We start from the raw sequence: 56,253 nt of genomic DNA, 5'->3' as shown, positions 1-56,253 counted from the left end.
ATCAAAGTATTCAACATGGTGTAGTCACTTGAATTACAAACATTAATCAAACGTACCCACAAATCACACTTTAAGTCACCAATCAACACGGACAAATAATCAAAGTATTTAACATGGTGTAGTCACTTGATTTACAAACATTAATCAAACTTGCCCACAGACCACACTTTAAATCACCAATCAAATCTGAACACATGGACAAATAATCAAAGTATTTAACATGGTGTAATCACTTGATTTACAAACATTCATCAAACCAACCCACAGACCACACTTTAAATCACCAATCAACACGGACAAATAATCAAAGTATTTAACATGGTGTAGTCACTTGATTTACAAACATTCATCAAACTTACCCACAGACCACACTTTAAATCACCAATCAACACAGATAAATAATCAAAGTATTTAATATGGTTCAGTCACTTGATTTACAAACATTAATCAAACTTACCTACAGACCACACTTTAAATCACCAATCAAATCTGAACACATGGACAAATAATCAAAGTATTTAACATGGTGTAGTCACTTGATTTACAAACATTAATCAGACCAACCCACAGACCACACTTTAAATCACCAATCAACACGGACAAATAATCAAAGTATTTAACATGGTGTAGTCGCTTGATTTACAAACATTAATCAGACCAACCCACAGACCACACTTTAAATCACCAATCAACACGGACAAATAATCAAAGTATTTAACATGGTGTAGTCGCTTGATTTACAAACATTAATCGAACTTACCCACAGACTCGTAGATATTTTTGATTTGTCAGCAAATTATTGTCCTCAGATTTGATTTGTAAATATTCCTTCATCGTAGGAAATTTTAAGTCCTGGTGGGTCATATCGAACCTTCGATCCGGCGTAGTGCAAACCAATGACAATTATCATGTCATCGATGTCGTGATTTATACTAAACACAACAGAACAAAGTGAAAACCAATGCATGCAAACTTTATAAATGTATTATCATAAAAATTCACACTTGAGTGTCGCTTAGCGTGGAAAAAATATGTGATGGAACGTTTCATCTTCAACAACAAATGTTTTTAGCGACCTTGACATGGCACGACTTTTGCATATACTCGATATCTTGCGGGATTTTCCAAATAAGTCTCTTACGATGGATAACGGCCGCGTGTTCTGATAGAAATACAAACCGGAACTCTCAAACGTAAATAAAACCTAGATAATAATAAAGTTTATTAAAAACTGCTTGAAATGGTCAATTTGGCCGGCGGCCAGTTCTTATGGAAAACACTGTTTGATATGCTGAATCTAAACATGTATTTAGATTTTTGATTATAGGCCCAGTTTTCTAGTTGGTCCAAATCGGGGTCCAAAATAAACTTTGTTTGATATCAACAAAGATTGAATATATGGGGTTCTTTGATATATGCTGAATCTAACCATGTATTTAGATTTTTGATATTTGGGCCCGGTTATCAAATTGGTCCACATTGAGGTCTGAAGGGTCCAAAATTGAACTTTATTTGATTTCATCAAAAATTGAATTCTTGGGATTCTTTGATATGCTTAATCTAATCATGTATTTAGATTTTGGATATTGTACCATAATAGGTAAATGTCCAATTTAAAATTTTTAAGTTTTTAAGTTTAAGTTCTTAGACCACATTCTTTCTGTGTCAGAAACCTATGTTGTGTCAACTATTTAATCACAATTCAAATTCAGAGCTGTGTCAAGCTTGAATGTTGTATCCATACTTGCCCCAACTGTTCAGGGTTCGACCTCAGCGGTCGTATAAAGCTGTGCCCTGCGGAGCATCTGGTTAATGATTAGATTTATCTTATTTCCACCCAATCAGTTACAATTATTTACCATACTTTAAGTAGTGAAGTTACCACTGTCTTGCAGCGCTAATTTGTGTTGACGTTTATTAAAGCGGCCTTTTATCTTTTTTGCAATTCATTATAAAAATTATCATAATCTCTGTATATTTCCTTATGCAATCATCTGAAAAAGCTGATAACCGCAACATAAGATTTCAGTAAACAGAAATATAGTTTTTAAACAAAACGAGTTCAAGTGATCCATATTTTGGATTATATTTTTGCATAATATATACATTAGGTTTATATTAAGGATAGAAATTTTGGCAGAGAAAAATTGTATCGTCATTAAAGTCCGCGACGTGCTAGGGGTCAAAGGTCAAATGATTGTTTGAAACCATGTACGTTAAATTTCTTCTGCCATAGGGTTCATTCAAATAATACATGGATATTAAATATAAAGAACCTCTACATAAATCCCACAGAGTCCCTAGTACACTACCAGTTTTATACTACCACTACACCTACTTACACTCATACTACCAGTTGTGTACTACCACCACACCTACTTACACCCATACTACCAGTTATGTACTACCACCACACCTACTTAAACCCATACTACTAGTTGTATACTACCACCACATCTACTTACACCCATACTACGAGTTGTATACTACCACCACACCTACTTACATCCATACTACTAGTTGTACACTACCACCACATCTACTTACACCCATACTACCAGTTATGTACTACCACCACACCTACTTACACCCATACTACCAGTTATGTACTACCACCACACCTACTTACACCCATACTACTAGTTGTATACTACCACCACATCTACTTACACCCATACTACTAGTTGTATACTACCACCACACCTACTTACATCCATACTACCAGTTATGTACTACCACCACACCTACTTACACCCATACTACTAGTTGTATACTACCACCACACCTACCTACACACCTATACTACCAGTTGTATAATACCACTATACCTACTTACACCCATACTACCTGTTGTATACTACCAACACATCTACTTACACCCATACTACTAGTTGTACACTACCACCACATCTACTTACACCCATACTACCAGTTGGGTACTACCACCACACCTACTTACACCCATACAACCAGTTGTGTACTACCACCACACCTACTTACACCAAAACTACCAGTTGTACACTACAACCACACCTACTTACACCAAAACTACCAGTTATGTACTACCACCACACCTACTTACACCAAAACTACCAGTTGTACACTACCACCACACCTACTTACACCAAATCTACCAGTTGTACACTACCATCACACCTACTTACACCAACACTACCAGTTGTACACTACCACCACACCTACTTACACCCATACTACCAGTTGTACACTACCACCACACCTACTTACACCAAAACTACCAGTTGTACACTACCACCACACCTACTTACACCAAAACTACCAGTTGTACACTACCACCACACCTACTTACACTCATACTACCAGTTGTGTACTGCCATCACGCCTACTTACACTCATACTACAAGTTGTATAATACCACTACACCTTCTTAAACTCATACTACAAGTTGTATAATACCTCTACACCTACTCACACCCATATTACCAGTTGTGTACTACCACTTCACCTTATTACACCCATACTACCAGTTGTGTACTACCACCACACCTACTCACACTCATACTACCAGTTGTGTACTACCACCACACCTACTTACACCCATACTACAAGTTGTATAATACCTCTACACCTACTCACACCCATATTACCAGTTGTGTACTACCACTTCACCTTATTACACCCATACTACCAGTTATGTACTACCACTACACCTACTTACACCCATACTACCAGTTGTATACTACCACCACACCCACTTACACCCATACTACCAGTTGTAAACTACCACCAAACCTACTTACACCCATACTACCAGTTGTGTACTACCACCACACCTACTTACACCCATACTACCAGTTGGGTACTACCACCACACCTACCTACACCCATACTACCAGTTGTACACTACCACCACACCTACTTACACTCATATACTACCAGTTTTACACTACCACCACACCTACTTACACCCATACTACCAGTTGTATACTACAACCACACCTATGTACATCTATTACTAGTTGTACACTACCACCACATCTACTATTAATCACCATTAAGTACAACTACTAACTATGAGAACAGACACTCAAACCACAAACCATTTACCATAAACATTTTAATCACCATTTACAGGAGACACCTCACCAACCAATCTTGCATAGTTTTCACAACAAAAAATTACCATATATACTACACTGAATATTACCACCAACCATGACTAGACACTCCAACAACCAACTATTTACCATATACACCTTTATCACCGTTTACAGCATACACCTCACAAAACAATCTTGCACAGATTTCACAAATATTACACATTCTATACTGCAATCAGCACAACCACAAACCTTGACGTTGGACACTCCAACCACCAAACCATTTACAACAATGGTGTATGTTAATCTTGAACAGCCTTCACAACAACAAAAAGCCACATACCTAAATCAGCACAACTACCAACAATTAATGACCACAGACACTACAACCGCCAACCATACAGAACAATGTAATATTTAAATTTTGATTCATTCACTATTTAAAGAGGTTTATTGGGAAAAAATAAATTCCAAGAGTAACACGATATGATTTGTTTGTATTGTCTGTCCTTTCTTGTAATAGAGGATGATTTAGAATTGGATGATAGATATCAGTCCTAGAATGTTTGATTATATTTCAGGGTAGTACTCCATATGATTTGGCGGCTTCAGTACTAAATTTTGATGGTAAGAAAGAGGATAAGAAGAAAATAGCAGACATACTAAAGGTACATTTTATGTTATAATTAACCAGTAGATAACCTTTATGAAATATTAAAAAAAAACCATCCATTCATTATTTGTTTTCTGTGGGTATCAATTTACGTGGATTGAAGAAAAGTTGCATTGACCAAAGTTGAACATCAAATTCATGGTTGACCTTTATGCACAAATTTGAATGTTGGTATTCATGATGAATTAATCAACAGTACTGGATATTTTTTTTACAAACATCTTAGATTAATTAGAGAAAACAAAATAGAAAGCAATAGAAAGCTTGTCATTGAGTAATTGATTTCATGGACAGATGCCTTCACATACATGAAATATTTGCAAGGTGTTCTCTCATAAAATCATACTGATGTCAATATAGCAATGCAGTGTATTGAATTCGTTTGAATAAAAACGATTATAAGATAAACGTCAGTGAGACACCACTCTACAAACATTACTAAACAAAAACAAACCAGTGGCAGTCAATGATTGCCTTCATTAGTTGACAAAGTGTCCGTAGAGTATGATAAGATGATATATTTAGGTTGATTTTTTTGTTTGATAACTGTCTCGTATGCTAGTCTGGATAGTAAAACATAAACTTATCAAATGATTGTCGAAACACTATAATATTTATTTGACAGACTGTTCAAAATATAACTTCTTTATGTGGGTGAGGTCTTCTTATGGGGATTACATGATTCAGCTGATCTGCGGAACCAAGTAAGAGGTTCTCTTTGCTAAGCGTCAGTCGTGTGTCCTTTTAACTTTTACAAAAAGTTCATCTTAAGCAAAGGGGCCAATTTGATCAAAAATAGTTGTCGTCCCTTAATTTTTAGATTCCGAATAATTCAGTCATTCTATTCTGATACCCTGCGGTAGCTAAATTAACACCTGAATGCCTAGTAAATGAAGAATCGTCGATCAATCTTTCTGAAGTAACTTAGGATTTACTCAAAGAGCGCCAATTAACCAGTAAAGAGCGCCAATTAACCTCCAGGAATCATGCCAAATTTTAATTGCACCAAGAATTCTGGTTCTTTCAATTGAGAGAGATTAGTTACTTATGGAAAGGGGAGGGGGATTTTTCAGGTTGACTTTAACAAAAAATCTTCTCCTTTGAAACTAACTAAATGGATACAGACTTGGCCACAATCATCATATTTTTGTCTGGAGACTTTGGTATAACTATCCGGCTGTGTTGGCGGCGTAAACTATTTGTATAAAGCTTTATATTTCAGAAGGTAGAACACTTGGATGCTTCATATCTTGTATGCAGATACCTTATGTTACGAAGTTTTCGTCAACCAGATGTCCATTGGGCCATTCCAGTTAATATCTGCTAAAGGGGGTTGGATGGTCCTTTCTGAGGGGTGTAAAATTTATACATCTTAGGGGTAAAAAATTTGTTTTTTTCATCTGACACGTACACTTATACACAAAAAACTTCCGAGGGTCTTGCAGCAGTAAATAATTTAAAATAATTACATCTTAGGGGTTACAAAAATGCCTATGTCAGATCTTAGGGGTGCTTTTGAATGTAGACAGTAACGTGTCATGCATTATCTGGTATTATATTTAAAATTCTGATAGGTACAATCCTTGCAGTAAAAAATTCTGATAGGTCATTTTTTCCCATGAAAGCCCACCCACCCAATATGAACAGAAACTCTACTTCTGATAGGTCTTAATTTTTAGATCTGATAGGTAGTTTTTCATGATGTTTTTTTCTGATACGTATAAACAAAATTCTCCCCATCCATCCCAATCTGTCAGAAATTAACTGGAATGGCCCATTGTCCTTGGCCTCAATTTCATGGTTCAGCGAGTGCTTGAAAAAAAAATTGAGTAAATTTTGTCATGAGAAATTCTCATTTATTATGAGTAATTGGATAACTATATTTGGTATATGGGTTCCTTGCAACGTTTATATGTCTGTCAGTCAGAGTTCACCTGACCTCGACTTCATGTCATGGATCAGTGATCACGGTTAAAGTTACATGATTAGGTCTGTTTCTCAAATACTATTAGCAGTGAGTCAACTAGTTTTGGTGTATGGAATGATTTCAGTGGGTACATGTCAGTCTTCAGGTTTCATCTGACTTTGACTTCATTTTCATGGCTCATTGGTCAATGTTTAGTTTTTTGTGTTTTCGTCTGTTTTTCAAGTACTGTAAGCAATAGATCAACTATATTTGGTGTATCGAATGATTGAAAGGTGGACATGTCTGTCTGGTGGGTATCATCAGACCTTGAACTGTCTGGCAGATATTATCTAAGCTTGACCTAATTTTTATGTGCATTGGTCAATGTTAAGTTTTTGTGTTTTTGTCTGTTTTTCAAGTACTATAAGCAATAGAGCATCTATATATGGTGTATTGAATGATTAAAAGGTGTACATGTCTGCCTGGCAGGTATCATCTGACCTTGACCTCATTGTCATAGATCTTTAAAAATGTTCAGTTTCTGTAATCCTTTTAGTAAAATGTTATCTTCAAGACTTTCAACATATAATCAATGGCCAGTAAAGCAGGCGAGACATTTCAGCGTTGGCACTCTTTTTTGTTAAAATGTCCATGCTTTCCAATGTCCATTGAAATACATAGGCCAAAAATGTTACATAGAAAACAAAGTTAGTGTTACCCAAAATTGTTAATATAAATTTATACAGGAGATATTACATGTATCCTAAAATAGTGATCTTAATACATTTTTCACGTGTTTTGCTATAAACTTGAAAACTATAATAGAAAGAGAAAATCTGTAATCAGGAGGAGATATGTTTTAAGTCAATATTGTAGAAACTGTCTGTCGTCTACTTAAAAAATGTTTGCCCTTTATAGAGGGATATAACAATGTTTACCTGTTGTGATGTTACACTATTGTTTCAGATAATGGTGAAGGTTTGGTACCATTAAAACGTTTAAACCCGCTGCAATTGTTTGCACCTGTCCTAAGTCAGGAATCTGATGTTCAGTAGTTGTCGTTTGTTGATGTGGTCCATAAGTGTTTATGGTTTCTTGTTTCTCGTTTTTAGCTCACCTGGCCCGAAGGGCCAAGTGAGCTTTTCTCATCACTTGGCGTCCGGCGTCCGTCGTCGTCCGTCGTCGTCCGTCGTCGTCCGTCGTCGTCCGTCGTCCTGCGTCCGTCGTCGTTAACTTTTACAAAAATCTTCTCCTCTGAAACTGCTGGGCCAAATTTAACCAAACATGGCCAAAATCATTATTAGGGTATCTAGTTTAAAAATTGTGTCCGGTGACACTGCCAACCAACCAAGATGGCCGCCATGGCTAAAAATAGAACATAGGGGTAAAATGCAGTTTTTGGCTTATAACTCGGGTAATTTTAAGGAAATTTTGCTGTTTTTGGTTATTATCTTGAATATTATTATAGATAGAGATAAACTGTAAACAGCAAAAATGTTCAGTTAAGTATGATCTACAAATAAGTCAACATGACCAAAATGGTCTGTTGACCCCTTTAGGAGTAATTGCCCTTTATAGTCAATTTTTAACCATTTTTCGTAGATCTTAGTTATCTTTTACAAAAATCTTCTCCTCTGAAACTACTGGACCAGATTTAACCAAACATGGCCAAAATCATTATTAGGGTATCTAGTTTAAAAATTGTGTCCGGTGACCCGGCCAACCAACCAAGATGGCCGCCATGGCTAAAAATAGAACATAGGGGTAAAATGCAGTTTTGGCTTATCACTCAAAAACCAAAGCATTTAGAACAAATCTGACATGTGGTAAAATTGTTTATCAGGTCAAGATCTATCTGCAACAACAAAAGAAAGAGAGTTTTTAACGACCTCAGCTGGCTATACAACCGTTGCACAATCAACTGAATTTTGCAGAAATCATTTATAGGATAGATTGCCCATATATGATAATTTTTTATTACCTTTTTGTTTTTTTGCAAAGGCGGGGGGGGTGGGGGGGGGGGGGGGTTGCACAACAACAAAACTACTTCACAACTTTCTCATCACTTTGCATTTCTTGTTAGATAAATTTTACAAAAATTCTCCCCTGAACAACTGTCGGATTTAAACAAACTTGGTTTAAATCACCACTAGGATATCCAGGGACCACTGTGTATGATGACCCTGCCTGCCCACATGGCTGAAATAAAACATAGGTTTCAAATGCACTCTTTAGTATTATATCTCTGAAACTAAACAACAGTACAACAGTTGCATTTATCATGCAACAATTGTAAATAAAAATATCAGGTGAGCGACACAGGGTCCTTGGACCCTCTAGTTTTTATATAGACTAGACTGTTTGTTTTTACACTAGTAATTTTTTGGGGTTCTTTATAGCTTGTTGTTCGGTGTGAGTCAAGGCTCCGTGTTGAAGACTGTACCTTGACCTATAATGGTTTACTTTTATAAATTGTCACTTGGATGGAGTGTTGTCTCATTGGCAATTATACCATATCTTCCTATATCTATTGACACTCAATTATTATGCCCCCGCGGTAGCGGAGGGGGCATTAAGATTTACCCTTGTCCGTCTGTTCGTACGTACGTCCCGTACGTCCCTTAATTGATTTTCGTTCTCTTACTTGAGTTTGCCTTAACTAAATGTTATTAAACTTATACACAATGCTTATTACCACTTAATACAGATCAAGATTGAATTTTGGTAGCGTCACTCTAACCATTATAGAGTTATGCCCCTTTATAAATGGAAAAATTGCAAAATTTCAGTTTCCGTTCTCTAACTTAAGTTTGCCTCATTCAAATGTTATGAAACTTATACACAATGCTAATTACCATAAAACACGGATCAAGGTTGTATTTTGGTGGCGTAATTTGAAAGGTTCTAGAGTTATGCCCTTTTATAATTGAAAAATTGCTTAATTTTTAGTTTCTGCCCTCTAACTTAAGTTTGCCTCAACCAAATGTTATGAAACTTATACACAACGCTTATTATCACAAAATACAAATCAAGGGTGAATTTTGGTGGTGTCATTCAAACCGTTCTAGAGAAATGCCCCTTTAGAAATTGAGAAATTGCAAAATGTTTAGTTATTGTTCTCTAACTTAAGTTTGCCTCAACCAAATGTTATGAGACTTTTACTCAATGCTTATTACCACATGTACCACAAAAGTCAGATCAAGTTCAAATTTTGGTAGCGTCACTTTTACTGTTCTTCAGTTATGTCCCTTTATAACTATATGATATGCAAATATATATAAATCCACATTAATTGTTTTTGCGAAAAAGTAGAGTAGGAAAACAAATGTTCTGGTAAATGACAAACATAACCATCAAAATAAGATCTATGATAATATAAAGATAAAGAGATATGATATGATTGCCATTGAGAATACTATCTACCAGAGGTCAAAGGACAAGGATCAACTGTAAGTAAAAGTATGGCCTCCAACAATGACCATATTCAGCTTAAATCAACATATAAAAATCGACAGAACAAAAATACCACAAAACAATATTCAGGAAGGATCTTTGAGTTTCAATGACTGTGAAGAGTAACTATAAGCACTTCTTAACAATTCAAATTACAAATATGCATACATTTAGAATTCATTTTGAATTCATGTCTTTAAGTAAACTATGCAAACTGTAAACTGTAAATGTATGCTGAGTCATCATAGTTAGGGACCAAATTTTCTCAATCTTGGAGGGTGGGAATAAAAATCTTTAGCCTTAGTTTAAACAAGGTGTTCGCTGCTGCAAGTTATTATTTTGAATGCTGAAACTGCCGATGATGCCAGACGATGATAATTTACTTAAATCTGATTGGCTAATTAATGAGGCGGGAAATATGAATACTAGCTCTTGATTGGTTGATATGAAATGCCAGACATATCAAGGGTACCTATGCTGCATCCTGATTGGTCAATATGAATAACGTTATGATATAGAGGCGCAGGAGATATAAACAATGTACATAGTTACCAGATAAGATTGCAATGCAATCACTGCCCTGCAATTTCAACCATGATTAATAATATATTTAAATAAAATATTCACATTAATCTTATGTTATGAAAATAGAGACCCACCCTTCCCCCCTTTGCCAATGGTGATAAACACTGCCTCTTTTCAGCCTCCCTGCCAACGCTTGATATGGTATGACTTATATAACGTCCCAAATCAAGTTTGGATACACCCGAAGGATTCAGCGGCCGAATAGAACATAAGGCAGTGTTGGTTATATATTTAAACAAAGACAGGTTTGGGAAAACTAACCACAGTTTATTAAGTATGCATGTAATTATTTCAATTATACAATAATTGAACATAATGCTAAATGAATTAAGGCAAATACAAAATGTAAGTAATGCATGAATACAAAAGATAAATGATGTGTAATAAAAACTGTGGTTCTCCAAAAAGAAATCCAAACCTGTATTTAGAGGTAGGGGAATAGTGTATAAATATTTGTACTCAGAAAAATAAAACTAAGATTACAATGATATTGAAAAATTTATGATTAGAAAACCATTTTATACCATTTTTGGAAGTGCTTTTGCAAAGACATTCATGACAGTCTGTCGATGAGTGAAAGAAGGATCTAAATAATTTTTGTATGCATCACTCTTCCAATCCCCCTGTGTCTGAATAATTTCAGAAGGAACGCCACATTCTAATGCAAATGTTGCCCCGCCTCTACGAAAACTGTGCCCAGAGTACTTAGAACTATCATATCCTAGAGATTTTAAAGACTGTTTTAATCTGGCTAAAAACCCATTATATGTAAGGGGCATTAACTTGGACTTGGAGGAAAACATAAAAGCTGACACCAAATTATGAGAGGAAGGGCATATATCAAATGATAGTTTCAAAGCTTGACAGGGACAGAAGGGGGAACCTGGAATTATAGGTAAAGGTACTTCTAGAGCTCTTTCCCTATTTTGTATGGTTTTTGTTTTCCTGAGTGTTAAAGTGGCCCCCTCCTTCGAAAACTTAACCGATGCCCTGTTTAAATGCCGATCAGGATTAAATTCCTGTAAAGATGGTGTAAAAAGGTTTGATTTCCTGAAAAAGGAAAAAAATGCTACTAAGCAAGCTGCCCAAAAAGTTATATCCAAACTTTCATTTAAGTCTATAGTTGCAAAAATGCCAGACAGTATTTTAGGAGTTATTGGTAATTTTGGGCGTTTTTCAGCCCCTAGAACTCTTTTAACCCCTTTTAAGACACCTTTGACAAAATGTGTATCAATAGGGTAAGGCAACTCAGCCTCTTCATGCAGGAGGCGCACAATATTTAAATAATTGACAACTGAGTTATAACAAAGCCTTTGTGTAAGAAAAACAATATATCTGGCCAAATTATCTTTGCTAATTGGGACCATAGGAATTAGTAAACCTCTGCAAAAGGATTCATAACTTCTAAAATACAACATATATGTCTTTTTCGTTGAGTCTGCAAACATCCTGCTTTGGAAAAACAAAACTAGGCTATCCAACTCCTGCACCTTCCCTGCACTTGGAATGCCTACATAAAAGATAGGATAGGGCTTGGTTAGACATATGGGATTCCAAATGCCTTAAAAACAGTGGTTTGGGAAGATAAAAATTCATAAATTGGTAAAACCATGGAAGTATTATATTGACAGGAACTCCAACGAAAAATTAGCACATTCGCACCCCACTGATTTCTTTAGGAAAATAAAAGGTTCCGACTCAGTATGTCAAGTATGTGATAACTCCTTTGTGGGGTATCTGCGATACCGCCCTCGCGTGTGTAGTTTACAGAAACTGATCTTATCACGTGATCTGTTATCGAGGGTCTAATCTACCTACCAATGTAAATAAACACGGAAACTCCCGTGGCTAATTGCGAATCGCTTCATCAATAACGACACCTGTTTCTATTCAATAATTAAAGACAACAGCTGAAACAATCTTAAAAATCGGTCCATATTTAACAGAATGACAAAAGAAAAATAACTGTATTTGGAAAGAAGGCAAGATTATTTTTAGTTTTGTCTAATATGTTTTTATCACTAGAACTAGGAAATCGGGAAATATCGGATTATGCAGATTACATGACTCTGAAGTAGAGTGTTTGCAGAAAATAATGTGATGTCCGTGTAGTGTGCCTGATGGCGCCTGATAACTCAAATTTTAAGTTAAAGATTGTAAATTTTAATCGAGTGTAACACAAATATTAATAGTTTTCTCGATCGTAAAATGTAACTTAACATATTTATAGAAATTGTTTTAAGCACTAAGAGGTGGATAATTATACGCCTGTGATTGTCTCTCCATATAGTATGTATCAAGTTAAAACACAGATTACATGTACACCTTCTTTTTTTTAAATTCAACCTGGTCCGAGATTGCTCTGGCGTCTGACGATTTGTTTTGGGAAATTAATAAAATTTTCTTTTTGTTGAAATGAATGAAACATTTGACACCGGACTTTCAGTAAACAATTCAACAAGTGATTTGTTAGCAGTAAACCTCAATTATACATGCAGATTACAACTATTCAAAACTATTTAAAACATGTTTCAGATTTACAAAAGCAATAAAACTCTTCAATTTCTTCTCCGATAATTTTTTCAAATTCTTAATCATCAAAATCGTGCATGTCCATATTGATTAGTGAAATATTTGTAAATGTTGATAGTTTATTAACATAGAAAACCTAAAAACTATAAATTGTCAACTGCCAAATATTGGCATGGTCGTTAAATGTCATATCCTTGACATTTATGTATACATCCGGTTACTTCGGTAAATTCCGTAATTACGAGTATCCCGAAAACGCCGTTGAACCCATGCATCGATACAACTAATTGAAAGATGTCAAATTAATTAACAGATACTTAACGATTTTGCGGCATCGCACTATAAACGTTTGAAGTCGGTTTGTTGGAGTTCCTGTCAATATAATACTTCCATGGTAAAACGCATTTGGCTCATGTAACCTAGATATGAAGTCTGCTATAATATTTACTTTCCCTGGAACATGGACAGCTGTTATGTGAAAATTATATGTTGCAGAGAGCCAAAACAAGTCCCTAAGGTAAGACATCAAAATTTTGCTGCGTGAAGTGCACTTATTCAAGCATGCAACAGTGGTCATATTGTCTGAGAATATAACGACTCTTTTATTTTCCCAATCTTTCCCCCATCTTTGCGCTGCCAAGACTACTGCAAGAGCCTCAAGCTCATTGATATGGAGATTTTTTACTACAGGAAAGTCATTTTCCCAATTCGTATAAAACCAGTCACATCCAAAGAAACCCCCTCCCCCCTGCTTACATGCATCTGTGTATACTGATGACAAGGGGATCTTTCCTAAAATGAGGGACTTTCCATTAAAAGTCTCTAAGAATTTTTTCCACCATTCAATATCATGCCGTATTTCGCCATGGAGGATTGCCTTATGCCAATCATGCTTTAAAGGGGTAATTGCGTCAATAATTCTGCGAAGGAATACTCTCCCGCCATGAACCACTGCTGATGCCCAATTAAGTTTGCCTGCTATAGATTGCAATTGCTTTTTTGATGCTCTTTTACGCTTACTAAATTCTGCCAATTCATGCTTAAGTAGGGAAAGCTTTTCCCCTGGAAGCCTTAACTCCATTGCAGTAGAGTCAATTTCTATGCCTAAGAAAGTCAATTTAGTGGTGGGGTCAACCACTTTTGACCAATTTATCATAAATCCCAACTTGCGAAGAAGTGCGAGTAAAATGTTTAATGCTTGGATGCAACGCTGCTTTGTTGTTTCACAAATAAAAAAATCATCTAAGTATGCGATGATAGTAAAACCTCTGCGTGACATCATACGACGGACAGCTTGGGATAGCCTATGAAAAATATGGGGTGCTAATTTTGATCCAAATGGGAGCTTTGTATCATAAAAAGTATAATCTGTTCCATCAGGGAAGGTCCATTTTAAACCAGTTACTTCTTGACTTTGTGAGCTAAGGTTCACAGATCTATAAGCGGTTTTCAAATCTACTTTAGCCATATAACAGTTTGGAGTAACTAATTTTGATGCTTCATCTAAAGTTTGAAATCTTTGTTTTTCTATTTCACCAACAAAGGAGTTTACTGCAGACCCCTCTGGTCTACTACAGTCATGAATAATACGGACGCCCCCGTCTGGTTTAGGTATAACTGCTAATGGACTTATAATGCGGGGAGTTTTTTCAGCAAAAACATAGTTGCCACGTTCTATTTCATTTAGAATTTGCAAATGAGCTTTTTCGTACAGGGGGTTGTTAGGTGAAGCGGATGGGTGGTTTTTACCAACTATTCCTGATGGTAACTCATTAGCTGCTGAGGTCACAATGTCAAACCCAAATTCTATACCATGAAGTAAGTATTCTTTGTCAAAGTCATACTTTAGTTCAGTAACCCAAGCATCAAGGTGAAGGTCACGCAGAGGTTTTACTGGGCCTAACCGTTTTTTGGAAAGCTAGACTGATGCCCAGAGCCAGAGTGTCTTTGTCCACAGCCTGGGACATTACACACATGTTCAAATTTGCACCCACTAAGTGAACAACCTAGCCTGGAGTTGAATTTTTTACATATTTCTTTCCCACCAGCTGTGTGAGAGGAAAATGGTTTAAAACCCTTAGATGTAGAAACTGGAGGTTTAGAAAACTTGTTTGAGTTACTACCCTTTGATTTTAAAAACACAGTTTGAATATGTGGTACATCAGTTCCCCATCTAAACTTATGTAAATTCTGCAACCTGCGATACTCTCTATAATAAAAGAAAACTGATGTTACATCATGCGAAAGAAACAATTGGTATGTACGAGTTGCATATGATAAATAGTCCAGAATGTTATTCTGGACTAGATGACCCTCTTCTAATAACTTATATAAAATTGCCAAGTTTGCCATTGACCATTGGCTTACATTTAAAGACTCTAGCTTAGGTTTAGAAGGTCCAGATTTTAAAATTAACTGACCTGAACCCGATTCTGATACAATCCTTTCATCGTTATCCCCAATGTTAACCCCTGATAACATGACAAAATCTACAATGTCTAAATAATTAGAGTTAGTTTTGTTATTTCCTAACGATTTAATAAATATTTGTGGGTCCTGCCAGGACTGAATGTTATTAAAACAAGCACTACCTTGATTTGTGACACCAGATGCTGATTGCTGCTGTTGTAATTGATTTAAAACATTGCCAACACACGTGTCTGTCAATCCGGATGTTGGATTGTTTTTGTTATTGTTGCCGCCATCTTGAATGTCTGTCACTTCCGGTGCGCACGCATCTTCTGTAGTCGGACATGCCGGAAGTCCACCATTACTGCTTTTTGGCGCGTTTTCAGTTTCTGCTTTAAATGACTGCCTTATGCTCTTCAGGAGTAGTTTCTGTTGTCCAATCGGTATTTTGGTCTTCTGAAGATCTTCGCCTTCTAAAAGCGCCAAAGCTTCCATTGAGTCAAATCCTAGGCTTATTACTGCATTTGCCGTGGCCTCGCTAAGCTTTTTCGCATCTGCCCAAGTTAGAACCCGTTCCACGTCTGTCATGGTCTTGGAGCTTGAACCTTCCAAAGTCATCTTGCTAACTGATTGCACGTTATCACAGCAAAGTTAATGTTAATATTTCCAATCATTGGTTACTGCACCAAAACATGATTTCCCGGTCTGCATCCGAAGTTACGCTAATATGGTATAACTTGTGATGTCTAGAACGTTCCAGCTTAGTGCTCTTCAACTTTAAAAGTTCTGGTTTGCACATGCAATACGATTCTGCGAATAAATCACCGTTTCATCGGTATTAATTACGCTGTACCACGCGAGTTTATATCTTGAATTCCATGGATTTATCACCGAATTCCTGAAGTTTTCACAGATGAAATCAAACTTTCGTTAATAGTATCGTAAATTCATCTCATAGTACTGTAAATGTAAGATTTCCATCGTACTGTATAGAACGTCCACTTTCGATTGTTAAACTTATAATTAATAAGTATGAGAATAAAAATCTTTAGCCTTAGTTTAAACAAGGTGTTCGCTGCTGCAAGTTATTATTTTGAATGCTGAAACTGCCGATGATGCCAGACGATGATAATTTACTTAAATCTGATTGGCTAATTAATGAGGCGGGAAATATGAATACTAGCTCTTGATTGGTTGATATGAAATGCCAGACATATCAAGGGTACCTATGCTGCATCCTGATTGGTCAATATGAATAACGTTATGATATAGAGGCGCAGGAGATATAAACAATGTACATAGTTACCAGATAAGATTGCAATGCAATCACTGCCCTGCAATTTCAACCATGATTAATAATATATTTAAATAAAATATTCACGTTTTCTTTTTTCCTCCTATATAGGTTGCAATGTTGTTAATATAGACAATGCAATTTCCCTGAGGAACTCCCTTTGTGGCTAAAGCTGTGCTACTTTTACTAGGAAGTTTCGTGAAAAATTATATCACAAAACGGAAAGTTGATATGCACTACTATTTTATTCAAAAGTCAAAATATAGGACTGTGCGGCATATTTTCAACATTTATGTGCCCTGAACTTCCAAGAGTTCAAACTTGTACTAAATTTCTATACTACCCCTCCCTCCACTTGTTGACCTCCTAAGAACTAAATGTTAGCCACTTCCCTTATTTCCATACTGATAACATTCTCAAGTCTTGTCCTTATGAGAGGAAACACAGATATCATATGTGAGAACCAGTCCATTAACAAATTGACATATCTATGAATATTATATTTCTCCCCTAAGGAGGCGTTGCTTGCGAAACAGCAGTATTTACAAAGTGCAACCTATATAAGTCAATATTTTTACCATTTTTTTTTTGTGTTTATAAGAAAATGATAGATACAGAATTTTTTTTTAACATAAACAAATGATCAGCAATACAAAATCAACAAAAAATGAAGTTTGCAATGTTGGGTGAGTGACAATTTTTGAAGATGCTCATTGATCGATGTGAGCGAGACACGCTTTTTAGAGCCTCTACTTTTAAAAATCTAAAAATTGTACTTGGGGGGGGGGGGTCCATCTTACTGTTATAACGATTTAACAAAACTATTCATATATTTGGTATTAGAACTCTTATTGAAACCAACAATCTGCTTAAATAATATCTTCACAAAGTGATCCGATTCGCAGATGGCTAAATTCTATTACAGGTCTTTCTTATTCAATTTTCAACAATGATAGTTGGAAATAATAGTATTGTTTGATTCTGTGTTTGTTTGTTAATATTTGTCTTCACGTGAAGATGTTTCTTCTGATTATTTCTCAAAAACATTATTTCAAATGTATCAATACATAAAACCATTTTTTTTTAATATTTCTAGGAGTATGAAAATTGGTTGCGATTAGGTAAGTGTTCCTGTGAAAATGCTTTTACCTTAATTTGTTGTATTGTTTGTTTCATCTGCTTGGTAACCTAATGACTCGTTCATTTATGATATTTGTTTTTATACTACTGCTTTCTGTGCTTTTGAATTTCCTGTATCACGTGTTTATGGTTTTAATTATTATTAATGGAAAACAACTGTTTGGAATGCGAATATAGAACTATAATCGAGGCCAGTACTGTGACAATTACTGTCCTTGTTATTCATAATTCTAGTTTCAGTATTCAGCAATAACAATCACATATAACAATCACATAGGGTCATGAGAAATGTATATAACAATATGTCTAGCAACTATCATATAACTGGTTGTCCGTAATTAAAAATGCTCAACTTATATATTGTGTTTTTCATTATTTAATTTACACAATATTAGTTCTCAATATATTTACTTTACATATTAATGATAATTGACCCATGTTCCTAAAGATCAGGTCTTTGTTACATAAACTGAACTAATGTTATAAAGTAAGAAAGTATAAAATACTTCTTCTGATACTAATCCTTATATCTAGATTGTCATTTGATCACCTGGAGTTAACATACAACTTTACTTTAGACCTACCAAAAATTGTGAATACTTATTTTCATTCTTTATCAAGTGATTCATTTAATTTCTTAAGCTGGTGTTAATTATATAACACATACTGAAATATAAAAATCATAAAAAAATCACACTTATATTATGACATCTAAAATAGTACTGAATATAATACATCAAATTATATTTTTCCTGTGAAGGAAGGTGGTTCCCTTTAGGCCTTCTATTTCCTTTATCAATAAATACTGATCACACTGATGTTGCAAATGGTACGGGGAAGTGGCGTTAAACACCAACAACCTATCAATCAATTATATAAGGTATCATGGAATGTTAATCGATTCAATAGCGAATGACCTTTAACTTCCTGGGGACTCACTGCCACTGTTTAAGGGCATACCATCATGACTAGCTCATACGTTCATATTTTGCACTCATGATATTGACATTGATACTACAAATATTGTCATTAGAAATTACTGTTTTAATATTTATGAGATACAATGGTTATATTTTATAACAAACATACTATTTCTGAATAGCGGGGAATGTTCTTTAAACACTTATATGACAGACAACAAAAAATATCAAATATATTTAGAGGGCATCACAAACATCTAAGCTGGTTCAAGCGTGGTAATGAGCAAACATGTTTAGATTTACCTTTAATCGGAATGCCAAAACCTACAATTATAAAGACAATGATGTCTACGTGTATATACATGACTAAGGGAAAAGCTTTACAAGAAAAATAAACAAGTTAATGTTAGGTCAATTTTTCCTGAGAAAGTTGTAACAGTAGTTTTTTTAATACTTATTTTCTTTATCAAAGAATAATTGAAGAAAACTATGTTGTAAATACTCCACTTGGCTGTTTATTGTTCAGGTCTAAGTAAGGAGGAAAACAGCGTATTTCCACTTACTTATATATCTTGTTATTTTAAATGATTTAATGTTATGTTAAAACGCAGTCCCACTAGGCCACGATCGCACTATGATCTGTGAAAAAAAATTGCAAATTTTGATGATCGTAGTACGGTCGTATCACGGTCGTGGTGAGGTCTTCAAGATCGTGATGAGCGTGGCCAACTTTGAACATGTTCAAAACAATAGTGGTGCGGTCGTGGCGAAATCAGGTCATAGTAAAAGCGTAGGAAGAGCGCACTAAGATCGTAGTAAGATCGCAAAGGTCGCTGAAGCAACGAAGCGAGAGCGTAGCGAAAGCGTGATTCTATTTGGACAGGCTGCGCTACGATTTCACAGCGACGTTATTACGACCTCACTACGACCATCACGTTCTCACCACGACCCAACTACGCCTCCACTACGACTATACCACGCAGTTCACGACCATAGTACGATTCTAGCACGTCCTTGCCGTGCTCCTCACGCTCTTATAACGACCTGACTACGTTCATACTACGACCATCATTCTCATTGTCATTGTCACATAAAATATATTAAATCTCTCCAGGTTTTGTTTTTTGTATGTAATTAGGACTTCTTGTCCATTTTCTCTAACAGCTCAACCATGCTTCTCGTTTTTATATAGATTAGACCATTGGTTTTCCCGTTTGAAAGGTTTTATACTACTAATTTTTGGGTCCTTAATAGCTTGCAGTTCGGTGTGCACCAAGGCTGCGTGTTGAAGGCCGTACCTTCGCCTATAATAGTTTTCTTTTGTAAAGTGTTACTTGGATGGAGAGTTGTCTTATAGGCACTCGTACCACATATTCCTATATTATTTGACACATCTGTGTCATCTCTGCTATCGTTCACCGAAATATCGTCATTTGAGCTTTATGGACCAGCAGTAGGTTGTAATTTATGTTGGATTGGTCGGTCCGAAATATCTGCTTGATCTAGATTCGTTACTATCACAGACGTTTGCCTCTACATCAACCCCTACTACCACACCCACGTGTTCTGGTAGAATTTGGTGGCATGACTGTATTGTTTCCGAGAAATCTACGTATAAATCAGAAATACTAGTAGAAGGAATAGAACTGTATTGATATGGAACACGATGTTGACGTTATTGCTGAGAACGTGGTAAGATCGCGGTATGACCGCAGTATAATCGTGGTAAGAACGTGCAATAATCGCAGTAGAAGCGTGGTAAGATCGTGTTGCAATCGGACAACTCGTTGTTTTGTCTAGTGAGAACGTAATGAGCGCAGAAAGATCTTGATAAGCGTAGTGAGGTCGCAGAATAAGCGCTGTGAGAACGTGGTATACTCGTTGCGGGATCGTTGTAGAAGCGTAATGAGGGCGTAGTAGCATCGTGTAAGCAACGAAAATTTACATTTTAATGCCGCTCATACCGCGATCTCACCACGATCTGAATTTATTTTAGATCGCGGTGAGCGTGGTGCGATCGTGGTCTAGTGGGACTGGGGCTTTATAAAACATAGTAAAATAAATTTAAAATTTAAAATTAACAATAGGGTTTTAAATTACTTTATTCATTCTATTTTGCCTAAAATATAAGTTCTACTGAAATATAATTTCTGTTGAAAAAGTTATCTGATATTATGCACTTTAGTTATGACATTATAATCAGAGTAAATATCACGATGAGATTCATTTTAGTTATGATATCATGATCATGAACAACAGTATGCGTTTTTGTCATATTATCATGCTATTAAGTGTTATGCATTTTTTATACTGCATAATGTGGTTTGTCTTTTGGTAACTTCACTTTGTTTTTCGCAATACATGTTTGAGTTTGAATGTATCTTTGGTATCTTTCTCATGTCTTTTAGTTATGACATCATACAAGGTAAACACCATGCGATTATGCATTCTTGTTATAACTTCATTATGATAACAAATGAATATTTCCAGTTAAGTGCAAGTTTAATTTTCACGATTTTAACTTTTCTCGTTATTGAGTTATCGTCCTTTTTAATATCCATAAATGGTACTATTTTTGAGAATGAGTTATTTCCCTTTAAACAGAAATTTTCAATTATATACACAAAGTTGGATTACATTTTATAAATAATGTTCACCTGTTATCAGTTTAATACATACATGTAGCATATGGCTTATGTCTTATCTCACAATTATAATTGGAGTGACAGATTTATTTGAAAATTTTCTGTTTTTTTTAGTGTTGATGATTAAAAGCTATATAGGAGTTAATTGTATAGATAATTACAGATTAGTTTTATAGATTTTTAACAGACATTGTATTAATGATAAATACAAATTTGGATTTTGTTCTTTTCTTTGGTAAATTGATTGAAGAATTTTGGAGTAGGTGTTTTTCTGTATAAATTAATTTTCTGAGTGCTATATATAGATATATTTTGTGTGTGTGTGTGTGTGTGTGTGTGTGTGTGTGTGTGTGTGTTAATTTTATTTGATCCTGTTTGCAAATTCATTACATCTTTTTGATAACTTAAAAAGTTGAAGTGAAGATAAGTTGCAGTTCTAGATTAGTTAAATGAAAAAAATAAATATTGGGAACTATCAACTATATATATATATAAAGTTTGATTACACCTTTTATCAAGTTAACATAATGTTACCATCTGTTATTTGTCAATCACTCAATTATAGTTGGAGTGACAGATTTATTTGCAAAATATTAATTATACTTGATTATTATTTAAAAATAATTATAACATCATTTATAATTACATTATATCTAATTTAAGAGTCTATGGTTAAATCATGACTAATTTAAGATTTACATTATTGGTTCATGGAATTAAATGTTGAGTTATTTACTTTTGAACAGAATGGATTACCTAAGAAGTGTTTAATCAAACATGGAATCATTGGGGTTCTTTTATATGCTGATTCTAGCAATGTTTTTTGTTTATATTAATTGATATTCAGCTTATATGACTTAAAGGTTCAATTGAACTATTTGCATTGATTTGCGTCTGTCATCCCTTTGCGTGTTGCTTTATATATTTTTCTAACATCGTCTCCCTTGAAACTACCTGTTCATTTGGAAAAAAAGAATTGTTCAAAATCATGAGTGGGTATCTATTGTAAATAAATAATGTCTGTTGATGCCGTCTGCTAAACAACATGATTTATATGACCAAAAATATATGAAAGTTGTGTGCATTATCGTGAAACCCCCTATTGCAGAATGTCAAGATATGCCTACTGTTCATTTACACGTAAAACTGTTAGATGACTCCCTAAAAGAGTTTTTGCTTTTAAATGTAATTTTTACCAATTTTGTTCATTTTTGTTAAAATGATATATAAATAAGTAAGCAAAAATTACAAGCAAGACACATTCTATAAGAAGGTTAGCATAGCTTAAATTGTCAGGGATCTCCTCATTTGAGTTATTTTCCTTCATAACAAGTTACCCCTTTTTAGGTGTTTGCTCAAACTGTAGTACCGGAATTTATAAAATTGGAAGAAATTATCAGCGGTACAAGTTCAGCCAACAGGAGATTTAAATCATACATTATATTGTAGTCTGTAATGGTAAAATATAAAAAAAAAGATGTGCTATGATTGCCAATGAGACAACTGTCCACAAGAGACCAAAATGACACAGACATTAACACCAATAGGTCACCGTACAACAATGAACAAAGCACATATATCCAGGCGAGGGAAACATACTTTTTTAAGTCTCCTGTTTACTTGGGTTTTTTCTCTTATTAAGACGTCATCCCCTGTTACTTATTTGAGTTTCTTAAATTAAATAAAGGCAACATATTTTCAAATAATGCGACGCTTTCTAGGTTTACCCCTGGAGGTTAATCAGTTTGACAAAAGATCAGCTGGTGTATTTGCAAGTTTATTAGAGGAAGAAGGATACTGCCATTATGAAGCTCGAGTTATGTTAGCAGGTGAACAAGGCACCGGTAAAACTACAATTGCAAGATATCTTGTGGGCAAAGGTCCAACCACGAGGAGGTTATCAACTGATGGGATTGATTTATACAATGGTTTGTCATTTATAGACCGTGAGGCCAAAGAATGGATGCATGGCAAACAAGGTATTTTAATATATAAAGTATAAATACATTATCAATCAATCGTATCTTGACAGAAGACATCTCTGTTTTATGCCATATAATCGTTTCCTGTCAGAAAACATTTCTGTTCTATGCCATAGAACCGTGTTTTGTCAGAAAACATGTCTGTTGTATGCCATATAGAATCGTATATTGTCATTGTATTATTGGTCAATATAACTTAATATATACAATGTGATTCAGTGAAATGTTACTAAAAACGACCAATAGGGAAAAGTATACATACTTCTTTATGGAAATGAATCTTTAAAAGATATGTAGATTATCTAAATCTAAAGTATCGAATAAACCAAAAATGATCACATTGTTCAATTTATTTGGACAATATCTTTATTCACCAAGTATAGTTATTCATTGGTTACAAAATAGTTAAGTAGCTTGTTTAAATTGATATTTGGTCATTGACATGTTTGTGAAATATTGCTTACGTGCTTTTCAATATACAATCTGAATTGATGATGTACTTAGAGTGGAAAAGATTTAAATTCAATAAGAGATACGTCTTTTAGATCACTTTATGATGAATTTTAAAATATGTTAGGTACGAGTTCAACAGCATCTGTTGAAACAAAGTATAAAATAAGGATAGTTGGTATGATAGCCAATGAAACAACTATCTTACAGCGACAAAAATAAGCAAATACAAGCACATATAGGTCAAGGTATGGCCTTCTACAATAGCAGAATTGGTAACATATAGCCATCTATAAAAGGCCCCAACATAAAAAAAAATCAAACAATAGAACAATGATTCATGACAAAACAATAAACGAAACAGAAATATGACAGACATCAACCGACGACAAACCCTGAGTTACAGGATTCTGACTTGGGACAGTCCCATTTAGCAAGTGGCTGGATTAAACATGTTTATGATCGTTAGAATTGTTAAACCTTCTTTATTTTTGAACAATGGTGTAACAGCACAACATTGGATAAATACTAAAAATAAGTTTATCAATATATTTTTAGATTTTACATTATCAGAAGTAGCTATCAGTAGATCTTTACCTCAAAGTAGAGATACTTTGACAAAGCACAAAGGGAAAGGTCAGTCGTCATCTAAAGATGAAGTTGTTCCTGATGGACAAGCTCAACGTCTGTTAACATCGGAAAGTAGAGATACCTTGACAAAGCACAAAGGGAAAGGTCAGTCGTCATTTAAAGATGAAGTTGTTCCTGATGGACAAGCTCAACGTCTGTTAACATCGGAAAGTAGAGATACCTTGACAAAGCACAAAGGGAAAGGTCAGTCGTCATCTCAAGATGAAGTTGTTCCTGATGGACAAACTCAACGCCCGTTAACATTGGAAAGTAGAGATACTTTGACAAAGCACAAAGGGAAAGGTCAGTCGTCATCTAAAGATGTAGTTGTTCCTGATGGACAAGCTCAAAGCACAATAACATCGGAAAATCTTTCACCAGTGTCTGATAATGCTACACCGGACATATTGAATGATGCTGTGGTTCCAACAACCGAATTATCTGTCCCTTCGAAAGAAACAGAAGATTGTACTTATCCAAGTAAGCCTTTAAGAATCAAGATTCATTCAATTGCGATTTTCACCCATTTTACATTATTCGAATTCTTGAGTGAAATGTAGACTAGAACAGTCAAAATAATGTATATATTAAATACAAATACGAAAGAAGGTCACACTTAATAAATTTGATCGAAGAATTTTCATACAAAAAGGAGAAGTTCAGATAACTGTAATGTCAATCAATATTCATTCCGAGATATCTTTGAATTTCTTATAACAGACAAACCAGAAGATCTTCAGTGAAATGGGCTGTAATCCTGCTCGCATATCTTAATAACAGGAGCCCAGTTCATAACGCTGTTACTGTTATTCCTTTTTTTCAATTCGTCATCATATGGTTGGTACTGAATTCAAATCTTGAGTATGTGATATATCTATCTGTAAAAACAATACATGATCATTTTTTCAGTAGAATATGTGTTATCAAAGGTTATAGCAATTGCAGAATAATGTATTAATACACGTGTTTCCCTTTATATGACTTGAATCTCTATGTACACACTATTCCACTACAAAGACGTTATTTAAATGAAGACGGCACAATTCTTCAAGACTAATATATTATTGGAAGGATGAAATCTGTCAAACAAATAATATTTAACATTTCTTGCATTTTTTTTTTATTTCTGTGGAGCTGCTGATGTAAATGAATCAGTCTAAAGATCCGCTACATTTTTTTTTTGTAATACATGACTGAAACATTTTCTGAGAGGATAACTCCTGATTATTGATTCTATTTAAAAGTTTATTGCCCTCAAACATCATGTCGTACTATTTTTTAGCTCACCTGGCCTAAAAGGCCAAGTGAGCTTTTCTCATCACTTGGCGTCCGTCGTCCATCGTCATTAACTGTTACAAAAATCTTCTCCTCTGAAACTACTGGGACAAATTTCACCAAACTTGGCCACAATCATCATTGGGGTATCTAGTTTAAAAAATGTGTCCGGTGACCCGGCCAACCAACCAAGATGGCCGTCATGACTAAAAATAGAACATAGGGGTAAAATGTAGATTTTGGCTTATAACTCTGAAACCGAAGCATTTAGAGCAAATCTGACATGGGGGTTAAATTGTTAATCAAGTTAAGATCTATCTGCCCTGAAATTTTCAGACGAATCGGACAACCAGTTGTTGGGTTGCTGCCCCTGAATTGGCAATTTTAAGGACATTTTGCGTTTTTGGTTATTATCTTGAATATTATTACAGATAGATATTAACTGTAAACAGCAATAATGTTCAGCAAAGTAAGATTTACAATAAGTCAACATGACCAAAATAGTTAGTTTATCCCTGGAGGAGTTATTGCCCTTAATAGTAATTTTTTACCAATTTTTTGTAAATTTTTGTAATCTTTTACAAACATCTTCTCCTCTAAAACTACTGGGTCATATTTAACCATACTTGGCCATAATCATCATTGAGGTATCTAGTTTTAAAAACGTGTGCGGTGACCCGGCCAACCAACCAAGATGGCAGCCATTGCTAAAAATAGAACATAGGGGTAAAATGTAGATTTTGGCTTATGACTCTGAAACCAAAACATTTAGAGCAAATCGGACTGGGGTTTAATTGTTAATCAAGTCAAGATCTATCTGCCCTGAAATTTTCAGATGAATCGTACAACCAGTTGTTGGGTTGCTGCCCCTGAATTGGTAATTTTAAAGAAATTTGCCGTATTGGTTATTATCTTGAATATTATTATAGATAGAGATAAACTGTAAACAGCAATAATGTTCAGCAAAGTAAAATCTACAAATAAGTCAAATGACCAAAAATGGTCAGTTGACCCCTTAAGGAGTTATTGCCCTTTACAGTCATTTTTCAACAATTTTCATGAACATAAATTTTTGTAAATTTTTAAGAAAATATTTTCCTCTGTAACTAATGGGCCAAGTTCATTAAAAATAGAGATAATTGTATGTAGCAAGAATGTTCAGTAAAGGAAGATCTACAAACACATCACCATCACCAAAACACAATTTTGTCATCAATCCATCTGTGTCTTTGTTTAATATGCACATAGACCAAGGTGAGCGACACAGGCTCTTAAGAGCCTTTAGTTTGTTATCATCATTACAAACAGTACATTTTGGAATTTTAAAATTAAAGGAAAAGAGCAACTGGAAAATAACCCCAGTATAAGAAGAAGTACTTGTCCGGCTCATATTAAATTGAACTTTTCAAAGTTAGGATGGAACACGTCACTGATTAGTCTTTTGTAGACGAAACGCGCGTCTGGTGCAAATATGAAATTTCAATCCTGGTATCTATGATGATTTTATTTATATCTAGATGCACTGCAATATTTGTTTTACCAAAGCTAAATGCAATCAAGGCAAGCATTCTATCGAAGATTCTTCCGAAGACATCGTCTTGTACGATACGAGAGAGTACTTGACAAATAGATTTAAACACTTTTATGATTTTCTTAAGTCATACTGCCAAAGGAACGGGAATAGAATACTGAACATTATCTGCTATACATTTTCTCTTTAAACGTTTAGTCCTTGGCTCACTCAAATAAGCTTTCTTTCATGTCTGTCAGAAAAAAAAGATCGATGTAAAAAATCAAAAACATGTTTTGTTTAATAAGATATCAGTCAGCTTTAAATAAAAAAAACGACATTTATAATTACAAAGATGTTTCCGTAGTGAACTGACCTTTAATTATTAAACCGGTGCGTATGTGCTGTGGTACTACACACAAGCCTCCAACAATCAAGGCTTGATTGACAGTCTAATTGAATGGTCATAACTTTCTTAAACCTTACAACATGTACAATGCAGTAAACTCCATTATTCTGCCGCATTCGAACATCTTCAGGATGGGAATTTATCAACCAGTTTTATGTTATTCGAATCTCAATACTCTGATACAGCCTTGCATTTGCTATCTGAGGGAATCTGACTAATTATACTGCTAAAAAAAATGTAATGATGTTGAAACACTTTTCAACCCTTATGATGCAACACATTTCGTTCTCAAAACCCTTTTCAAAATATATGTAAAAGCTTTTTATTACTCTATTATATTGTTGATTATCCATCACTCCATATGGATGTAGAGTTTAAATTATTTAATAAATAGCACCTCTTTTGATCTCGAAATAAGTCTAGATAATCCAATTAAAGAGCCCATTCAAACAACAATTGGCTCATGATGACAAACATTATTTTTCATTCATGCAGAGAATTATTTGTTACCTGTCCATCTTGAAAAATCTCAAGCCAGAAGTTACGTAGAGGATACTGAGCAGCCCGTTACTGACAATCCCATTGAAGAAAAGCAACCTGAAATCAAAGCAGCAAACGAACCTCTCCCTGTTCTGTCAAAGGGATCTGTCAAAGAAATAAGCATACCAAGAGGAAAGAAAATTGTTAGTTCTTTGCCAGTCCTTTCTGAAACTACACCAGGTATATATAATGGTAATGTTATTCTAACATTTGATTAATTTGTCCATGTTGTAGAAAAAGACGTCTCTCATTGGCGACTTTCTACAGTTTAAATATCATATGAAACGAAAGGAAAGTTTAGGCAGAAACATGTCAGTATTAATTATTACATTTGTAGACCATTGTTAATTATAGTAATGTAATGGGGAAAATGACATGTTTACTTCTCGTTTTGATATTAAACGATATTTTTAACAAGATGTTTCAAGAATATAGGTGTGTCAGGGTGAAGATTGATACAAACATGAACAAATATTGGATACATTTTTAAAACATTGTCAGTTTTGAATTCCGCATTATTATTTTTCATTTGAATAAGGTTTTCGTTGTAAATTGATTCGATTCGTGGTATACCATACTTTAGAACTGAAACATATATACTGTTCTACTGCATCGAGTGAAATATGATATTTCTGCACTGGAGACAATTAAATGTCCAGATTTATCACGTCAGACACACATTTAAGAATAAACTGTTGAGTGTGGAAAAGATTCCGTAGTAAAGTCTGTTACTGTAATGTGGTTTCTTATGATATGCAGACAAATGTAATCCCTTTTCCCAATCTTCTGCAAAAAGATATGGTTTTTCTAGCTACATATCTTCATCAAGCATGGTTGGCTTTCGTCTTGAAGTCAAAATAGGACATGCAGAGGAAAGCCAAAAAAAATGTAAGGCAAAATTGATTTTAAATTAATGAAGAACTGAGATCAAACGAACGACACGTTTGTTTAATACAAATAATCAATATATAAAGAAAATATAAATCAGATAAAAATTAAAGAACCCGTATACATTACTACTTGTCTCAATTGTACAGCTTATGTAATTATTCCAGAGTGTCATTTAGAAACTGAAACCAAATCACCAGAAACAACTTCTACTACAGAAGTAGTACGAAACCCTGGTATCATTGGAAAGTTAAAGAAGCTATTTGGTGTCCAAAGAGATGTTGATGAAATAAAGGTGGTGATGACAAAAGAAAGATTTTGGGACGAAACTGTTAAAGCTGGAAAGAAGAAGCTACATCACAGGAAAATAGCTCCAGTCATCATTTGGGACTTCGGAGGGCAAGATGTATTCTATAGTACCCACCAAACGTTTTTGACATATCGAGCTATTTACTTGCTAGTATTGGATGGTAGTAGAAACCTTGATGATCCCTGTGTGTTTGAACAGTATCTGCCTGGAAAAAGTGGACCTAAAACAGCTCGAGGTAATAGCGATTTGTAAGAAATATCTCAGTTGCTATTAAATTTAGTGTGTGTACTCCCCCACCCCATCCCCCACTTATGCATATTAATTGTTTATAAATGTACTATTGATTTGCAAAGAATGCTCTAATGTCTATTACCCTTATACATGTGTACCTATCAACATTGAACCCCTTTCTTGACACTCCTACATATATGCATTGTACATATGGATGTGTTTGTGTGTGTGTGTTCATATTTGTGTGGAAGTCATTAAGTGATTCCATGTATTCTTGGGTAATTTCTCTTTTGTCATGTAAATCAGCTACTTTATCGCTTTCGATAAAAAAAAACATTAAGTCCTCGCCGTTGCGGAGGGGCATTATGTTTTACCTTTGTCCGTCTGTTCGTAGGTCCACAAAATTTGTTTCCGTTCTCTTAAATTTTTTGGCCTCAACCAATTGTTATGAAACTTATACACAAAGCTTAATATGAGGCAGGTATGACCCGTGAAAGGGGACGAGGTCTGTATATATATTTTATTTTAATACAAACATATTTTAATTTTCAAATCTGTTAAAAAAGTAACAGAAATACCGTAACGTTTCCGCTTTTTGTCGATCCTGCAACTTTTGCTGCAAATTGCTCGACATAGGGATAGTGATCCGGCGGCGGCGTTAGCTAACTTCTTAAAAGGTTTATATTTTAGAAGGTGAAAGACCTGGATGCTTCATACTTTGTATATGCCTCATGTTACGAAGTTTCCGTCAGTCACATGTCCAATGTCCTTGACCTCATTTTCATAGTTCAGTGACCACTTGAAAAAAAAGTTCAGAATTTTTGTAATGTTGAATTCTCTCTTATTATAAGTAATAGGATAACTATATTTGGTATGTGCGTATTTGCAAGGTCTTCATGCCCGTCAGACAGTTTTCACTTGACCTCAACCTCATTTCATGGATCAGTGAACAAGGATAAGTTTTGTGGTCAAGTCCATATCTCAGATACTATAAGCAATAGGGCTAGTATATTTGGTGTATGAAAGGACTGGAAGGTGTACATGTCCAACTGGCAGGTGTCATCTGACCTTGACCTCATTTTCATGGTTAAGTGGTTATAGTTACGTTTTTGTGTTTTGGTCTGTTTTGCTCATACTTTATGCAATAGGTCTACTATATTTGTTGTATGGAATGATTGTAAGGTGTACATGTATAGCGGACAGATGTGATCTGACCTTGACCTCATGTTCATGGTTCAGTGGTCAATGTTAAGTTTTTAAGTTTTGGTCTTTTTATCTAATATTATATGCCAAAAGTCAGCTATATTTGGTGTATGGAAATATATTATGATCTATATGTCAGTCCGGCAGGTTTATTTGACCATGACCTCAATTGCACGGTTCATTGCACAGTGTTAATGTTTTTGTGTTTTGGTCTATTTTTCTTAAACTATAAGTACAAAATGTAATAGGTCAACTATATTTGTTGTATGAAAGCTTTGTTAGCTGTACATGTCTGCCTGGCATGGTTCATCTGAACTTGACCTCATTTTCATGGTTCATTGGTCTTTGTTTAGCTATTTTGGTTAATGTTAAGTTTATGTGACAGTTGTAATAAAGCTTTATTCTTAGGACTATCAACATAATATCAATGATTTGTACAGAAGGCGAGACATTTCAGTGTGTGCACTCTTGTGGTTCTCTTGTTAGGGATTTTAGTCGTCACGTTATTTGAGTTATGACGTCATATTCAACGTAAACAAAGAAACGCTATCATCAGGTTACGTTTTTTTATATCAAAGAAAAATAAGAAACGGGTTATGTCTATAATTATGTTAAACTCATTTGATGTACTGTTGCATTGGTTTTAGTAAATTATTGTCATAACTTGCATTTCTCTCGGTACTCTCTTTGAATATGGAATAAAACAATTACTGTCTTTTGTTTCGGTAAAAATTTCGGTTTAATTGACTTTTGAAAACGAGTCCGTTGTCCGCTGACCTCAGTAAATATCAGTTTTCAAAAGTCAGTAAATTCAAATTAACCTATACAAAATACAGTAATTATATATTATTGTCCCTGAGCAGACGAAACATAGAAATACCAGTCAACGCTCTGTTTCTCTGTCTGTCGGATCGATAGTGTAAGTAATCCAATGCATACAACTCTTGCCCATATATTTATGAAATGTATATTGGCAATATCTCGGAAGCATTCGAATACAATGCCGATTAAGTTTATTCAGTATAGTTATGGCCATTGAATGTATAAATCTTCTGAAAAATTGCATGGAAATGTCAACATTCTGAATCTCAAGCCCATATTTCTAGTCAGATATTTTTTTGAAGTTAATATCAATGATTTATATCAGCAAGTACTCCAATGCATAAAATATATCGGCTCTATCTATAAATAATTCGAAAAATTGTGCCGATTAAGTATGTTCAATATAATAATGACCATTGCATGTATAAATCTTTTAAAAATTGCATTGACAATGCTGTCAAGTTTACATTCTGTCATGTTTGTTTTGACATTTATTCATTTGGTAACTATTTTTTTAGGAAATCCCAATCGTGCATTTCCAGTCAGATTTGTATGAAATTAATATCAAAGGTTTATATCAGTAAATGGCTCGGACTAATTTAAAAATCGCTGCCATTCAACTTATTTTACGTAAATCTTGTCCCTTTGAAATGCAATTAATATTGAGTATTACATTATTAACATTTTCAAAATGTACATTTGATATTGTATTTGTATGAACATTTATTAAAAAAAGTACTCCTTTAACACATCACATAGTTATTTTTTCTTGAATTTGAATTCTTTGAGAAAATATATTACTTATGAGTATACTTATTATGTGCATGATGTGTAGTGAATTACTTGAAAATAATTAACTGATCTTTCAAATCAAGTTAAGTAATAACTAAAGGTTGAAGTACATTAAAAAAATACTTAAAATTTCTGGTTTTTATACGCTCTTTTACGGGACTTATTATGGTATACCGTTGTCTGGTCGTCCCTCTGTCAGTCAGTCTGTTCGTCCATCTGATCGTATGTCGTCAAAATGTCGGACAATAACTCAAAAACGCTTCCACTAATTTGCACGAAAATGTTTGTTTATATCTATTGACGTAAGCCCCCTTTAGATTTTTATAAATTTTGGATTTTGATTTTCCGATTTTTGCTTTGAGCATTTTACATGAAACTTTGGTGATTGGTTTTGCTTAATCAGATTATGACGTTTGAACAGCGGTCAACTACTGTTACCTTTACTTATATCTATTCACTTAGTTGACTTTCGAATTTATAAATTTAAGATTTTACGTTTCCGAGTTATGGAATTTTATTAAAAAAAATGGGGGATTTTCCAGATTTCAGACAACAACTCAAAAGTCCTTCGAGCAGTTTTTGTGGAAATTTGGTGGCTGCTTTATATCTATTAAAATAACTCGCTTTTTTTTTTTAAATTTCTGATATGACATTGAGGAGTTAAGGAACTTGGTCTGTTGAAAAAGCGACGGGTATTTTATGCACTCATGGTGCATCTCTTTATAACTAATGTAGACACTTTTCATAATTGCATACCATTTATTACTAAAACAAAAAAAAGATTATAAATCCCAGCTTGAAAAACTAGTATAATTAGAGGTGAGACTAAGATTTAAAAATGCAGCACTTCAGAGTCGAGCTTTCATTCAAACTTTGATAAGCTGTTTTAAGAAAATCGAAGGACCTCATATAGCATGTTCCGATTATAATTTTAATATTTGAACAATTCTGAAGTGGATAAAGAAAAGACGTCTGGCTTCTGTTTTTATACTATTTGAAATGAATAAAAAATGCAGAACCAAAGAGTGGTTTGGGAGAAATCGAATTTTAAACATAACAGCAAATGAGAATAGAAATTGACTAAAATTTTGAAAGGTGAATACAGACAGCATATCTCCTTGGTCTAAAGGACAATATGATAGGACAAAAAATTAAAACTTAATAATTTTTTTTTGTTCGAAGTGCTTTTCTTAATTCACCTTTATTAAGCACGCCTAACGCTGATAATTTTAAAGTAAAACATTTATAGGAACCGAGTTGTATGACCAAAAAAGGACCTAAATAAATAGCTGAATCCACCTGAGTTCAATTTTGTCTGAGGGAGTTGAAACTTAACGTCTCCATATTTTCACAATTTATAAATTGACAATTTAGGAAAGGTTTGATTTAATCATGTCGGTACATAAGTACTGGCTATCAAGCTGATGATACCCTTGGTGACAGATAGTCTACTAATTTTATAAACTTCATGTGTCCGAAGCATTTTTCCGAATTTACCTTCAACTGGAACCCCCAAGGGCGAATATTTGAATATGTAAGCCAAAGACTTGAGAGCTATTTGACGAATAGATAAATAGCAAATAAAAAACCTGCTTTCGACTTCGCCTGAAGTAGCTTCTTTATGCTTTAAAAATCTTCAAGCGGACAATTTTAGAAAGCTTTGTTCTGAATCATGTCAGTACCGAATAACTGACAAATGGGCTGATTAAAACACTCAAGGACAGCGGTAACTACCTATTGCTGCAAAAAATATAACAACACTTTATAAAATTAATGTATGTGTCCGAAGCGCTTTTCTAAATAAACCGTCATCAGGAACGCTCGAGGATAAATTTGAAAGCGTATGAATTATAAGATTCGAAAAGAAGTATTCTTCCAAAGATGCAAAAAATTTATTTGGAAGTTTTCTGTACCTATATCCCATGTATGTTATAATGATTTTGACCCGTCTGTCCGTCTGTCAGTCCATCATTCCGTCAGTCGGTTTGTCCGTCAGTCTTGTTCTTGTAATCGCAACTCCTCTGAAACCACACAACATAATTCATGAAACTTTGTAGATGAAAAGGACACTATGTGCATATCGACAGAAAATAACGATTATTTTTTTATACGACTGCCAAAAAATGTTTGCATTCGTATAATGCTATCATGTCGTCGACTGCGTCGTCCGAAGACACATTTGCTTTCCGGACAATCACTTTAGTTTTAGTATATGGATCTGTATGACATTTTCTCAGATGGTTCAAAACCACAAAAGAAAGGTTGGGTTCGATTTTGGGGATATTTGCCCGAAGAGTTTAGAAATTAGGGGCACACAAATGGACCAAAACAAGTATTTTTGTAGTTTCTAGACAATAACTTGTGTGTGAGTGTATGGATCTCTCTGACATTGTAAAAGATCCTATATCACAAAGGGAAGGCTGGGATAGAGTTTGGGGGTAATCGTCCATACCGTTTATGAATAAGGGGCAACAAAGGTGCCAAATCAAGCATGTTTCTAGTTTCCAGACAATAGCGTGTGTTAAAGTGAATGGATCTTTCTAAAATTGTACTACAAGGTTCCATACCTTAAGGGGAAGCTGTGATTGAGTTTAGGGATAATTACCTCAGGGGGGATTAAAAGTTTTTTTTGGGGGGGTTCCATTTTTTTGTGGGGTTTATAATAGCACAATATTATGCAGTAGCAAGAACTCTTCAATTGTACGGTATTGCGCAATAGCACAGTGTTGCACAATAGCACAGTATTGGGCAATAGCAATAGTATTGCGCAATAGCACAGTTTCACGCAACAGCACAGTAATGCACAGTAGCACATTATTGCATATAAATATCACAGTATTGCGCAATAGCAAGAAATCGTCAATTGAAAAAAATACAAATTTTTACCTAATTTCAATGGGATTGATTTACAGTCTTTAATGTTTTGGGCTTCTAATCTTGTATTACTATTTTGAACATTAGACCCCATTTTTTTTTACATTGAGGTCAAAAGGGTCCAAAATTAAACTTTCAAAAACTTAATTATTGCGGCTGTATGATATGCTGAATCTTATAGTGCATTTACTTTTTAGCTTAACTGGCCCAAAGGGTCAAGTGAGCTTTTCTCATCACTTGGCGTCCGTCGTCCGACGTCCGTCGTCCGTAAACTTTTACCAAAATGACCAGTTGACCCCTTATAGAGTTATTGCCCTTTATAGTCAATTTTTAACAATTTTTGGTTAATTTTTGTGATCTTTTATAAAAATCTTCTCCTCTGAAACTACTAAGACAAATTTAACCAAACTTGTCCACAATCATCATTAGGTATCTTGTTTAAAAAATGTGTCCGGTGACCCCGGTCGCGAACCAAGATGGTCGACCTGGCTAAAAATAGTACATAGGGTACAATGTAGATTTTGGCTTATATCTCTGCAATCAAAGCATTTAGAGCAAATCTGACTGGGAAAATTGTTTATCAAGTAAAGATCTGTCTGCCCTGAAATTTTAAGATGAATCAGACAACCAGTTGTTGGGTTGCGGCCCCTGAATTGGTAATTTTAAGGAAATTTTGCCGTTTTTGATTATTATCTTGAATATTATTATAGATAGAGATAAACTGAATAATGTTCAGCAAAGTAGGATCTACAAATAAGTATGCATGACCAAAATGGTCAGTTGATCCCTTAAGGAGTTAATGCCCTTTATAGTCAATTTTTTACAATTTTTCGTAAATTTTTGTAATCTTTTACAAAAATCTTTTCCTCTGAAACTATAAAGACAACTTTAACGAAACTTGTCTACAATCATTATTAGGGTATCTTGTTTTAAAAAAATGTGTCCGATGACCCCGACCGCGAACTTAGATGGCCGACATGGCTGAAAATAGTGCATAGGGTAAAATGTAGTTTTTGGCTCATATTTCTGAAACCAAAGCATTTGGAGCAAATCTGACATGGATAAAATTGTTCATTAGGTCAAGATCTTTCTGCCCTGAAATTTTCAGACCTATCAGACAACCCGTTGTTTGGTGGCTGCCCCTGAATTGGTAATTTTAAGAGCATTTTGCAGCTTTTGGTTATTATCTTGAATATTATTATAGATAGAGATAAACTGAAAACAGCAATAATGTACAGTATAGTAAGACCTACAAATAAGTCAACATGATCAAAATGATCAATTGACCCTTTAAGGAGTTATTGCCCTTTATAGCCAATTTTTTACAATTTTCATAATTATTGTAAATTTTGGTAAATTTTTACAAAATATTTTCCACTGTAACTACTTGGCCAAGTTTATTATAGATAGAAATAATCGTAAGTAGCAAGAATGTTCAGTAACTTAAGATCTACAAACACACCACCATCACCAAAACACAATTTTGTCATGAATGTCAATCCATCTGTGTCCTTTGTTTAATAAGCACATAGACCAAGGTGAGGGACATAGGCTCTTTAGAGCCTCTAGTTTTTATATTTGAGGCCCTGTTTTCAGATTAGTCCATATTATGTTTAATATCAACTAAAATAAAATGTATTGTGTTTTTATACATGTATGCTAAATCTAACCATGTTGTTAGATTTTGGATATCAGACCATTCTTTGTAAATTGAATGTCCCATTTTTTATTTTTTAAGATCGTTGACCACATTCATTTTGTGTCAGAAACCTATAGTATTTCAAAATTTTTATCACAATCCATATTCTAACAGTATCAAGCTTGAATACTGTGTCCAAACTTGCCCCAACTGTTCAGGGTTCGACCTGTGCGGTCGTATCAGGCTGCACTCACCGAAGCATTTATTTCTTAGAGTTATGCCCCTTTAAACTGATAATTTTGGCCTTATTATACTACTACAACAGTTTGTGATTGCAACTCCTCTGAACCCACACAACTTTATTTTAGTAAATTTTGTAGATAGTTAGGACCTAATATGTAGATGTGCATATCGAGAGGAAGTTATGATTACATTTTTTAAAGAGGAAGAATGCCCCTTTGAACTTTTGGTCAAAATATACTTCTGCATCAATTTGTCAAATGACACAACTGATTTTCATGAAACTTTTTTATAGATAATTAGGACATAATAATATGTTAATGTGCATATCCACAAGAAGTTTTTATAGGTTGACTTTTTAAGGGGTTAGGAGTCTTTGAACTTTGAAAGCTGATGAGATTGTGTTTGCCCAGTGACAATATGGGGCCAAGGAGTATGTTCTTTAATTGCCAACAGGATAGCCGTCCTCATTTTAACAGTGATGTTGATTACCAAACCTGTAAATTTGGATACAATTCTTTAAATAAAATTATCCTAGAGGGTTATTAATTCAACACTGAACATAGATCTTTGAACATTGTTTTCCAGTAGAAATATTGATTTTAAAATCATTTAAGTAAAGCAAAACTCTTTATCATTTTATACCCATTCATGGTCTATAATCGTCAATACCTTTGACATTGTGCAAGGTCATATTTTTCTCTGACGTCTTTACACGAAATCCATTTGATGTTAGATGTGTAGTGATTGATATTTTAGTTTTAGATACATGATTTGTTGTTTGGTTATCATTGGTTTGCAACTAGCTTTCAGTAACTGCGAATACTTTCAGATCTGTTCTTGAGTCTTTTGTGTTTTTGTAAGGGTTTTTGTGTGATTTGTATCGATCTAATGAGTTAAGCCGTTTTCAACTGTTTTTGTTTAGCCTGCGACTTCTGTCGCCGAAAGCAAGATAGAGGGATAGTGATCTGACAGCGGTGTTAACTTACTTTTCAAAAGCTTAATATTTAAGAAGGTAGAAGACCAGAATGCTTCATACTTTGTATATAAATGCCTTACGTTATAAAGTTTTTGTCGTCGTCTGTTTATTGTCATTGACCTCATTTTTATGGTTCAGTGAATACATAAAAACAAGTTCAGCTTTTTTGTAACTTAAATTTCTTTCTTATTATAAGTACATTGTAATAGGATAAATATATTTTTTATGTGTGTAACTTGCAAGGTCCTCGTGGCTGTCAGACAGTTTTCACTTGACCTTGTCCTCATTTCATGGATCAGTGAACAAGGTTATCTTTTCGTGGTCAAGTCCTTGTCTCAGATACTTTAAGCAATAGGTCTACTATATTTGGTGTATGGAATGATTGTAAGGTGTTCATATCCAACTGACTGGTGTCATCTGACCTTGACCTCATTTTCATGGGTCAGTTGTTAAAGTTATTGTTTTGGTGTGTTGTCTAATACTGTACACAATAAGTCAACTATATTTGGTGTATGGAAATATTTTACGATGTATATTTCAGGCAGGTACGTTTTATTTCACCTTGACCTCTTTTTCATGGTTCATTGCTCAATGTTTAGTGTTTGTGCTTTGTTCTGCTTTTCTTAAACTATAACAAGTATAAGCAATAGGTCAACTATATTTGTGTATGGAATGATTTTTATGTGTATATGTCTGCCTGGCATATATCATCTGACCTTGACATCATTTGCATGTTAAGTTTTCCTGGTTAATTTTGATTCGTAGTTACTTTATGCAATATGTCAACTACAAATGTATATATGTGATGCATTTCATGATTGTAAGGTTTACATGTCTGTCTAGTAGGGTTCATCTGACCTTGACCTCATTTTCATGGTTCATAGGTCAGTATAAAATTTCAAGGGTTTGGTTTATTTCTTGTATATATACTATCAGCAATACGTCAACTATATTCGGTGTATAGAATGATTATAAGGTGTGCATGTATTTCTAGCTAGGTTTATCTGACTTTTACCGCATGTTCTTGGACAATGTTGGATCATGTTAAGTTTATATGATACTTGTAGTACAGATTTATATTTAGGACTATCAACAAGTGGTTGTCGTTTGTCGCTGTATATCACATCTGTTTTTCGTTAAATATTTTGTACATAAATCAGGCCATTTGTCGTTTTAGGGCCTTTCATAGCTAACTATGTAGTATATGTTTTGCTCATTGTTGAAGGCAGTGAAGATACATTCTTTGACTAATATGTAAAAGTTTACTTGGGTTATTTCTTTGAATTACTTGTGAGACTTGCAGCTACTTATAATACTTGAAATTACAAAGACTATTACTCGTAATTACTGATTTGCGTATTACTAGAAATTATTGATATTGATTACTCAAAATTACTGAAATAGACTACTTAAAAGTTGAACGAATTTCTCAGAAATAAATTACTAGTTTCTGCCAGTCATTACTTATAATTACTACTGACGATCAATAGTTTTGACAAATTCAATTAATTGAATGGATTAATTTTATTATTTATTTTTTTGGGGTAATTCTAAAAAAAAGTAAAACAACAAAAATACTGAAATACAAAGAAAAATCAAAACAGAAAGTCCCTTTACGGTTGGCAAAATCAAAAGATCAAACACATCAAATGAATATAAAACAACTGTCATCTTCCTGACTTGGTACAAGTGTAATAATTGTATTTGTGGTCAATTTGAGATGTGCAGGAGAGCAATGCAAAAAAATAAGACTTTAACTTAAACAAAATATCATCCTTTTTACTTTTCATTTTTTTTTTAGAAATGTTAGACTGCCTAAATAATTATCAATAAAAGATAAAAAATACATAGACATTCTTTCACTAATTGTTGTTATTTATACAACATCTCTCTTTTAGACTACCTCAGATTTTGGATAAACACCATAGTCACATACTGTAAAGGAAGTGGACCAGGATTTCCTAAAATCATGATTGTTCTAACTCACAAGGATAAATTGAGAGCTGTAAGTTTGTTAACAGAAATCTATTTTTTTAGTTTAGATGTTAAATGACATGATTTTATCTGTGTTGTTGATTTGCTGTCTCAAATGCATATGTTTGCCTTATATCTCATTTTGTTAAATACGAAACTATAGTGATAGTATTTGCTAGAAGCTAGTATCATTTTCTTTTCCGTCAGGAAACTACTTATTGCTCTTTCTTGTCATTTTGTAAGACTTTTGACAGACAGGCAAAATGTGGAACAATATTTGAAAATGTGTTTACATGAAAAAGGTAAAATCATGCATCATGAAACAAGTGCTCAAATTTCATTAAGTAAAAAGTAAAAGAAACTGACAAGTTATCACTTCTGCCTCTGCCATTTATATACACTTTTTGGGGGAGGACAAGCACTTGAATAATAGTATTTATACAGGCAAAAGCTAATTCACAAGATTCAAGATGAGATGTTTATTTACAGATGGAAGTTGAACCCAGACGTCAACAATTATTCCATGCTATAGAAAAGATGTTTTCTGGAAGTCCCTTGCTGTCCCATTTAGTCATTAAAGACCAATTTTTTGTAAATGCAAGGGACAAATCTGATCCAGAAATGGCGAAGATTAAAAAGAACATTATCGAACAAGCCATAGAGCAACCAACATGGGGTCAAGAACTTCCAAAATGTTTTATTCCTCTCGAACTCGAATTTGACTCACTTCTAAACCGCAACATTCCTTTAATAACCATGGACCATATGATGAAGATAAATTCTGCTCAGCCCGTTCGACCACTGACAGATGAAGAATTGAAAGTATTTCTCAAGTTTCAGCATTCTGTAGGACGAATCTTGTATTTTGATGAATCAAGCTTGGATCAACACATCATTCTTTCACCGACGCACCTGATTGATGCCTTTAAGTCAATCGTTACTGATAGAAGATTCTGTGAAGGTGACACACTTAGACAGGTATCATGGGAATTAATGAGTCAGAAGGGTGTAATAGCAAAAAAGTCAGTAGCCGATATCTGGCAGAAGAAAAAATACAAGTCTTTTCAAAAACATAAAGATTATTTACTGGGAGTCATGACACATCTTGATATACTGGTTGAACCAAGGCGATATGACAAGACACACAAACGTATACCAGCTGAATTCTACTACGTTGCTAGCATGGTTAGAACCAATGATACAACTGGGTATCTTAAATCCACTAATTTCGTTCAGAGAAATATCGCAATAGCATTCAGCTCATCTTCGTCAATGATTCCCCCAGCGTTGTCCTTTAGATTCATCAGTTACTGCTTGAGCATATTTGCAGTGAAAACAAACGGACAGCAAAACGATGAAATGCTGTTCCATAGGTCAGCAGTTTTTAATATAGACCCATCTCTAGATATGTGCGTTAACTGTGATGATGAGATGATTGTTGTTCGTCTTGTTCACCTAACGAATAGAAAACTTATAATGAGAGATCTAGCATCGTGTATTAGGGAATGTTTAGCTATTGCACTCGAGAAAATTAGTCAGCTTTACGTCAAGACAAGCAGTACAGGATCTGTTATAAATGAAGGCTCTTTTAATCTGAGTTTGTGTTGCAGTTCACCGGAAAATCCTTGTCTTCTGCTAATGTCAGAACATCAAAAACAAGATGGTTCATGGATATGTCCAGAACACAGAATTGAGCACACCAATGAGATCTTATCTTCCTGGGCCTTACAAAAGGTAAATACCAGTAAAGGACAAACATATAGTTATGTTGTATATAAAACAAATATAGTTTAACTGATATTTTATTATTTAATAATTTATTTTGTGTAGCATTTCCTTAAATGCAGCTTCTATTACATTCATGTAGTCTACAAAATGACAAAAATAAGCATTGTAAAACGATAAATATTTAGGTATCAATATATATCCATTATGAAATGATAAAAAGCAAATTTTAATCTTTGTTATACAGTTTGATAATGAAATGTAAACACAACATTTTAAGAACAAAACTTGCAGACATTTTCGGAAACTTATCAGAAAACTGATTACATAAAAAACAAAAACATAATAGTGAAAATATGATAATAACACTTAGCACAAGATACCAAAACTAGAACAATAGCAATCGTTCATCAAATGCTAAAAAAAAGTATGTGGACGTATTTCAAGCAAACTGTTTTTTTTATTTGTTTTCAATTAACTTATATTTTGATAACTTTTCAGGCAGAAATTACATGTGGAGTAGCATGCCCAGGTAATGTATACTTTATTGTATATTTATCTGATACTGTAAATTCTGAAATTATTATGAGTTTTTTATTAATTAAAAATGCGACTGATTGAGTATCGCAATAATAAAAACTCGCATTGTGATATCTAATATAAAATACTGTATGCATATTTTCCTAAAATCGCAATGATTAATTTTGCATTATTGTCCATTTTTTTCATAAGTACAGAATTTACAATAGCTGAGTTCATGCATATAGTACCTCCTTGGTTTAAGCTCCCACATCCATAACACGATGCAACATGAAACCATATACTTAATACACCATACACTTTAACCATATACATAATGTACAGTTACACTATTACACTATCATAACAGACAACATTACATAATATACAATTCCGCCAAACACTTTTAAACCATACATCATTCCCTTTCCAATTTACCCATCCCCATTTGAATCAATCATGAACAGTCTCATTCTATAAACTTATCATATGTGTTCAAGCCTGCCATGAATCTTGCTTTCACGAGACAAATTAATGTTGCATGTTGTCGTCAGTATTGGTGTCCATGTCGGCAACAGGTGAGTACAGTCTGTTGCTAATGCGTTTAAGGTATCAATAACTTTGTCATACATCAGCGGTATTTAAGGATGTTGAATAGAAACTTTTTGATGATCAAGCGACATCTTCTAGAGCAAAGTTAAGCAACATTTTTAACTAAATTCTGTTCACTATTCTGTTTGTTTAAATCTATAGACAGACATAGTTTTAGCCAGTTAAAATTCTTGATTACATTGGTAGCTATTTCATTCTCAATTACTTTTAAGATAAAGTCAATGTTTATTATTCTCCCAAAGAGGGGGCATTACATCTAACCCTTGTCCATCTATATGTCAGTCCGTCCGTATGTCCCAAAATATGTTTCCGTTCTCTAACTTTATTTTGCTTCAAACAAATGTTATGAAACTTATACACAAAGCCTATTACTACAAAACACAGATCAAGTCTGAATTTTGGTGGCATCACTTTTTACTGTTCTAGAATTATGACCCTTTACAAATGAAATAAATGCTGAATGTTTTGTTTCCATTATTTAAATTTAGTTTGCCGCAACCGAATGTTATGAAACTTACACATAATGCTTATTACCCCATAACACAGATAAACTTTGAATTTGGTTGTGTCACTTTTACCGTTCTAGAGTTATGCCCCTGTACAAATGAAAAAATGCTGAATTTTTCGTTTCCGTTCTCTATATGTCTAAAGTTAGTTTGCCTTAACCAAATGTTATGAAACTTATACACAATGGTTATTACCACACAACACAAATCAAGTTTGAATGTTGGTGGCATCACTTTTACTGTTTAAGAGTTATGCCCTTTACACATGGAAATATTGCTGAATATTTCGTTTATGTTCTCTCACTTAAGTTCTCCTAAACCAAATGTTATGAAACTTATACATGTTATACACAAGGCTTATTACCACAAAACGCAAACCAGGTACAAACTTGGGTAGCGTCACTCTTACTGTTCTGGATTTATGTGTCCCGTTATAATGTTTAATGCAAGCAGGGGGATCATCTGTGTCCCATGGACACATTTTCTATTTATTTTTAGAATAATATAGAAGAGGATTTCATTTGAATAAATAATTCATAGTCAATATAAATGTATTGAATCATATTCAAACTAGTTAACAATTAATTAAAGTCTGTCATTTGTAATTGTTGATACTAAGATCTGTCCTTTTATTACATATATTGGAGTGGGTTTGCAATAAGCAGTTTAAAAAAACAGAACATTGTGGTTTGTCTTCCAGCACAGGCTGATGATTCTTTAACTTACAAAATGCATATTTACCTGTGACGTCACTTTTTGTGGCGTTAATGCACTAGTCTGATGCACAGTTCATAATTATATTGTGCTGGACTTGTGTACTGTTGTAAATTTATATGAGGTGTTCTTTGTTATTTTGAGGTTTACATGTTCTAATGTACTATTATATTATTTATTTATGTATTTCTCTGTCCTGAGTGTTCTTGCGTTCATTTGTACTGTATTCCTGTCACGTAAAGTTGTTATTTCGTTGTATTTTTCATATTGTCATATAAGCGGGAGGTTTTGCTAGCCATAATACCAGGTTCAACCCACCTTTTTTTAAAAGTGACCTGTACCAAGTCAGGAATATGGCAGTTGTTATCAAATAGTTCGTTTTTATGTATGTTGGCGTTTGTTTTAATAGCAGTTCATTAAGGTCTTTCCTTTCTTAAATGGAAAGACCTTACTGTATTGCGTTTGTTTATTATTATTATTATTATTCTTTTTCTTCCGCCGTTTTCAAAGTCGAAAAACAAGAAAAGTACGCAACATATACAAATGATCTTTGGTATCATGTATCAAGGGTATAATATCTTTCTTGTATTAGAAGAACCAAGATTTACTATTTACCTTATAGGAGTTATCTCCCCAATTACAAAAAACACTGTTATCACTACTCCTCATAAACTATAAGACTTAGCGGCAAATGGTTTTTTTTTAAATGTTCCTTGTCAAAAGTTACAACTTCAAATAAATTTAACCGAAGCGATCCAGTGACCTATTATAGGAGTTATTTCCCCTTGAATATTTAAATTTTCGATATGCATATAAATCTCATGAACCGTAAGTCATAAAGACTGCGGGTCTTCAGATTTGAGTTCATTGGACCAAAACTAGAAAATATAGGTCAAGGTCAAAGGTCAAGGTCATATTTTAGATTTTCAAAAGTTTTTCATTTCCCTATAACTATTGAACGGTTATAGATACAGAAAAATTAAGCAGTAAAAAATGATTGGTACTTCAAAGGGCAACTTTTTTACATTATGACTATACTGATTTTACCATCATGTAAGGGACATAACTCCCATTGATGGTTTTTAAAAAGCCATTTTTAGGCAAAACTCTTTAACAAAAGGTCCTTGACCCATACGGTCTTTTGCAATGACCTTGTGGAGCAATGACCTTGACGAAGGTCACAAGGTCAAAGGTCAAGGTCATCAAATTATGTGTTTTTTGGCACTATTTAAACAGTTTTATGAGTTTTTGAATTCCAATCAATCAATCAATCAATCAATCAATCAATCAATCAATCGATCAATCAATTAAACAATCAATCAATCAATCAATCAATCAATCAATCAATCAAAGCAAGTTTCCGTTTCATGTGTTTAATACGGGATCCAAGGTCTCTTTTTTTCGCTTGTTTTAATATTGTTCTTACATCTCTTCTGAAAAAAAAAATCCACATGTTTGTTATCAGTTGAACTCTGAAACTACAAGTCCAATCGACCCCAAACTTTACAGTCAGCAGGGCATACATGTACTAAAGGTTCATAAAACAACGTGGTGCAGATATCTCTCAAGACTTTTCCTAGAGAAAAAAAATGGCAATGCTGTAAAAATCGCTTGCTAGGTCCGTAAATCTCAGTAAAAACCTACAATAAAATGTCCGCTCCTAGATTGAAATACTTATCTGTGTTACAAACTGGTGCTGAAAAATGTACATTATCAGAAAATAATCCTTAAATGTGTTTTAAAGTTACACCGAATAAATTAAATCCAAAACATGCACTGCTGGTGAACTGTGATCAAAATGTCAATTTCCTACAATGACAAAAGAAATTACATTGTGTACATTCCGTCTCTATACATGTTGTCTGTTCAACATCCCGACCTAAAGAGAAATAAAAAGACTAAGTTTTCGTTATTATAAACCCAAGTCACGTGGTGTCTCCTCAATCTGGCGCGCGCGCTGGACCTAAAATAAAATAAAAACTTTCCAAACTAAACATGAAACTTCCCCGGAATAATATAGACCTCTCACAGAAACAAACAAACAAACAAACAAACAAACAAACAAACAAACACACACACACAATCATGTTTCTAAGGGGGGAAAGACCGTTTACAATTGCTTTTTGAAAGCAATTGATTTATATTTGTTTCTGTTTTCCTCTTATAACTCATGTGTTTCTCTCGGTTTTGGTTTGTGACACGTATTTGTTTCAGTTAAATCGATTTATGACTATTGAACAGCTTGAAGTGCATGAAAACTCAAAATTAAAACTTAACATCAACTGGATCAAAATAGTTGACCGCCATTAAAGTAACTAAAAGTATCAGTATATTCACTACCGAATCACTATATAGCTAGCTTAGGTTAAATGATTAGTAAAAGATGTTTTTTTTTCCAACCTACAGTGTGATTTCAGAATAACTAGTTTTCAAATAAGGAAAACTATTGAACTAATGACAAAACAACACATTCATTGACGTTTGATTTTTCGTAAGATAAGTTATTCATTTTATAACATTGGCTTTGAAGTGGATTTAGAATAAGTAATGCTAGGAACTATACTTGTCTTTGCATTCTCAGTTTAGTTTTATACAAGGTCAAGGCCAACGTCTGGACAACACCGGCATTATTGTATGACATTAGAGGAATGATTTCTCATTTTTTCCTTGGAAATAAATCACAGTATTTCAATGCAACTGATGTAACAAAATGTTATTATTCTTTGGATTTGGTAAAACTTTATTTTTTTTTATTTTCCCTGTTTGTATTTTATTACGATTCGAAAAAAAAAGCAAACTTTAACGTCATATAATCACATACACAACACCATTCCTCAATACAATATATGTCCATTGTCTGAAGGTACGTTGTCAACCTCCATTGCGTAGTTTGTATTAAAACTTCATGTGCACCCTACACCTATCTGCATTTGAACAAAACACCATTCCACCTGTCATGCTATTTTGGGAAATTAACAGCATTTAAGAAATAAATATTAATAACACAACTTCTGGCATAACCTTCAGTAAAGATTAAAATCTAACAAATTTTGAGAAATTCAGAAACTTAATATTCTATTTCAGTGACGGACAACGAGTTCTTAAAGCAGACTCCAAAAGATATTCACCTACGTCGATTGTCAATGGAGTACAGCATACACGAAACCAAAGAGTTATCTATTCATCTTGGAATGAAGTATAATATATGGGAGAGTTTGTATGATACATTAGGGGAAGAAGCAGACAGATTAAATTTTGAAATACTGCATAGGTGTATTGACAGTTCTGCCATTACATTTGATGACATCAGGAAAGCTGCTGCAATCGGCGACATACAGAACCCACACACTCTTTGCAAAGTAAGGGGAATTTTAATTGTACATTACTACTTCTTACACTTAAATGCTACGGTACACAATTCATTCTTATAACCAGACGATATAGTTTTTAATCTATATAAAGCTGGTTTGTATTCAGTATTAATCGATTTTTTTTCTGATTGCTCTGACCTTTTAAAATGCCTTAAAAATATTTGCTTTATTTTCAATCAATTATTTTCATCATTATTCTTTTAAGGTGGTGAGAGACAAGCTAATTGACTTCGGTAAGTGCAACAATTAACATATTAGATATACAAATATATATAGAGATATTTACATTTATTATTTCCTTTTTAAGCTGACCTGGCCCGATGGGCCAAGTGAGCTTTTCTCATCACTTTGCATCCATCGTCAGTCGTCGTGGTCGTTAACTTTTACAAAAATCTTCTCCTCTGAAACTACTGGGCCAAATTAGATCAAACTTGGCCACATTCATCATTTGGTTATCTAGTTTTAAAAATGTGTCCGGTGAAGCCATGGCTAAAAATAGAACATAGTAATATTTTTGTGATCTTTTACAAAAATCTTTTCCTCTGAAACTACTTAGACAAATTTAACCAAACTTGTCCACAATCATCATTAGGTTATCTTGTTTAAAAAATGTGTCCGGTGACTTCGCCCGCGAATCAAGATGGCCAACATGGCTAAAAATAGAACATAGAGTATAATGTAGATTTTTGGCTTATATCTCTGAAACCAAATCATTTAGATCAAATCTAGTTTAGATCTATCTGCCCTGAAATTTTCAGATGAATCGGACAACCAGTTGTTGGGCTGCTACCCCTTAATTTGTAACTTTAAAGAAATTTTGCCATTTTTATACGACCGCAAAAATTGAAAAATTTTTGGTCGTATATTGGTATCACGTTTGCGTCGTTGTCGTCGTTGTAGTCTGAAGACTTTTGGTTTTCGCACTATAACTTTAGTTGAAGTAAATAGAAATCTATGAAATTTAAACACAAGGTTTATGACCACAAAAGGAAGGTTGAGATTGATTTTGGAAGTTTTGGTCTCAACAGTTTAGGAATTAGGGGCCAAAAAAAAGGGCCCAAATAAGCATTTTCTTGGTTTTCGCACAATAACTTTAGTACAAGTAAATAGAAATCAATGAAATTTAAACACAAGGTTTATGAACACAAAAGGAAGGTTGGGATTGATTTTGGGAGTTGAGATACCAACAGTTTAGGAATTAGGGGCCAAAAAGGGGCCCAAATAAGCATTTTTCTTGGTTTTCGTACCATAACTTTAGTATAAGTAAATATAAATCTATGAAATTTAAACACAAGGTTTATGACCATAAAAGGAAGGTTGGGATTGATTTTGGGCGTTTTGATCCCAACAGTTTAGGAACAAGGGGGCCAAAGGGTCCAAAATTAAACTTTTTTTGGTTTCATAAAAAAATGAATAATTGGGGTTCTTTGATATGCAGAATATAACTTTGTATGTAGATTCCTAATTTTTGGTCCCGTTTTCAAATTGGTCTACATTAAGGTTCAAAGGGTCCAAAATTAAACTGAGTTTGATTTTAACAAAAATTGAATCCTTGGGGTTCTTTGATACGCTAAATATAAAAATGTACTTAAATTTTTGATTATTGGCCCAGTTTTCAAGTTGGTCCAAATCGGGGTTCAAAATTAAACTGTTTGATTTCACCAAAATTTGAATAATTGGGGTTCTGTGATATGCCAAATCTAACTGTGTATATAGATTTTTAATTTTTGGTCCCGTTATCAAATTGGTCTACATTAAAGTCCAAAGGGTCCAAAATTACACTAAGTTTGATTTTAACAAAAATTGAATTCTTGCCCTCCTTTGATATGCTAAACCTAAACATGCACTTAGATTTTTGATTATGGTCCCAGTTTTCAAGTTGGTCCAAATCAGGATCCAAAATTATTATATTAAGTATTGTGCAATAGCAAGAAATTTTCAAATGCACAGTATTCAGCAATAGCAAGAAATCTTCAATTGCACAGTATTGTGCAATAGCAAGACATTTTCAATTGCACAGTATTGCGCAATAGCAAGAAATCTTCAATTGCACAGTTTTGTGCAATAGCAAGTATTTTCAATTGCACAAGAAATATCTAATTGCGCAATATTGCGCAATAGCAAGACATTTTCAATTGGAGTTATCTTTCTTTGTCCAGAATAGTAGTTGAATCGACTTAAATCATTGTTTTATACAATATACGATGTATATTCACTTTTACTACCAACTGATAAATTGATAAATTGAAACAATCTTTACCATTCAGTGATAACAAACACTTTTTTTACATTTTAATATTTTATGATGTATTTAAATGAGTAGTTATTGTTGGAAACTCCATTCGAAATTTGAATTGAGATCAGTTTTTGAATAAGGGAAAGGGGGATGTGAAAAAGAATTAAGGGGGGGGTTACATTTTGTCATTTCAGATTTCATAAATAGAAAGAAAATTTCTTCAAACATTTTTTTGTGAGGATTAATATTCAACAGCATAGTGAATTGCACAAAGGCAAAAAACAAATTTTAAGTTTATTAGCCCACATTCATTCTGTGTCAGAAACCTTTGCTGTGTCAACTGTTTAATCACAATCCAAATTTAGAACTGAATCCAGCTTGAATGTTGTGTCCATACTTGTCCCAACCGTTCAGGGTTCAACCTCTGCGGTCGTATAAAGCTGCGCCCTGTGGAGCATCTGGTTGGTTATTATCTTGAACATTATTATAGATAGAGATAAACTGTCAACAGCAATAATGTTCGGCAAAGTAAGATCTACAAATAAGTAAAATGACCAAAATGGTCAGTTGACCCCTTCAGGAGTTATTGCCCTTTATAGTCAATTTTACCAATTTTTCTTAAATTTTTGTAATCTTTTACAAAAATCTTCTCCTCTGAAACTATTAAGACAAAATGTAACCAAACTTGTCCACTATCATCATAAGAGTATCTAAGTTTAAAAATGTGTCCGATGACCCTGCCTGTGAACCAAGATGGCAGACATGGCTAAAAATAGTACATAGGGTAAATTGAAGTTTTTGGTTTATATCTCTGAAACTGAAGCATTTAGAGCAAATCTGACTGGTGGCAAAAATGTTCATCAGATTTCGCTATATCGGCCCTGAAATTTTCAGACAAATCCGACAACCAGTTGTTGGGTTGCTGCCCCTGAGTTAGTAACTTTATGGAAAATTTGCAGTTTTTTGCTATTATCTTAGATATTATTATAGTATATAATAATATCTTATACTATAAATTATGATTTTAACCTTATTTTACATGATTTCCAAAGCATCAGTAAATACAGGTGAGCGACACATGCTCTTTAGAGCCTCTAGTTTAATATTGGTGTTGTCTTGTACACTTTTTAAGGCGTATACATATACACGTCTAAACATGTGACATTCTCAATCGGATAACACTGGTTATACAGGTCTAACACTATAATAAAAATATATATATTTATATAAATATATAAGTGCCTATAAATAGCATCATATGACTTACAAGTTTATGGGAGTTTGGATTAAACAGTTTAGAGAATAATACAATTACACAAATAAAATTATAGATTGCCTTATGTAATCTTAACACATTATTTAGTAAACTATTTTAAACATTCTAATATTTACATACTAAATAATGTATAATTTATATATATATATATATATATATATATTATATATAAGGAAGTCTAAAAGGGAACAACAGCACAAAAAAAACATGAACTCATATACAAATGTTAAATATTTTAGATAACTTATATCCTTCATCAGTAAGATGTCCAATTATACATATATATGTTTTGTTGAACTTTGTTCACAATCAGTGTAAACTGCAGTAACATGTAACTACTTTCATATACACAGCCTTTTTTTTAAATGAAAATGTTGTAAAGGTTAAAATACAATTCAATAAAAGTACATGTTATTTAAGGCAAATAAGTAATATTAACAAAACCCAAAAATAACAATTTGCTTTTTTGCATTAGACCAGGAACCAGAAATTTGGGACTATGAACCTTCAGAAGAACACTTCGACAGACTCGCCCCGTTTGTAGGAAACAACTCGCTGCCATTTCTTATTGAGCTTGGAATGGAATTCAAAACCTGGGAGCAGATTCGATTCCGACAAAAGGAAAGAGATTTGGTGAAACTTAACCGAGACATTATGCAAGAGTGGAAGTCTACATTCTGTAATCTTCATGCTATCAGACCATCTCTGAGACATATTGGTCAGGCGTTCAACAACATTGGTAAAAATATAAAAATCATCGAAAATGTTTTGGCAGACTTCTCTTGAATAATGTTGACTAGTTTGGTGTTTTGAAGTTTGACAACCTAGGAAATTTTTTGAACAATTAGTGAAAATACATTTGCATTTACATTTGAAATGAAAACGATCACTTGTATATTGCCCCCTTTTCAGTGCAATTCTTATTGATTTTTTTAATACTTCTATCTGCTTAGGGTAACGTAGCATTTTTAAAATTACCTTCCTAATGGTTTTTGGAAGAAAAAAGTAATTGTAAATACGTTTACATAAATTTGTAGTATTTTGAAATACATTATTTAACTGTATGCACCTTTGGTAGAATTTTGCTTTGTCAAAAAAACTCTTTTATTTATAAGGTCTTAGAACATAGTTAATTAAGGATGAACTTAGATGAAATTAAAAAAATCTAGAATTTCAAATTGATATAATTAGTCAGAAGAGCATTAGTTTAGGATCCAAATAGGAGCTAAAAATAGTGATAGGTTATGAAACTCCTTTTTGAGATATTTGGTTTTGAAAAAATGTTGGGAAACGTCTGACTCGGACTTATATTTAGCATTGGAATTATTTGGGTCTCAAATCATAAGAAAAGAAATCCAGAATCTGATTAAATATTGGTAAGTGACCTTTTATGAGCTATTGAAGTTTATATGAAAAGAAAAATAAACTCATCATAGACACCAGGATTGAAAAAGTGGGTGTTATGAGGCAAAATATTTTACCCTTTATTGGAGGAAAAAACCCAACAAGTCCGAACATTTGACCAATTTTCCTAAACCTGACATCAGCACATCCTTAACTTTTTTCAATTGTTTACACGATGAACTGATTCAATTTTTTTCATGCAATTTTTTACCAAAGTTTGTCTTTGTTTAACATGTTATGGTTACTCTGTTTGTATGCCACATCTGTCCAGGTTATTGTATATAAATAACTATGAAATGGTATGTCGACATGAATTGTAAATGATTTATTGCTATTAATCATATTTGTTTAGCAGTTTCATTAAACTGGTCTCCTTTTTTTGTCATAACTTTCCAGGAATGATTTTGATATTCCCTGTTTCTTAACAGTTAGTTGTGTTGCTCAAAACGCTGATATGAGACTTTTTTTCAATTTTATTGTAACATTTAGTTGAATGATATTTAAAGATGATTTTATGTGTGATGAAATAGAGGCAGAAAACAAATGAGACGTTCAAACTCATAAGTCGAAGAAAAAAACGGACAACACCATGGCAAAAAAATGAAACATAACGGAAAGAAGAACAAGTCAACAAAAAACACTACATAGAAAACTGATGACTCAGCTTATGTGAATTTTATATACATTTTGTATTTCATACATGTTACCCCTAGTTTTGGGTGGGGTTTGTGGTGCTCAAGTTAAAGCTTTCTATTGCTTGTATACAACATGAGGTTGCATGCTTGGTGCGCTTTTTAGGTTATTTCATTGTTTTCCTCTTACAGTTGATGTGTTTCCCTCTGTTTTAGTTTGTAACCCAGATTTGTTTTCTCTAAATCGATTTATGACTTTTGATCAGCGGTATACTACTATTGCCTTTATTAATACACGTTATTAAATATTAGTATTTGATAGTGTAGTTTGTAAATAATGTTTAATTGCATATATTGCTTAAGTCAATTCTATAGTGTTATATGCATGATGTATTCATATTATTTTTTTACTTCTTTAATTTGTATGTTATATAAGATATGAATAAAAAGTAGAATAAAAAATAATTATCAAACTCCAAGGAAAATTCAAAATGGAAAGTCCTTTATCAAATGGCAAAATCAAAAGCTCAAACACATTAAACGAATAGAAAACAAATGTAATGTGTTTCCTGCCTTAGTACAGGCATTTCCAAGTGTAGACAAATGGTGGATTAAACCTGGTTTTATAGCTAGCTAATTACCCTCTCACTTGTTTGTCAGTCGGATAGAATTCCATTATATTGACAAGAATGTAAAAGTTATGCTTTCCTTACAACGATTATTAAATAATAAACAACAAAAAAGAATATACAGCACTCGATTTTGACACTCTAGCTGACATTTGGCTGGTATTAATTCGTTCTGGCCCCAAACCAATCCAGCCCCAAGTTAATCAGGCCCAGCGTCGATCCGGCCTATACTAAAATAACGAATAATTATATCAACTTTGGAGGATTTGGTGACATATTTGAATCAGGATAAAAGGTAATTGTAAGAAATATCGATGCTTAATGGAAAAAGGTGAGTAAAGTATGCCTAATATTGAAGTAACATTCAAATGATTTATTTGTAATCGATACAAAAAGGAGTATGATTAAAACTGTTTATAAAGCAGTATCATCATATACAAATGAAGTTATTTTCCATGGTAACTTGGAATATCCTGGGGAACAAAGTTTTTATTAAATTCACACATAGACTGAGAGATAAATCCCATGCAAAATATAATAACGTAATCATCATAATGACAGATTAAATGAAATCATTAATATGTAATTGGTTTGTTTATTCAACAATTGTCTGATGATTGTATACCAAATGCACGCCAGTCGTGATTACTTAATTCAATCAAAATCATGATTGATAATATTTACTTAAGCAACAATTTAATTTAAATTTCTAATATTTTTTTTAAAGATAACAGGAAGAAGAAACGAACTATTATTTCTTTCCACAACTGTCTTCTCTGTTTTTTTTTTGTACCATCGAATTGCGATATTAAAAGAAAAACCAATCCTGTCTCCTCTTTTATAGAAAGATTCGGCAAAACATTTCTCAATTTGAGAAGTCTTTATACGTTGAACAAAAATAAAGTGTGTATACATCAGCTTGGGGATCAGCGTGTGCAGTTGTGTATGTAACTATTTGCTAGTACACCCATTGACAAACTTGTTAAGATCACGGTCAATTGAAGAAAAATCATGCTTATCAGAGGCGGATTTAGTGGGGGGCCTAGGGGGCTTGGGCCCCCCTTTTGGGGAGAAAAATTGGTTGCTTATATAGGGAATCACTGGAGCGGGCACCCTCTTAGGCAGTCAATGGGCCCCTACTTATGAAAATTTTGGATCCGCCACTGCTTATTACCGTTGTTAATGTTTATGATACTAAATATGTTTTTACTCTAATTATGCATATTTAATAGTCATTAAAACTTGTAATAATGAACATAATTGTTTTATACTGAATAAGCATCCGTATCAATTTAAGGTGATACTTTGGTTAAAATTCAAATATTTTATATTAAAAAAATATTATATTTCTATATAAAATGTAAATATTAAAAATAAATGAAATAAATGTCTCATCTTAAAAAAAATTATTCGTTAAAGGCAAACTTTTTTATTTCCCACCTTTTATTGTCGAGCCTTGGACTTTAGTCGAAAAAGCGAGACATCGCGATCCTACATTCCGTCGTCGTCGGCGGCGTCCACACATATTCACTATGTGGTTAAAGTTTTTGAAATTTTTATAACTTTCTTAAACTATCCTTGAATTGTACGAAACTTGGCCAGAAGCTTGTTTATGATCAGGAGATAGTATCCAGAAGTAAATTTTGTAAAAATAAAATTCATTTTTTTCCGTATTTTACTTATAAATGGACTTAGTTTTTCTGCGGGGAAACATTACATTCACTCTGTGGTTAAAGTTTTTAAAATTTTAATAACTTTATTGAACTATCCTGGAATTGTAAGAAACTTGGCCTGAAGCTTGTTTATGATCAGTAGATAGTATCCAGATGTAAATTTTGTAAAAATAAAATTCCATTTTTCCTGTATTTTACTTATAAATGGACTTAGTTTTTCTGCCAGTTAACATTACATACAGTCTGCAGTTAAAGTATTTAAAACATTTTTAAGATTCTTAAACTAGCCTGGATTTTTACCAAACTTGGATAGAAGCTTCTGACAATCAAAAGATAGTATCGAGAGGAATAATTTTATTGATTTTTTTCATCATTTTTGATGAGTGTGTGATTAACAGCAAAAGTAGGCGAGACACTGGGTTCCGCGGAACCCTTACAAATTTTATTATTAGAAAAATTATAAACATTCATGAATTACACTGAATTCATAGATATTTTTATTTTTATTCCTTGTAAATATTTTTTATATTGGGGCCCGATCGTCTTTAAATATGGGACCAGATAGATTTGGG

The 56,253-nt window shown here is 33.6% G+C and overlaps 3 protein-coding genes across 5 annotated transcripts; 1 reads left to right on the top strand and 2 right to left on the bottom strand.

Moving 5' to 3' along the window:
* Positions 1-4,618: 4,618 nt before the first annotated feature.
* LOC143083986 (uncharacterized) lies at positions 4,619-53,127 on the top strand. Of its 3 annotated transcripts, none has more exons than XM_076260396.1 (12): positions 4,619-4,747; positions 18,028-18,052; positions 23,358-23,615; positions 24,627-25,178; positions 28,388-28,624; positions 29,488-29,865; positions 40,309-40,415; positions 40,874-42,118; positions 42,611-42,641; positions 47,545-47,819; positions 48,037-48,064; positions 51,819-53,127. In XM_076260396.1, exons 3-12 carry the CDS (start codon positions 23,456-23,458, stop codon positions 52,127-52,129), a joined length of 3,324 nt encoding a protein of 1,107 aa, XP_076116511.1. In that variant the 5' UTR covers positions 4,619-4,747; positions 18,028-18,052; positions 23,358-23,455; the 3' UTR covers positions 52,130-53,127. The 3 variants fall into 3 exon arrangements, with proteins under 3 accessions (XP_076116511.1, XP_076116514.1, XP_076116512.1); XM_076260399.1 differs by having other exon boundaries at positions 4,620-4,747; positions 28,388-28,612; XM_076260397.1 differs by lacking the exon at positions 18,028-18,052 and having other exon boundaries at positions 4,633-4,747.
* On the bottom strand, positions 10,391-12,299 carry LOC143083985 (integrase/recombinase xerD homolog). Its single transcript, XM_076260395.1, has one exon. It carries the CDS (start codon positions 12,142-12,144, stop codon positions 11,215-11,217), a length of 930 nt encoding a protein of 309 aa, XP_076116510.1. The 5' UTR covers positions 12,145-12,299; the 3' UTR covers positions 10,391-11,214.
* Positions 13,297-15,432, bottom strand: LOC143083984 (uncharacterized). Its single transcript, XM_076260394.1, has one exon. It carries the CDS (start codon positions 14,694-14,696, stop codon positions 13,512-13,514), a length of 1,185 nt encoding a protein of 394 aa, XP_076116509.1. The 5' UTR covers positions 14,697-15,432; the 3' UTR covers positions 13,297-13,511.
* Positions 53,128-56,253: the final 3,126 nt, after the last annotated feature.

This window comes from Mytilus galloprovincialis, chromosome 7, assembly GCF_965363235.1.
Source record: "Mytilus galloprovincialis chromosome 7, xbMytGall1.hap1.1, whole genome shotgun sequence".
NCBI classification, from domain to species: Eukaryota; Metazoa; Mollusca; class Bivalvia; order Mytilida; family Mytilidae; genus Mytilus; species Mytilus galloprovincialis.
The sequence above is the reverse complement of the archived record's forward strand: the minus strand, read 5'-3'. Positions and strand labels throughout refer to the sequence as shown.

Excerpts from the sequence above, each read along its gene's own strand:
- LOC143083984 (XM_076260394.1), bottom strand. The coding sequence starts at position 14,696 with ATGGCTAAAGTAGATTTGAAAACCGCTTATAGATCTGTGAACCTTAGC.
- LOC143083985 (XM_076260395.1), bottom strand. The coding sequence starts at position 12,144 with ATGTTTGCAGACTCAACGAAAAAGACATATATGTTGTATTTTAGAAGT.
- LOC143083986 (XM_076260396.1), top strand. The coding sequence starts at position 23,456 with ATGTTAGCAGGTGAACAAGGCACCGGTAAAACTACAATTGCAAGATAT. Across the intron at positions 47,820-48,036 it reads ACCCACACACTCTTTGCAAA|GTGGTGAGAGACAAGCTAAT; the intron begins GTAAGGGGAATT and ends TATTCTTTTAAG. Across the intron at positions 48,065-51,818 it reads AGACAAGCTAATTGACTTCG|ACCAGGAACCAGAAATTTGG; the intron begins GTAAGTGCAACA and ends TTTTTGCATTAG.